This window comes from Vicia villosa, linkage group LG1 (assembly GCF_029867415.1).
Source record: "Vicia villosa cultivar HV-30 ecotype Madison, WI linkage group LG1, Vvil1.0, whole genome shotgun sequence".
NCBI classification, from domain to species: domain Eukaryota; kingdom Viridiplantae; phylum Streptophyta; class Magnoliopsida; order Fabales; family Fabaceae; genus Vicia; species Vicia villosa.
In genome coordinates, this window is record NC_081180.1 from 180,790,235 (window position 1) to 180,862,323 (window position 72,089).

The 72,089-nt window shown below is 31.7% G+C and overlaps 1 protein-coding gene and 2 long non-coding RNA genes across 3 annotated transcripts; 2 read left to right on the plus strand and 1 right to left on the minus strand.

Annotated features, from left to right (window-relative positions):
* Nucleotides 1-24,054: 24,054 nt before the first annotated feature.
* Nucleotides 24,055-27,026, minus strand: LOC131620874 (uncharacterized). The gene is made up of 2 exons (XM_058892056.1): nucleotides 26,777-27,026; nucleotides 24,055-26,316 (listed from the first exon to the last, which is right to left on the minus strand). The coding sequence occupies exon 1, from the start codon at nucleotides 26,964-26,966 to the stop codon at nucleotides 26,784-26,786; it is 183 nt and encodes a 60-aa protein (XP_058748039.1). The 5' UTR covers nucleotides 26,967-27,026; the 3' UTR covers nucleotides 24,055-26,316; nucleotides 26,777-26,783.
* Nucleotides 27,027-39,056: 12,030 nt separating this feature from the next.
* On the plus strand, nucleotides 39,057-40,221 carry LOC131620883 (uncharacterized). The gene is made up of 2 exons (XR_009289340.1): nucleotides 39,057-39,510; nucleotides 40,016-40,221. It is a non-coding gene; the product is annotated as an uncharacterized LOC131620883 (long non-coding RNA).
* A 2,879-nt stretch (nucleotides 40,222-43,100) lies between these two features.
* LOC131620889 (uncharacterized) lies at nucleotides 43,101-43,673 on the plus strand. The gene is made up of 3 exons (XR_009289341.1): nucleotides 43,101-43,224; nucleotides 43,311-43,537; nucleotides 43,630-43,673. It is a non-coding gene; the product is annotated as an uncharacterized LOC131620889 (long non-coding RNA).
* The last annotated feature ends 28,416 nt before the right edge of the window (nucleotides 43,674-72,089 follow it).

Consider the following 72,089-nt stretch of genomic DNA (forward strand, 5'->3'; position numbering starts at 1 on the left):
CATATGGTAACATTTAAACTTTTTATTGACTTTTTAAGAATTAATAATAATATATTCAGCTAACACTATTAAAAATAATAATATTATAATAATAAGAATATTATAAACTTCAAATAAGATATTTAAAATTTAAATTTCATAAAAATAATATGAATTTTTTAAAAAATTAATAAAATAAAAACTCATAGAAATAAAAATATTTTGGGATTTAAATTTACAAAAATATGAATATCATTTAATCTTTTGAGTTATAATAAATAGTTAAGACAAATTTAATATATATATATATATATATATATATATATATATATATATATATATATATATATATATATATATATATATATATATATATATTAAATTTAATGATATTAAATTTCCATTCTAATTGCAATTTTTTATAAATACGACTGTTGTAACTTAATTATTAATAGGAAATAAGTAACGAGCTCGTTTGGCCCAACTTTTTATCTACTTTTCTTCTCCTTATAAGGAGATGGAGGGCCAAACACATTTTTCATAAAGCTCTAATGAAAAAAAGTAGCTTTTTTTTAAAGACAAAAAATTGAATAAAAGGAGCTTGTAAAAAAGGCGTTGAAACAAACTTTTTCGGAGCTTAAAATATGTGGTCGCGGTTCGAATCCCAGCAAAAGCACTTTTTTATAAAAAAAATGGCGCTAATGTAGTAGACGGAAATTTTTCAATTTTTTTTACGGTTCATAACATCTAGAGTTATGTTTTATTTATTCTTTTTTTCTTCTTATGTTTACATCATCATTTTTGTAGATACTAGTATTGTCCAACTTTTTATTCGTTTTATATATTATATCTTGTTTTATTGTATAATGATTTTCAATAATAATATTATGAATTTCTTCTACTATACACTAACTTATAGATATTAATATAACAATTAAATAATACGCATTATATATATATATATATATATATATATATATATATATATATATATATATATATATATATATATATATATATATATATATATATATATATATACGAAACAACTTTTAAATTAAAAATAACTTTTAAAAAATAATCATAACCAAACAACTTTAACTTTATTTTAAAAGCTCTTATTTTTAACTTTAACTTTAAAGTAACTTTTAAGACTTAAAAAAGTTGGGCCAAACAAAAGTATAACAACTCTAATAATGATTGTTAATAGGTTTTAGAATATGAGAAGTGTAACAATAAATAATGAACTATAAAATTTTAAAGAAATTAAATATAATAATACCCTTATAATAATTAATAATGTAATTTCTTATAGTGTTAATATTTAAAAGAATTGAATAAAATAAAAATGTGAGCTATAAGTGTCGTTAATAAAAATAATATATTTATTATTTATATTAGTTACATTGTATCTCATCATTGTTTAAATATAAGGATATTTAAAATGAGATAATAGTCTTTGGTATTTAAATCAACTATTTTCATGAAAATGATATTATAATTGTCTTCATCAAAATTAAACCTGTAATGCCAAAAATATACTATATCAAGCAAGAAACATTATCACAATCACAAACTTTCGGAATCAAAATAGAGTAAAGTTGTAGAGAAGAAAAATGGTTAATAATCAAATAAAGAATGAATTATATTTTATATCATATTTTAGAATTAACACACGAACCATCTAATATGCACATAAGAATCAATATAATTAATAATTGCCTTTTTTTCAATAATAATTTTTCTTAACATATCCATTACTTTTGACATTTTATACAAAGTAATATTGATACACCAATAAAAAGTTTCTTAAGTAGTATTAGTTTGACTTTTAATAGCGTTCCGTTACTTATTTGTTGTTATTTATTTATTTTAAAGCATTAACAATCTACTTAGATCAGTATCAGCTGAATACATTTGGAAACAATAGAGTTATGAAACATATCACATCCAAACTCTAATTCAACTTTTTTAAAATTAAAATAGAGTTATGAGCTTCCACATTACAAAGCCTACTAATAAAATTAAAATTCAAAATTATGAGCTTCCACATTACAAAGCCTACTAATAAAATTAAAATTCAAAATTTTACATAAGAGCTCCACACTCATGAATAATATCCTCAACGCATCTGTTTGGACTTTTATGCTTTGAATGTTATTTTTCATTGACAACTAAAGACATCATTTGATTCCTAGAGTTTCAGTCAGGCTAGAGTCAATAGTAATTGTCTCTTACTTGCAAGATTCCAATACAATTTCATTGTTAAACAATCTTATAACATAACTCCAATTTGTGAAGCTATCCCTGTTACACCCTACAACATTAGTTATGAAGTTAATATTAAATAAAATAATAAGAGAAATAGAAAGACATTATTTCAAAAATAAATAACAGAAGGCAGAGGAAATTAGAGAAAAAAAAGTAAAAGTTCTTATATTCTCTTTCATCTTCCACACCCATAAATAGATAAAAATGAAGAAATTGTCTTAACTTGTAAGAAAGCTACATCCTTGAACAAATATTGGTTGAATCTATGGTATAGATCCTAATGTCATTTATAATTGTTATACAAATTCAACATCCTTGTACGTGAAAAATGGAGTGCAGTTAGGAAAGGTTGAAAAAAATGGATGATGAATTTTAATGTTTGTCTATGGTTTAGTTTGTATGCTATGCTATAAAGGGACTGAGATATCCTTTATATATTAGTTATTGAAATTATGGAATTAAATCATATTAATGAGTTTTTTTAAGTGAGGTGAGTAACCTGTAACCGCTACACTAAATTAATATTAATGGTGGATTGGGGAATATAATGAGTTTACGTTATACTACTATAAAATAGGTGGAGAATTAAAATTGCAATAAAGTCTTTTCATTTTATTTGATATACCATCTTCAAGTAATCAAAAAATTAAAAGAATTAGGATTTTCCCTAGAGTTGTTATCATGAAAATTTAATTAAAATATTTTCAAATTATACATTAAAAATAATTATATTTTCAAAATAACTAACAATAATAAAAAATAAAAAATATTTATATTTTTTAAATTTGAGAAAATATTACTATGTAATTATTATTAATATTTTATTTATTTAGAAATCAAAAGATCATATTTATTTTGAGAAAATAATATCAATTTTTGAAAAGAGACAATTGTATTGACTCTATTCAATTTTTAGAACTAATTAGTTATAAAAAATGAGCTACTCAAATCATGAAATTTAAAATACAAAATATTTATAATTTATAATTTGAGAAAATATCACTATGTAATTATTATTTATTAAGAAATCAAGAGATCATATTTATTGAGAAAAATATATCTATTCTTGAAAAGAGACGATATGATTGAATGGTAACCGAAAGAGGCAATATAATTGAATAATTATATTTTTTCATTATTATTATTATATCATTATTATATTTTCTCATTATTATTATTATATCATTTTTAATTGATTGAATAGTAACTGAAAGAGTTATAATTTGATGACTTATAACCAATTAATTTTTTCATCATATTAATATTTTAATGCATATTAGATAGAGAGTTAAAGAGAGGGGTAAAAAATACTGAGATTTACAATTTCATTACAATATTGAATTATTAATTAATATATATTTTATTATATTTTTTAACTTATATTTTAGAAACGATAAATATATATTAAAATTGTATTTAGATTTTTTTATTTCTTTTTTATTATAAATTATTTTATATAAAATATTTATTTATATACTTTTTGAATAATATATATTAAAATTGTATTCATGTTTTTTTATTTTCTACTATTGCAAAATAGATAAATAATTATATTTTTTATAAATCAAATTATTTTTAATCGTGGTAGCTAAATATTATATTATAATTTATTATTTATATTATTATTTTTAACAGTGATGCTGAATATTATATTATTATTAATAATATTATTTAATTTATAATCATAATTATTATGTTTATTATTATTATCATTACTATTATTTTGATTATTATTATTTTGTTTATTATTAATATTGTTATTATTATTATTTTATTTTTATTTATTTATAATAATATAAATAATAAATTATAATATAAATATTATTTATATTTTTAACAATAATATTATAAATAATAAATTATTTTTAATATAAATATATACATATAAAAAAAGTTTTATCTAATGTTTTTATACTTTATAATTAGAATATATTTGGGAGTTACAAAATACTAAATAATAAAATATTATTAAAAATATAAACATTAAAATACATACACATAAAAGTTTTTTATGTAATATTTTTATATTTTATAATCGGAATATATTTGAGAGTTACAAAATATTAAATAATAAAATACAGTTATTATCATTAGATGAGTAATTTGAAAGAATTTGAGTTTGTGTAAAACTTAATTTGTTGTTCATTAAAAATTAAATATAATTTTTATTATTATTATTATTATTATTATTATTTTAATTATTAATATTATGTCAATTCAATAACTAATAGATTTCAGATTGTGGCAATAAATATATATTATTTATTATTTATATTATTATTATTATTAATGGTATTATTATTATTATTATTATTATTATTATATTTATTCTTAATGTAGGGTTAAATTAGTAAAGTTAAAATTAGGGTGTGAGGTCAAATTTGTAAAATTAGTATTAGGGTTTGGGCTTAGAGTTGCTATCAGGTTGACATGTGGCTAGGGTTGCCATCATGACAACCTTGCATTTATATATACTAGAATGTGACCCGCGCGTTGCGCGGTTATTGATCTTAAAATATTTTTATATTTGTTGTTTTATTTTAAATTTAAGTTTTTGTGTAATAAAAAATAAATATAAAATATAATTGAAATACACATAATGAGTTATTTAATATAAAAATTGTTTACTGTAGAATTTTTTTGGTTAAAAATATGGAAAAAAATTAAATGGCAAACTTTCAACTCTATAAATATAGATTGTGTAATCTATTACAATGACTTAATTGTCCATTTTTCATATTACATTTCATTTGTTATATAATTTATTTCTTAATTATTATATTTTTGAAATTTTTAGACAATGTAAATGACCCTATTAATTATAATAAAAAGGCATGAATACAATTCAACTAAATTTAATATCACGAGTCTTGACCAGCAAATGATTATCATAAATCAATGCAGAAAATGTTTATAAATTACCATGACATTACATTTATTTAGGAATTGGATCTGTTTTTTTTTTCTTCTTCTCGGGAGATCTTTATGTAGGAATTGAATTCCCTCCTGCTTTCTTTCTCAGGATATCTTTCAGGTAGGAATTGGATTCCCTCCTGCTTTCTTTCTCTCATGATGATATTTTTCATATGGATAATATATGAATTGTTGATAAAAAAATACATTTTAAGGAGAGAGAGTGTGTAAGAGAAACATTAGCGATTTTTTTTTCTTTCAATTTTTATGGCATTTATTTGTCTCGATACTCTTGGTTTTAGTTGTTATATTCATATTTTATTTTAGCAAATTGTTTTTACCAATGATTTTTTAAATAATAAGAGTATATAAAAATATATTTTTATTTTTATTGAGTATCATAGTTGTAGTGAACTATTCTTCTTTAGATGAAAAAAACAACTTTAGATCAAATAAATATAACACTAACAACAGTAATGTCGTAGAAATAAGAAAATATTACGATTAAAAATATATGTATTTATGTCAATACAATCTCATAGACCTCTAGAGTAGCAATGATGCAACAATTAAAATAATAAAAGTCTCATATATCTTTACTCATGGTTCACGTGAAAAATAGTTATATTTAGCAAACTAATACAAAAATGAGAAAGAAAGATAGAATAAGTAACTTACAAAAAAATATCAATAAAAGAAGAGTTTTAAATCAGAAAAATAATAGGACTATAGACATGTACTTACCTAAACAAATATTATACTCCCTCAGCAGCAATAACGTAATATAATTTTATCAACATCTTCTTCTGATTCACATAGAAAAAAAGTCATATTCACATTAACAAATAACAAATTATAAAAATAGTTAAAATATGAAACTAACATAAGTTATACAAATATAAACAAAAATTTTAATATTTGTAATAGAATAACCCGAGTTTGTATTAAGCCACAAAACAAATGGCAAGACACATATGTAAAGTGAAACAAAAACAATTAAAAAAAAAGTGAAGAACACCGTCAAACACCACCAATGATAACTCAATATTACACACATATATACACAACCATGAATATGAATACAAAAATAATAAATAACAAAAAAGTTAACAAATCAAATAAGTAATTAAAACTTATGTCAATATAATAAATGAGTAATTAGCATAATTAAATATTAGGAGTTACAGAATATAAAAAGTTGTAATTAAATATTTATTTGAGTATTATTATATAATATGAAAAGAATTTTTCTTAACTATTTATTAAAAACAAAAAAAGTTACATAATATTCATATTTTTTAAAATATAAATTGCAAATGATTTTTATTTTTATGAGTTTTTATTTTATTAATTTGCTAAAAAAATAAATTAAATTTATGGATTTTTAAATTTAAAATGTCTTAATTAAAGTCAAATATATTATTATTATTGTTATTATTATTTAATAGTGTTAGCAAAATATTATAAGGTTATTATTATTATTAAATAAAACCAATAGTTAACAACAATAGTTATATTCAAATAAACAATAAAAAAGAAGAAGAAATTATAAAAGTAAATAACGAAATATTATATTGATTCTTAAAATAAATTATTACTTAACACTATTGATAAAATATTTAAATAATTGATACATAGATTAAGTTGAGTCAATGACAGTTAAAAATTCATTTGTTCAAACTTCTTCCTCCAAATTTCATTGATCCTTCACCATAAGATTCTGCACAAATATTCCTCCATAATTTGACCTTCCATTAGAGTATCATCCATAGAACCTGAAAATTCAGCTTCAATAACCTTAAACTCATTGAACCCGCACCTTCAAATCAACACAAAACCATACACAAAAACTTCCTCAACCTTACCTTCAAATTCTGCATAACCGAACAATTCCTTCAAAATAACCTATCACACATGTTCATCATCTTCATCAAACTAAATTCACCTGCAGATTTTAGAAAGAACAACACGCATCAGTATCAAATCGGATTTCACATCCACACACTTTCATCACAAAAACAAAACTCACATGAGAATTTCAACGTTTCACACAACTTCAACGATTCGGCTTCAACTTTGCAATCCTTCTGCAATCAAAAGACAGTTAAAATATAAGTGAGAACTAAGAAAAAAATAATAAAAATATCAACACAATATAAAAAGAAGATCTCATTTCCATATGGACTCTGAAGGTAAATAAGACCTATTTATATGAATATTTTTTTAATAATTAAAGAAATTGAAAACAAATTGATGGGTTACCATTTTATCATCAAGAACATTTAATAAATTACCGTTTTATTATCAATATAATTTATTAGAAGAGTTACAAATAATATTTAAGAATAGCTTTAATTTTGTAATCATTATAATTAAAATATGTTTATTGTTCAATATTTCTAATTTGAACATTTGTTTTTAATTTTTTTTATTATAGAAACAAAAGATGAAAATTAACAAAAGAATTATTTGTGAATAGCATAACATGTCTTTTTTATTTTTTTATTTTAAATTTTTATTGAGTAGTAATTAAAAATGCATTTATTTTTTTCATATATAATATATTATTATCAACATATAGTTGCAATTTTAAATAAAGAACTAAATAATTTATTATTGTAATTATCAAATTTAATTCATAATAATAATTTTGTTTTAATATTAATTGTTAATTATAATGATTTTAATCAATTACATATACAAATTTTCATTTTAAATATAATACTGAGCATGTGAGAGGTCATGAGTGTTACTAAAAATCCATAAAATTAATAACAATAATTTTTTTTTAAATATTAAAAATTAGAGCTATTAATAAGAGGAATACAGATTTTATATGAAAATAATTGAGAATTAAAATAATAGGATTTAAAAAGGTGAGAATTTAAATAATATTGTAGAAGGATTATTTAATAGAAACTTTTTTGGGCTAAAATTTTATATCTACATTTTGTTTTAAAAATTAAAATAAGAGCTATTAATAGAAAAATTAAAGATTTTATATTAAAACAATTGAGAATTATAATAATGAGAGTTACATAATAAAAATATAATTTAAATATTTATGTGGTATTATTATTTATAGTAATAGGTGTTACAGTCTTACAAAATAGAAAAAGATGTAATTTAAGTATTTATGTGATATTATTATTTATATTTTATAAATTACATATTTAAATTATTATTTTTGTAAAGAATGAAAATTTTATTATAATGCCACATCAGCATTAGGGTTAGAATTATGTCTAGGGTTGTCATCGTGACAACCTTAGATTTATATTAAGTAGATTAAGATTGGGTTCACTTTGTTGAGATGATTCTGTAAGAACCATGATTGATTCAATCTTTTGGCTTCTCATTCTATCTTAGATCTCTCTTGTAATTCTATAGGCTTATCTAAGATTGAAAAAAACTGACATCATGTATTGGCATAATACATGGCTTCCATCAACGCCATGCAACGTTCCAACTACATTATCTCCAGCTCTTGCAACAGAAGGCATAACTAGTACCTATAATTAATAAACTTTACGATTAAATAGAGGAAAAGTTTTATTTTAAGTCATGGTAAATAGAGGAAAATGTAGCTTCTTTCTTTAAGTTAATTAAAATAAAATTGACTACATGCTACGTTAAGTTAATTAAAATAAAATTGATTACATGTTACATTAAGTTAATTAAAATAAAATTAATTTTAAGTATTGAATAAATTTTAAAAAGTTGGTATTTATTCAAAATGAATAAAATAATTTATGTGAGAAATCGGTTTAAAAAGTTGGTATTAATTCAAAGTGAATAAAATTGATTTTAAGTATTGAATTGGTTTTGACAGAAACCGGTTTAAAACTAGTTTTTTTTAAAATTGGTTTTTTGTGAGAAACCGGTTTAAAACTGAACCGATCCACATGTAAACCAGTTTTTAAAAAATAAACCAATTTTATAAAAACGGTTTTAAACTCCAAACCAAACCATATATATATATATAGTTCAATTTGGTTTGGTTTTTGATCCATACACACTCCTAATACTGACTGTATAATTCTGCTAACCACTCATAAATTTTAAGTTGATCTGACTTAACATTTATGTGATTATAGTAGAAACTCATAGTTAATTTTTTCGAGAATTCACTCTCGCATTGATACTAATGATCAATGGCTAGGTCGTGAACTTACCTACACTTTGATACCACTGTAATGTAATACTATTAGTTGTTATTCTAAATTATGATGCTATCATTTTTTAATTGCAAAAACAATCCTCTTAAAATTACGTTGATATTGATCTAAAAGTGAAAATATTATTATGCATGACCTTTTAACTCTCTATATAAAGATTCATTGTCTCTGGTGCAGGGTCGGCCCAAGGAAAATTTTGGTCTTAAAAAAGGCTTCAAATTTTTTTATTTAGTTATAAAAATATAGAATGACACATTAGTCATGTATATAATTGTAGTTGAGTTGCTAAAATTTAGGTCTCTTTTTTTCTTTTGGTCTTGAGTTCAAATATTAGTAACGGTAAAATTATTATTCAAAAATACATTTTAAATACCTCATTTTAAAATTTGCTTTAGGCCTCTAAACAGATAGGGACGACCCTGCTTTGGTGTTAGGAAATCAAAAGTGTTAAAAGACAATGATATGAAAGTATGTTAGTTGTCGAAATACATTTTTTTTATGTTTAACCATTTTACTTGAAGCGATTTCTTAGTTTGTGTTTCAAAATAAAACCTTCAATCTTCAATCTCACTAGTAGAAAAACTCTGATCAAATCTATGTATATATGTATCCCTCTTACCCAATTGTAGACCAGAATATATAATGGTCTAAGTGTTGATCTCTTCTCATATGAATTATTGGTCAAGAAAACTCATAGATGTTTATTTTCACATATACAGATACACGTTGAAATATATTGAATAGAATATTCTTAATAAAATAATGTTATATTTAAAGTCTGAAAATTTCTTACTATAAGGGCCCGTTTGGCGCGCTGGATAAGGAGACAGGATATGATAAAATTATCCTATTCTAATATAATCTGTTGTTTGGTGCACCAATAGAAAAGGATAATTTAAACCTATTACTAATCCTATCCTATTACCCCTATGTTATTCTTATCCTTATTTTAAGCTGGGTTAGCAAAATGATAGGATAATTAAAACAAAAACACACTTCTGATATTTTTTTCTCTCACGTTCCTTTTCTCACTCTCACGTTCCCTTTCATCTCTACTGTTCCATCATCTCCGCCGTCACCAAATCAATCGCGTTTTCTGCTACGGTAATGTTTTCTTGTTCTAATTTCTCTATAATAACAGTTTCTTCTTCATCAATATTGATTTTTCTCAAAACCCTAATTTTTTCCTTATTCTTTTTTTACTAATTTCTTCTTCTTTTGTGTTCTCTTTGATGTTTTTTTTATGTTTCTACTATTTTGATACCCATTGTGTTAAAAAGTTTATTTTTTTCTTGATACCCATTTTTTTCTACTATTCACTGTATCTTTTGCTTTTCATTGTTTTTTCTGTGTTTCCCCTATTTTAACTCTATTATATGTTATTATATGTTATTATATGGTTATATTAGTGCCCTCATACTACTTGTTCATGTTATAGGTTAATATGGATTCAGAGGATCAAGATATGATGTTATATTTAATTTTAGAACAATCTTTTTTAGAGATGGTTGAACTTTGTTTTACAATTTTAATGATAGTTAGTCATTCTTCACTATGGTTTTATGAAAATAATTTCATTAGACAACAACCGATGGATAGAGAAGGATTAAGGGGGAATTTTTAGAATCTTTGATCAAGAGAGATGCATGGTCTACTTGGAGGGAAAATCTAGCAACTGAAACATGGAATGAATGGCTTGCTAATAGAAACATGAATTAATTATTTTAGTATTAGTTGTCTGCTTTCAACAATTACTTTTTATTTTGTAATTGATATTGGTTTGAGACTTGATTGTTTGATTTTTAGTTTGAGTAATGCATATTGGGTTTCTTTTGTTTATGCTTGATTGTCTAATTTTTAGTTTGATTTATGCATACTAATCTGTTTGTCTATTTTTTGTATGTAAAGGTTAGTATTAATATTTATTCTTTATTGATTTTTTACTTATAATTATTCTCTATGATTACTTGAACAAATATGTTTGTTATTCTTGTGTAGAGTCATCCAAAAGATTATAGATATGCTCCAATCCCACTTTTTGACAAACTTGTCCATGCTTTTGGAAAAGATCGTGCTACTGGTAAAGGTGTTGCTCCCCCTGCTGATAATGTTGAGGAGATAGATAAAGAAATAGAAGAGCTATTTAACGATGAGGAGGATGATGTAGAAATGACTTCGTCGCCGTCTAATAATAAATCTAAAAGGAAGCTCGACAACAAAGATATATATTTCAACAAAAGAAACAAATGAGAAATTCTAATTGCTCAGAGTATATCTGACTTAGGAAAGAATGTAGGGGCGGTGATTGAAAAAACCTCGGAAAGATTGGCTGAAGCTGCAAATCGTCTAGGAGTTGGTAAAGATGTGTTTGATGATTCAAGAAACATCATGAATGAGTTGAAGAAAATGGAGCTAACAGAACAAGAGCGTTTTGTTGCCGCTGACAAAATATTATCTGTGCCACATCGTTTACACATATTTTGGGGTTGTGTTGATGTTGATGACCGTCTCGCATTTGTTAAGTCATTGATGTAGTGATTTCAATACTTTATAATGGTCTTGTTTGACTTTATCTTATTACTTTCTCATTGTTTTGTTGCTACTTTTGCATATGACAATTTAAATTTGATACAATTTAAATTTTAATGTTGTTTTTATTTATAATTATTTACTTATTTTAGTGCTATGAAAATTTTAATTTAATTTTAATTTTAGCATTGTTTTTTCTATATAATTATATGAAAATAAATATTATCCTATTACTATCAAGTGCGTCCAAACTAGAGCTGTCAATATGGGCTACCCGGCCCTAAACGGGCGGGCCCTGGGCTTTTCAGGGATGGGCCAAAAAGGCCCTATATAATATGGGCTCGAGATTTACTACTCGAGCCCAACCCTAGATGGGCTTCGGGCTACCCGACCCTAAATGGGCTTTTTTATTTAAAATAATTAAATTAAAAACTCCATAATATTTATTATAAATAAAATTAAAATTATGTTATTTTAAACATAATACATTTTTAAGTTCTATATTATCTCTTATAAATACTATAATGTGTTTCTAAATACAATATATGTCTAAATTGTATAAAATAATACTTGAATATTTATTATAAGAGAAAAACTAATATAATATGATGAAAAAATATTGATTATATTAATGTATAATATTTAAAGAGAAAGATTGAATAAAATAGAGATAAAATTTAGTGAAGTGAGAAAAATCAATATGCTATTTGGAGTAAGATAACATAAATATTAATATATTTTTAAAAAAATTTATAATTATGCGGGTCTGATAGGCTACCCACAGTCCATATGGGCTAGCCCTAATGGGTAGCGGGCTTTTCAGGGATGGGCTAAAAAGGCCCTGAAAAATATGGGTTCTAATTTTAAGGCCCAAGCCCTATGATTTTTCGGGCCTGGCGGGCCGACCCATATGGACTAGCCCATTTTGACAGCTCTAGTCCAAACACATGATAGGATAAAATAATGTTATCCTGTTACTTATCCTGTATGCACCAAACACATGACAGAATAAATGTCTATCCTGTCACTATCTTATCCTGACTCTATGCATCTCTTTATCCTATCCTATCTCTATCTTATCATGTGCACCAAACGAGCCCTACATTGAGTTTTCTTAAAAAAAAAATTTAAGCGCGTCTTGCAATAAATAAGAGACAAAGATGATAAAAATTTCACTCAAAATTTTAATATGGTTCCATTTCGTGAGATATATGATATATCATCTCAATCAAGCAAGAAATAGTAAAATATTTTGTCAATATAAATGATTAAGGTTAGTCATCGAATTTTATTATACACCAAATAAAAAATATATTTTATTGATTGTTCCAACTTGACTTTCATATGATTAATAATATTGTAGAGTACTTTATATAAGGAAAATTCTTTGCCCACCTCCCAACCTTCTAGGTCACCTCTGGTGAAAAACCACATATACCCCTGACTTCGGAAATGCATTTCTGAAATGCAAGAAAAAGGTGTTTTCGGAGATGCATCTCCGAAAGCGCCTTTTTTTTTCAAAATTTGTCTTATTTCGGAAATGCATTTCCGAAAACACCATTTCGGAAGTTCATTTTCGAAATACTGCGCGTTTTGCAAATTTAGCAAAACAGCCCCCCTCCCCCATTCACTTTACCCTAAATCTACTTCAAACTTCCTCTCTTCAAAAATTTCTGCAAAAGCAAGTGTGTATCAAACAGTTAGACATTCCAATAGCTTCCCAAACTCAACCTAAATCATCCCAATCTCTTCAATTGGTAAGTTTTTCAATTTTTTCAATTTTTAGATCCATTATTAAAATCTCTATTAGGGTGTTTAGAAATTGCAAAAATTGTATTAGGTTAGGTTGGTACTTCTATTTAGGTTGTTTAGAATGAATAAAAGTAGTTTTGAAGTAGGATTTTGGGGTCTGCCTTGGAAGTTGCAGAAAACTTCTTCGCAGGGGTGTTTCGGAAGTTCATTTCCGAAAACACCTCCATTCCCAGTTTTGGAAATGAACTTCCGAAGTGTATCAGAAATGCAATTTTTTTTAGTTTTTTCTGTTGTCTCGCATATTAATCGATTTCAATTGTTTTCAGGAACATGTCAGGCAACCAAGCACGCATCAGACATGGTAGAGAGACCCAAACTGCGTCGGCTAGACGCGAGCGGGCGACGGCGCAGCTGGCGTCGACACAGGGACTGGGGCAGGGCCGGGGACGTGTGCGAGTTCCCGTGGAGATGGACGAGGGTACCTCTACATCTGGATCGAGGAGTCGTCTGCCTCGGGTATCTTCTTCCCGCCAGCGAGAGGAGGAGGAGGCAGTGCCATACCACGAGGCGGAGGAGGTACCGGATGTTGACCCTCCACACGGGGAGGAGGATGAGCAGGAGGAGGGCTACCCGGGAGGGCCCAGTGACACTTCCGTGCTGCTTACCTACCACGAGCACGTTGCTCGGCGTATCTGGGAGGGAGAGGTATTTTTTATAATTTTCCCGACTATATTATTTAACCGTTTATAATTTTGCCGTTTATTCAATATTTTCTTAACGGTCTATTTAACATACTTTTTTATTTGTTTTTTTTGTAACAGGAGAGAGAGCCTTTGAAAATGGTGAACCACTCCCAGAAAGTTTTCAGTCTGTTTAAACCAACTGCTGAGTGATTTAACGACGCTGTGAGAGCTTCACGGCTTAGTGGGCTCTGCATGACGGGGTACACCACCATCAGCCACGGCATGCAGGGGGCCTTTGTGGAGCGATGGCACAGGGAGACGTCTTCTTTCCACTTGTCGGTTGGGGAGATGAAGATCACCTTGCATGATGTGCAGTGTCTTCTCCACCTGCCTATCAGGGGGGCGCTGTTGCACCACTCCCGGATCCAGAGGATCGAAGCCAGTGAGTGGATGACGCTCTATTTGGGTATGGAGCCCGAAGTTGCTGACTATGAGTGCATCACGACATCTGGGCCTCATATCCGGTTCACCACACTGAGCACTTATTTTGAGCACCACCTGGTGGCGGCGGCCGAAGCCGAGGATGCGGGTGACGACCTATTTACACATTATCACCGTGGCTGCGCTCTCCAGTGCTGGTACATGATTGTGGTAGGCGCTGCAGTCTTTGTGGACAAGAGTGCAAGGTACGTCGACGTGACCTACCTCCGCTACTTCATGGACTTGACCACCGTTCACCAGTGGAACTGGGGGGCAGCTACTCTGGCATACCTATACCAGAAGCTGAATGAGGCCTCCAACTGGAGGACGAGGCAGTTGACCGGATCCTGCACACTACTTACGGTACGTTTCATTTTAATTGTTTCGTATTTATTTATGTTTCGTATTTATTTTTAATACATTATCGTGTTTGTGTTTCAGAGCTGGATCATCTCTTACTTCTCCCGCATCCACGACTTCCACATTGATCCTGAGTATGATGACGCCATGCCCAGGGCCGCCAGATACGTTCTCCAGAGGGGGGAACAATGCAGTGGGACCATACCGTGGGTACCTGGACCGCACGATGCACGATGACGTCACTTGGAGGCCATTCAGCGACTACACTCATATTGTCCCCTTTGACGACATATCTTTATATTCTGGCTGGTTAGCATGCGGGACCACTACCATGGTGCCGTATCTCCCTAAGTGGTGCATGCGACAGTTTGGGTATGTGCAGATGATACCCAGGTCACCTTTTGAGGCTGCTCCCGACACGGTGACCCGAGTGCAGCTCACTGGCATATTTGAGGATTGGGAGCGTCATGTGGTACTAGAGGAGTATCGTCGCATTCGGGTCACCCAGGACTGGCGCAGTGTGGAGGGGTACGTCACGTGGTTCTACCGGGTGTCACATCCTCTACTGAGACCCGACGCTCCCGGTGCTCCTAGGCCAGCACACGAGGAGATCCTGGAGAACCAGCAGGCCGAGGATGACCACGCCATTGATCTCCTGCCGATCTGCCAGCGGATAGATATGCTTGGGCGGGACGCGTTGGATCGAGGTATCGTTCATCAGGGCGGTCCAGAGGCTGTCGCCGTGATGGAGATGATCGTCACTGATGCGGGCCGTGCGGCGGCATACAGGCGGCAGAGGAGGTCCCAGGGAGAGAGGGTTAGGCATACCCAGTAGGAGTCTGGGTTTATTTTTTTTGTTTTCGGATTGTATCTTTCGCACACTATTACTACTTGGATCGGCTTGTATATATTATCTGGATTTGATTTATCATATTAGTATTTTTTGTTTGTATGTCGCTCATTTTATTTGGCGTTGCAGTTTAATTAAAAATACGAGACTGTTTCGAAAAACATAAAAAAAAAAACACAGTTTCTGCATAACTCGGAAGTGCATTTCTGAAACCCCCCAAAATCTGAAAAAAAGTGTTTTCGGAAGTACATCTCCGAAAACACCCCCCATTTGGTGTTTTCGGAGATGCACTTCCGAAGTCTGAGAAAATTTAAAAAAAAAAAAAAAACTTCGGAAATGCATTTCCGAAGCAGGGGTAAAGTGAGCTTTTCGCTGGGGGTGACCCTCATAGAGAGGTGGGTAAAGAAATTTTCTTATATAAACAATTTTCAGAGTTAACCAAGGGGTTCTTTTTGACAACATATTGATCTTCTTTGACTTGCACATTTGTATAACAACAGTAAGGTTTATTCTTTTTCTAATACTTACACACAAGATAATTTATATGTAATTATATATGTTAATATACAATCCTACCTTATCCATGGAGTAATTTAAATTATAATAGGGTTTTTTTCTCACTAAAAAAAGCAATATTTTAAAAGAATATATAGTAGACAGTATTAATTAATTGTGACTATAAAGAGGTGTTACATTTTTATGCGCAATTCTTTTAATTTGGCTTTCCCTGTCTTTTTTTCTTTATTAATATGTTACATTTTTGTTTATGCCTTATGTGGATGTCAAAAATTGGAGAACATGGACGAAAAGTGTGTCATAATCTTGGCCCCAATTAGTTGAAAACTGAATTGATTTTCTCTTGGTAGATCTATTTCTATAATTTTTATATCATTGTCACCCTCATTGAATTATTATTGTCGGTTCCCACTATGCCAACTGCGACTGAAAGCTAGTTTTCTTTTGATCGCAAGATAAATATAGTTAATTTTAATTAAGTTAATGCATATCTACTTACGGTTAAAAAAGAAAGGAAGATTAATACTGAGCTGGAATAATATCTATCACGTTTTTAATATTTACTCTTTGGTTCTAATTAGGGGTGGCAATAAAATCCATTAAGAGAATATCCATCCAATCCATCCAATAATTTATCCATCCAATCCATCCATTAAACAAAAAGCAAATTTAATGGATTAGTCCAATCCATCCATAAAACTACATGGATGGATTCAATCCATCCATCTCATTTTATAAATCCGTTGGATTTTAGTTTATTACTACTATTTATTAAATTAACTTTTTACTAAAAAACATGAAAAATCTAAAATTAAACAATTCCTTAACATTTTTGTTTTTCGCAATATCTAAAATTAAACAATTCCTTAACATTTTTGTTTCTCACAATATTCACAGCCATTTGTTTTTCTTTCCTATGTTAATGTTAAAAAAATGAACGGATCAGGACATAAATATTCAACAATTTGTTTTTTTATTTTTATTTACATACTATAGTATACTACATGTAGATTTAATTTAATATGCATAGGGTGGTTTGTTTTCTCCTAAACAAAATTAATGATGCTGATACTTAAATGACTTTGTTTAGTATTAACATTAAAATTGCTTAATTGTTACGCATTGAATTTATTTAATTAAACATTCACGTTAAATTTGTTAAATTGGTATATGCATTGAATTTTAATTTTCTTTTCAATAGAATAGTTTATGGAGAAGTTAGTTGGTTAAAATTAGAAAGTTAATTAAAAAGTTAAGTTAATTAAGACGTTGGTTGATTAGAATTAGATACAAATATTAAAAATTTTAAAAATTTTTAAAAAAAGTTTCATAAAAAAATTGTTTTCGTAAAATTAATTGAAATTTTTTAAAAAAAATATCGAAGTTAATTTTACGGATGGATGGATATCCATCCATTAGAAATACTTAATGGATGGATTGGATGGATTATATCCCTTGGTGGATGGATTGGATTGGATTTTTCAAAAGAAAGTTTAGTGGATTGTTAATGGATTAATGGATCGTTTTGATCCATTCATTAACAATCCAATCCAAATCCATCCAATCCATCCATTTTGCCACCCCTAGTTCTAATAGTAACACATTTTAGAATTTGTGTTATTTAAGAGTGTGTGTGTGTGTAACACTGAGCTGGAATAATATCTATCACATTTTTAATATTTACTCTTTGGTTATGATAATAAGACATTTTAGAAATTTTGTGTTATTTAAGTCTGAGTGAACAAAAAAGTCAAAGTGTGTGAACAAAAAAGTCAAATTAAATAGTATATATACTTGTGGTGAATACAATATAATGACTTTGCATGTGATATGTTAAGCAAGATGTCCTTAGGGTTGCGATATGTGAACAAAAGTGATGATTTGACCTAACCTCTTAGTTAGGTATATATAGTTTGTGTCCTTCGATAAAGAGTATTTGATGCTTTACCTATAATAAAGGCTATGTGCAGCCTGACTCCGGTCCATTAGGGAGCATGATGGGTGATTCGTCTCTATAATATAGGCAGACATGGTTAGCTAAATCAATGTAACTTGGGACTAAATTCTCAATTATGAAGAGGATAATCTTGCAGGGATATGAAGCATGCTTGATGACCCGTCTCCTACAAAATAGGGGAAATATGATAAGCCCCCTGGGCACGTTTAACACGTGTTTGACCTCACATATCCTCTTTGTTGTCCTCTCAGCATTCTTCAAAGTGGGAGGCAAATTGGTCGAGGTTGTTAGCTTGGGTCATAACATAACAGTTCATAATCTTGCAAACACAAGACACGTAAAGGCAAAGTGATTAAGAAGAAATATAACAATCCACAATCCACCAAGCATGACGCATGTAGGGGCATAATATTTTAGTACTGCAACTTTTCAATGTTATTGGTCATGTGTGATTAAGTTGTTTTAATCATAGACATTCAATTGGTGTAGATGGTTTAGACTTCTAATCAAGGGGTTTGCGTGGAGGCCTTTTAAGTTTCTCAATAAAATAAAATGGTGATGATTAATTATCTTGGGAAGGACCACTTAATCTGGACCCTTCGTTAATTTTCATGCTTGAAAGCAAGGTATTATATGTCCTAACATGTTAATGATGGCTACTAGGCTTGAAGGCTTTTCATTTCCTATCAATATCAAGACAATTTCATGCCGTTTTTATTGCTTTCTTTTCCAGTGCTAACTCAAACAACAACAGTCTACTTTGTAATCTCGATTTAGTCCTTCAAATCCAATTTTGCCTAACACCTACAACACCTTTCAATTTGTATTCTCTACTTTCCTTTCTTATACTTCTTTATCTTTTTTACTTACGAATTTTGTTCTTTAGAGATTGCAATGAGAATGGGGATGCAATTTTGGCTTCTAGCCCTAAACTTAAAAAGCTTTAGGTTGAGAGGCCACTTGCAAAATGTTCCTGACTTAGATCCACTGAAGAGCATGCTTCGGTTTAAGAAGGGACACCTTTCGTGCTACAAGCTCATACTAGACCAATGACGACTAGGGAATTTTGTTCTTCAATCTCTAATGAAGACTACTCCCATTTCTCAAATATTTCCCAAGAAGCTCGTTAGAGAGAGTTAGTTGAGTTGTCCTATAATGCTTGTTGAGCATCTGTCGTCTTGGATTTTGTAGATGCTGGAAAAAGGGAGGTATTATTGCTCGACCATCTTTGACAAGAGAGAGAGAGAGAGAGAGAGAGATAGAGAGATAGGTTCTCAAATAACAGGTTAACACCCTCACTATTAAGTGGAATCAATATTTGGGACAAATCTGAGGAGATTTCGACTCGCTTCTAGCTATAAAGGTCATTATGGAGCCCTTTGAATACCTTGACACTCTAGTTGAGAAAGTGAAATTGCTTCATCGGGAAGTGAAAAAGAAAAATGCAGCTTTGGGTTATGCTCACACATCTTTATCCAAGGTGGGGGTTTATCTAAACAAAACAAATTAGGCCTTGGATCTTTACCGAAAAAAGTTAGAAGAGCTTGAAAAGTCTCAGAAGGAATCTTAAGATGGTTAGTAAAAATCTAAGGACAGCCTTTGCAAGATGCGCCTCAAGGACCTTAATTTGTCCAAGGAGTTGGCCAAATCATTGAAGGAGAGCTCCTTTCTTACCTAATACTCCTTTGAAAGTTCCTTGAGGCAGGTGGAGCATTTTCACTCTACTGAGCCAATTTCTCGAGAGAAAATACATCTTAATCAATCTATTGAATATGGAAAGGTGGTTTCCCTAACGGATTAGTCGTGTGTTTTTTATTGGTCGGTATGTCGATACCCAACATATGTAAATTTGATGGATAAGTACTATTTGTTTTATTTATCTTGAAATGTATATTTCAATTTGTTACTTACCAACGTTACCTATTTACATTGTATTGCTTCCAGTCCCAAGTTCATTTCTCTAGGATGTAGCTTTCCCTATGAGGTCTTGCTTGAAGTTTTATTAGACGTCTTTGGGGACCGTTCTTGACCAAAGGTCGATACCTCTTCCCTTCCCTTAGGTGAAAACATAGTTCAAGGTCATTGTATATCATACTCACCATTGCCTCTAGAGCAACAATCTACCAAGAGGTGGGTGAGCCAATATTTTCCACTTTGTGGCTTGCTTTATTTTTGTGTGTGTGTGTTGGCATCATAGGGTTTTGATTGCTTTAGTCATACGTCTGTGATATTTGTGATAGCATCCCTGAGTCTTTGTGATGGGGCTTTGATTTCTTTTGGTTGTACCTCGAACTCATCATTACCTTTCATAATCACAGAGAAAAAAGATGGTTTAGTAGAAATTTATTATTTCTTTAACCGAACAACATGGTACATTATAATAGTGTGTCATTTCTCTTACAAAAGAATTAAATAAAGATAGACATGTTGCATAGCCACTGCTTATTAGTCACCAGGAACATGGTGACTGGCTTTGACTTCGCTTGGATCAGCAACTTGAACTAATTTATTGGGGATAATCTTCCTAACCTATAGGGGCGGATATCCATCTCATGCAACTGCCTGACTAATGAGGCTATTTTGATCTTCATAACTTTGTCTTCACCTTCTTTTTTGTCCTGCTGAAATTCCTTATATATCGTCTCCGCCCCAGACATTGTGGTACTTTAACTTGAGGTGAATTAGGGATGCTATTATGTCCAAGGTTGTTGCGAAGTTCCTACCTAGGATGAAATTGCAGATGCTTCTGCAAGGGACTACTAGATATTGAGAATCAATCATCATGGTATCTCACCATTCTCCCAAGGTAACCCATAAGCTCAATGTACCCTAAGGACGGGTTACTATGTAATTGAAAGCCTATAGGTCAGACCCTTTGTAGGGCTACAACTTCTCTTTTTTCAGCCCCACTTTCTCAAAAAGATTTGAGTACATGATATCACAAGAGTTGTTGCCATCGATAATTACACGGGAGACGCCCAAGTTAGAGAGTGTGGTTGTTTACACTAAATAAAAGATCTTGTCACAATTTCATGCTTTCTTACATCCATGCATCGATGACATTATTGATGTTGGTGATGATGGAAATTGTGGTTTATGTTCTATTGCAGCTTTACTTGGATAGGACGAAGAGTCATGGCCTTTGACACGAACGCAGTTAGATGCTCAAACTCATCAACACTCTCAATTGTTTTCCAATTTGTCCTCTAACATTGTCTCTACAGTTAGGAATGTGTTACGAGTAGACCGCTTGGGTTTGCAAGGTATGGATGAAGATTCCTGATATGGGTTACCCTATTGCATCTAGATACAATGTCGTATTTGTCTCCCTTTCTATTCGAATTAACATCACATTTTTTCCTCTTACCTTAGCTCCATCTATGTATATGAGCAGGCATAAAATTATTGATGTTGGTTTTATCAACAATAATCATTGGGTTCAGGTAAAGTTGAAACTAAATTGCCCATTGTCTTTCGTCACTGACTGTTGGAGACAGAATTATACTGATGATGCAAAAGCATGGGAATCAGTATATGTGGGTCGCTTTAGCCGGGTAGCATCCTAGTTTGTTTCAGAATCAGTATATATGGGAATCAGAATTATACCCATTGTCTTTCATCCTAGTTTGTTTTGTATTTCTTGTATATATGACAGCTATTATATGTATATATTTAGCCGGGTAGCATTTTTATCGATTCAGTTATTCAAAAATTCCGATAATTTCTATCTTTAGACTGGAAATTTGGAATTTTCGGTATTAGAAATTATGAAAAATCTGGTATTCTCTGTCACGGTAAAAACGGAAAGTTATGCAAAATTTTCGGTAACCTCATGAAATTTCCGATAACAACCTATAAATTTCAAAATTTTCGAAATTTATAAGAAGGTATTAACGTAAAAGCGCTATAAAATAGGGATGTCAGGATCAACTCGGGGGTGGTAAGTTAAATCCTTCTCCACCTTATATAAAAGTCCAATATGATTTAGAGATGAGGCCCATATAATAAAATTTAATTTTTTTTGATTAAAAAAATCTATACAAGCAGTTGAACCAGCCAACAAAAAATAATATATATATTTATGTTAATGAGTCACAAAATTAATTTGTTTAATTTATAATTTTTTTTTAATCTATAATATACGGACCCTTATTATTTCATACAGTCTTAAATATATTTGTTCAAATGTTGACTAGGTGATATTTTTATATTTAGAACCAGAACCTATTATTAATTTGAATAGTTGAGATGGATAAAATTACGTTACCAAGATATTATTTTAGCATGGCTGTAACTAACCGTTGTAAAATTTATATGGAGAACAAAATGAAAGAGATGAATGGGAAATGAGAAGTAATCAAGGTGTCTAGGTTTTAGAGGGGAAAAGGAAAAATTTTAACTGAGTGGGGGATAAAAAGAAAAATACATAATTTATATATATATATATATATATATATATATATATATATATATATATATATATATATATATATATATATATATATATATATATATATATATATACATATAGAGGAGGGATCAAATTACGCCCGAAGAGTTACACCACGAGTTACACTCGTTCAAAAACTACATCTCGAATTAATATTTTTTAAATTCAACCGTTGGATTGAAACATAATATCATATAGATCATACCTATAAAGTTTGAGCTTAATCTATAATGATTTACTATATCATCAAGATATCCAAAGATTAACGTTAAAATGAGCTTTCATATAACGTTAATTTTGATGTGATTCAATGACATAGTAAATCATTATAGATTAAGCTCAAACTTTATAGGTATGATCTATATGATATTATGTTTCAATCCAACGGTTGAATTTAAAAAATATTAATTCGAGATGTAGTTACTGAACGAGTGTAACTCGTGGTGTAACTCTTCGGGTGTAATTTGATCCCTCCTCATATATATATATATATATATATATATATATATATATATATATATATATATATATATATATATATATATATATATATATATATATATATATATATATATATATATATATATATATATATATTGATAATTAATATATTTTAATATTTAGAGAATTATAATTGTATAGATTGAATTTAAATATTTTATCAAAATCCTATTTTAATTTTTTTTTAATTCTTTATATTAATGAAATTTTATATTTATAAATAATAAAATGAACTCAATGATACTTTAGAATTTAGTTGAATATCTATGGATCACCCAATCATTCTATATCAATTCATATATTTGTAATTATATTAAATTATAAATAAATTAATCAAATTTTAAATTAATTTAACTTAGAGTACTCAGCAAAACTCAAAGTATCTATTAATTTATCTATAAAAAAAATTCTCAAAGTCATCCATTCAAAGTATCTAAGAATTTATCTAAAAATAAATTTCTCAAAGTCATCCATTCTTAAAATTACATTTTCTCAAAATAGAAGGCATCTGGTTATAGGAGTGTGGATTCAAATATGCAACTTCCTATTTATTTACCTTTAAGAGGGAAAATAAATTCCAACCATGGTTATAGGAGTGTGGATTCAAATATGCAACTTCCTATTTATTTACCTTTAAGAGGGAAAATAAATTCCAACCATAAGACTACTGGACCAAAAAACATACATTCTTTTTAGTTCATTCTTTCCCTTATTTTTCAAAATCTTCCCATGCACTTTCTTGCTAAACAAAATCTTAAGATATAGCAAATTTGGTTGCAAGTGTTGGAGGCTTCAAATGCATGTGGTACTGAATTTCTATATCACTTGCTCGTGCATTGAAACTACTCAATAGTGCATTGATGTTTAAATTTGTATTGAAGATGGCAGAGGCTTTAAAGTCATCAAAGTTTATGTGCAACCAACAACTTACTGATAGAAATAGTTAATTCTAGATAAGGAGGGAAGTAATGACGACAACAAAGCAACTGATGAAGAAGTTGTTGATGACAGAGGAGGAATAATGTTGCAATAATAGTGAATTTGATGAGAATTGAACTGGTATTGGACCAGTATGCTGACACTTAACAATTGCTGAAGGAAAAAGAAAAAGAGAAGAGTGCATGACATTGACACTAGTAGTGGTACCAATCTAAGGGATGCAGAAACTGACCCATTGTTTGCTTAGTTTATCTACAAGCTAGCACACAAGAGAGAAAAATACAAAAGGCATAAAAGGAAATTAACTGAATTCAAATGTTATTAGCTACATTGTGAAAGTTTGTCTTTATAACAAGTTTGCAATTAGTAGCACGGACATCTCAGAATAAAGATGTGTTCGGTGTCCAACATGTGACAGTGTCTGACACCGACACATGTATCAGTGTCAGCATATCAGTATTTGTGTCGTATTTAGTGTCTGTGTCTGTGTTTCATAAATATAAACTCAAGGTTAGCTGAGAACCAGACACAAGAGGGTACGAATATAAGGAAGTGCAAGCGCAAGAAAGTCAAGCAAACTAGATGTTCTTTTATATCTGCTAAACTCAGGGCAGTCAAACTCAAGCAAACTAGATGGCCAACATCATATGCAGATTTTAACTATACACTTCTCTTATTGTGTTCATATCTCACATACTGCTAAACATGCCTTGCCGCAGTATCTGCCTATTTCATTTGACAATATTTATGTATGGTAATCTTGAAGGAGATCAAAATATTGTTAAAATCAAGCTAGTGTCTTTTTTCCTGTAATATATGTTGAAGGTAACCAAAAATATGTTTTTCTCCCACGAGCTACGTAGTGAGGATGAACAAATAGTTAAAGAAGAGATGTTTAAACCAATGCTGTCAAAATCAAGATTTAAGCTAAGATTAGGTAGAGGTTAAAAGATAATGAGTTGCAGAATCGTAACAGACAATCCTATCAAATTTGAAAAATTATTCCACACATACACATTCAAAGGCTCCAGCTTCCAGAGACTATGCTATGTTTGGTAACGAGGTGAAACATTACTACCGCATGTCCAATGTTCTTTTCACCGTAAGTTTGAAATGCTGATGGTGTAGGCTTCAGCTCAACGTTCGTGACTTTTCACCGTGAGAGCCAAAGTTTTCAGTTATAGACTAAGGCTCTCTTTGGGAGTTTATACACAGCATCATAAATTCAGGTTGCCTGTAGTTGGTAATCTCCACATTAACATATTCCACATATTGGAGGCCGATAGATTCAAGACGAGACCAGATGATCCTGATTTCAAGCTTGATTTTTTTATTTTTTTTTAAATCAAAATTGCATTGAAATTTGAACCAGACAATTTCAATCTAACGCCACTGAAATGCCAACTACGTGAATGCAGAGATTGCCGATGCCAGGCAATCCAAATTCCATAAACTATAGGAGGGTCAGCAAGCTTTCTCATCTTATTTAAAGTTTAAACTAATAAATACTCATAATACTTTTAAACCATTTACATTTTTTTTTTTGAAATCTCGCGGCCTAAGACCGACTAATCCGAGAGAGACCAATCCTACCATCCACTTACGGAGACTTATTTAAAGTCAGTATAAAACTCTAGATGAACTGATCCAATACAGAAATTGTTAGCACCTAGGAGGACCTTAAGAAAAACACACTCTTAAGTCTCAAACTTTCACCAACAGGCTAACCCCCGACCAATCCTTGAGGTTTAGTGGTTACATTACATATCAACTAGACAGATCCTAAAGTTAACTAAAACAAATTCCAGAGACAAAATAGAACACTCCTTCACTGAAGAGTGAGCCTAATTCATATCTACGAGTACACAAACCTCTATTCCCTTCAATTAGGTTCTCAAAACCCCATTTCAATTATTCACAAATCATCACAATCCACTTCCATCTACTGCCCTTTTGACCTGCATTAACCAACAAAATCCATCAAAACTCACTTCTTCTATGAAACAGTGTCGGTAAGGTTTTAAATTTTAAAAAACTGTTTGTTAGCAACGACCGCGACAAAATGGTATCGGAACGTTCCAATTCACAAATTTTATTTAAAGAATAAATTGTGGTTAATTCACACTGCAACGACCACAATCAGTGTGCCAATACCTATACCGATTGAAATGGCAAAAGCCTTTACGCGACTGCAAAATTTAACGTTATTTAAAACCTTATGTGGAACTAAAATTAACATAAAAATTACAATAAAATTGCATATTTTATCTGAAATTTGAGTGACTCCATAAAATACCTACAAAATCACAAACAGCATGTGTGCATTCTCTCCCTCAAATTTAATCAAAATTTTTCTTTCACAACTGAGAACTTGATTAATAAAATAAAAACCAAAGGAAATGTGAGAGAAAATCTAACCGATGCATCAATCCCCGAGGCGCTTCCTGAGATAATTCCTCATCACTTCACTGCGTTCTTTCACGCGAGCCTGCTGAGGAGCAACGTTAACGTACGAAAGGTAAGCTCCGGCGCCGAACAACGAAGCACCGACGACAAACATGCCGCCAGTTACGGCTAATTGCCTCGCCGTCGGCGGGTACGACCACATTGATTTACGAATATCGCCGTCACAAAACACACAGGCGCGTCGCAGTGTCTCTCGACTTCTTTTTTTGGTTTTTTTTGAAAATTTTGGTTTTATATTGATTTTTTGTCATCATTTTTAATTTTTTTGAATAAATTTTGTAATTTTTTCAAGAAGAAAATAATGCAGTAAAATTGAACAGAATAACTCTAAACTCTAATGAAAAATAATTAGAAATCAAAATTTTATAAAAATATTTTGTAAAAACTGAAAACAAAATTTTAAGAAATTTATATAGACTAAAAACTTATCAGTTAATTTATTAAACGAAAATTAAAAACTTAAATATATTTGTTTATGAAAATTTTTTGTTATTAATATAAGAAAATAATATACCATCATAATTATCTCATTAACCTAATTAAATCACTTTAACAGCCTTAATTTATGCCTTTAATTGTAATTTTCTTTAATTAATTATTAGAAAATCTGAAAATAATTAATTCATTTATTTAATATCTTTTGTAAATATTTTTATTTTCCAATACAAACCCTAATCATTATTTAACAATAAAACCCTATTTTATTTTATTTCTCTCTATTTATTGCACTCCAAATATCCAAGTGATTTGTAAATCCTTTGAAATTTTATATTTTTCTTGGAAAATCCCATCTACTTTTTAAACGTAGAAAAATTGCAACTGCACTTCATTAGCCGTGCTATTTCTCTTCTATGTTCCAAAATAATTCCATGGTACTTCCCAAAATAAAATTCTCTGGACAAACTTAGGTCCCAAAGTTGAATTTTTTTTTTGAATAACAAGTTTTTTAAAAAAAATTTCAGAAATAACCATCTTTTCAAAAAAATTCCCCAAATGTCACATTTTTGCTTCCTGCACCACGTTGTCGCCAGGGGGGTGGCGACAACACTGAGCCCAATACGTCGTCGCCAGTGGGCCTGGCGCCTGCTTTCAAAATTTAGGTGTTGTCGCCACCCCCCCTGGCGACAACACCCCCCCTATTTTTTTTTTTTCATTTTTTTTTTGTGATTTTTTTTCTTTAACATATTTTCTCTTAAATTTTTTTATATTATATTTTTCAAATATTCTTTCAACATTATTTTTTTATATAATTTTTTCGGTAATTTTTTTTTTCATGGTAATTTTTTTTCGGTAATTTTTTTCTTTCAACATTAATGTTTTCGGTAATATTTTCTCTTAAATGTTTGTAAATATTATTGGTTCCAAATATTTTTTCCATGGTAATATTTGGTAATTTCTTTCAATATGTCTCCTGAATCCATTATTTTTTTGGTAATGTTTGTTGTGTTGTAACCATAAAATTTATGAAAAAAAGTTCATTTCATTGAAAAAGTAAATTACAAATATCATCGAAACTAAAAACTATGTTGTGGAGCTAGATCCACGATTGGGACATTTGGTCCTATTATGTCCTACCTCACGACATATACTACACTTCCTCTGCATTTTTTCAGTTACGTCCATCTCGGTTCTAATACGCCTGTTGTTTGGTCGACCGCTTTTATTCCGACGCATTAAATCGTTATGCCAAACTGTTTCCCCCTCGTACACAGGCCAATATGCTTCCATTGCTACCACCGGAAAGTAATTGTCGTATACGTTGAGCAACGTTGATACCTTGTAAATTTCTGATACCAAAGATAATGCATCAAAGTGAGTATGTGAACATGCTGCAAGGACATGGGAGCAAGGCATGCGATATGCTTGAAATTGGCCACAGTCGCACCAACGATCTGGGATATTGACGCGATACTGTTGTCGTGGAAGTCCCTGGTTGTGGTCAATTGTTTCCTTTACACTGAAGGTGTGGCCATGACGGTCGAACTCGGTCACTCGGTGAGTGTTACCCTTGGCAGATTCTTGTTGTATATATTTCATACACACATCGCTGTAGACCTGTTGTGTTTGTAACACTGAATTCCACCGCTTACCTCTTGTGGCGAACAGAGTTGCCATCCGAAAATACGTAGCACTAACCAAGGCAGTTACAGGTAGGTTTCGAATGCCTTTGAAAACCCCGTTCATTGATTCCACAAGATTTGTAGTCATGTGACCCCACCTAGCCCCATCGTCGTATGACCTAGTCCATCTCGCTCTGTCAATGCTGTCAATCCACCTCCCTGCATCTGGATTTGTCAACGCTATTTCTCGGCGGTAGTATTGAAATCAAGGTTGGTTTAAGGCATACCCCGCGTTCACCAAGTGGTTCTTCAAAAATTTATCCTTGATCTCTCTCATAAAATTTTGTGCTATATGCCTAATACAGTAGACATGCTTAGACGGAGGGTTGTGCCAACCATTTGTCGGATTGTTGTATGCGTTGTCAATAGAAGCGTGCCTGTCCGAAATCAAACAAAGATTAGGTTGTGGAGCAAGTCTAGCTCGGAGATTCTTCAGAAAGAAGCTCCAAGCAGCAGTTGTTTCTCCTTCTACCAGAGCAAAGGCTATTGGAAAAATGTTGCTGTTTCCATCCTGCGCGACCGCCATCAGCAAAGTTCCCTTGTATTTCCCATACAGCCAGGTTCCATCAATTTGAATAATCGGCTTGCAAAAACCAAAACCGACGATGCATGGTCGAAACGCCCAGAATAGTCTATGGAAGATTCCATTACCTTCGAGAGGGGTTCCGTCCTGGGACTGTGCCGGCAGTGTCTCCAATATACTAACAGTCCCAGGTGAATACAATTGCAGTGCAGCCAGGTAGCGAGGAAGTTGTTGGTATGATTCCTCCCAGTTGCCGTAGACTTTTTCAATTGCTTTCTGTTTCGCCAACCAAGCCTTTCTGTACGAAGGTCTGTATTTGAACACAGAAACGCAATGAGAAATAATTGTCTTCACCTTCAGTGATGGGTCAGTTTCGACCAGAGGAATGATGGTATGACATATCATGTCATGACTGAGTTTTCGATGATCTTGCGCCATGTTAGTGGTGACGCAGGTGTGGGCTTGAGATATCGAACGTATCACCCACGCATTAAATTTCTTTCTGAATGATGCCTTCAGCATGTATCCACACTCCGGGTTTTTGCACGCAATAGTAACTCTATCTGGATTTGAGCGATCGGCTTTAAAATCAACACAATTTGCTAAGTGCCAATTTTTTATAGCCAACATACAATCATCCTTCGAACGAAACGTGTCACCCTCTTTTAACTCCTCGCCTGACCTCATATATGGATTGTAGAACATATCGGACGATGGCTCGTCCTCTCCTAAATTAAGCGTTGTGAAATGTGCCGGAGGTGAATATGCATGTGTATCCGGTACTGGATCCGGCAATGGAACTTGTTCGTCACCTTCATCTTCGGAATCACGATTCACCAACTCATCAACAACATCTTCTATTTCAGTTTCTTCGTCAATGACATGTTCGGGCTGTTGTTCGTCATCAACAACAGGATCAATAACCTGTGACTGAATATTTTGCGAAGGAGCATTTTGTTCAACCACTATGTACAGTTCCAGATAATCATAACCAAAATACTCATGGGTGAGGAACATGTTTTGAACCTCTACGTCAGTTGTTATCTGTGATTGATAAAACTTGACTGAGTTGTTAGGTTGAACAAGGGGTTGTCGGTAAAATATTTGAGAGACTGGTTCTCTTATTTTGGATTCGATTTTCCTTTTTAGATAAGAGAAATCCGATTGTCTATTTAGAGCAAAACGTGTTGAGTTTGTGTTTCTAGATAGAAAACCGTTTGTGTCGCAGTGGTATGTCTCACCGTTCATATGAACACGAACTTTGTATTGCGAGGTGGATGCCATAATTTTGATATGTGTTTGTGAAAGAAGAAATGTGAGAATTGTGTTGTAAAAAGAAGAAATGTTTGGGAGAATTGTGTTGTAAAAAATAATATGTGAAGTAGTTCATATATATCATGCACCACCTCTTACACAAGAATACATGCAACAAGCATGCAAGAAATGAAGCAATAATTCTGCACAAGATTCAAATATGACAAGACTAATGCATGTCACAAAAGAATCTCGTCCCCACCTCTTACACAAGGCTAATGCATGCAAGAAATGAAGCAATAATTCTGCACAAGATTCAAATATGACAAGACTAATGCATGTCACAAAAGAATCTTGTCCCCACCTCTTACACAAGGCTAATGCATGCAAGAAATGAAGCAATAATTCTGCACAAGATTCAATTATGACAAGACTATATTTTCATGGATTATTTGTATTTGTATTTGTATTTGTATTTCTATTGGTAATGTATTTGTATTATCCTGTATTAAATCAACTAGTTATGTCTTTGTCACGTAATGAAATTGTCTTCATGGCCCATACTGCCACTCTTTATTTTGGACAGTCAAATACGCATGCTTTCGTCTAGTCCCATCAAGTCAGTCTTCATGGCAATACCACCGGAAAGTAATTGTCGTATACGTTGAGCAACGTTGATACCTTGTAAATTTCTGATACCAAAGATAATGCATCAAAGTGAGTATGTGAACATGCTGCAAGGACATGGGAGCAAGGCATGCGATATGCTTGAAATTGGCCACAGTCGCACCAACGATCTGGGATATTGACGCGATACTGTTGTCGTGGAAGTCCCTGGTTGTGGTCAATTGTTTCCTTTACACTGAAGGTGTGGCCATGACGGTCGAACTCGGTCACTCGGTGAGTGTTACCCTTGGCAGATTCTTGTTGTATATATTTCATACACACATCGCTGTAGACCTGTTGTGTTTGTAACACTGAATTCCACCGCTTACCTCTTGTGGCGAACAGAGTTGCCATCCGAAAATACGTAGCACTAACCAAGGCAGTTACAGGTAGGTTTCGAATGCCTTTGAAAACCCCGTTCATTGATTCCACAAGATTTGTAGTCATGTGACCCCACCTAGCCCCATCGTCGTATGACCTAGTCCATCTCGCTCTGTCAATGCTGTCAATCCACCTCCCTGCATCTGGATTTGTCAACGCTATTTCTCGGCGGTAGTATTGAAATCAAGGTTGGTTTAAGGCATACCCCGCGTTCACCAAGTGGTTCTTCAAAAATTTATCCTTGATCTCTCTCATAAAATTTTGTGCTATATGCCTAATACAGTAGACATGCTTAGACGGAGGGTTGTGCCAACCATTTGTCGGATTGTTGTATGCGCTGTCAATAGAAGCGTGCCTGTCCGAAATCAAACAAAGATTAGGTTGTGGAGCAAGTCTAGCTCGAAGATTCTTCAGAAAGAAGCTCCAAGCAGCAGTTGTTTCTCCTTCTACCAGAGCAAAGGCTATTGGAAAAATGTTGCTGTTTCCATCCTGCGCGACCGCCATCAGCAAAGTTCCCTTGTATTTCCCATACAGCCAGGTTCCATCAATTTGAATAATCGGCTTGCAAAAACCAAAACCGACGATGCATGGTCGAAACGCCCAGAATAGTCTATGGAAGATTCCATTACCTTCGAGAGGGGTTCCGTCCTGGGACTGTGCCGGAAGTGTCTCCAATATACTAACAGTCCCAGGTGAATACAATTGCAGTGCAGCCAGGTAGCGAGGAAGTTGTTGGTATGATTCCTCCCAGTTGCCGTAGACTTTTTCAATTGCTTTCTATTTCGCCAACCAAGCCTTTCTGTACGAAGGTCTGTATTTGAACACAGAAACGCAATGAGAAATAATTGTCTTCACCTTCAGTGATGGGTCAGTTTCGACCAGAGGAATGATGGTATGACATATCATGTCATGACTGAGTTTTCGATGATCTTGCGCCATGTTAGTGGTGACGCAGGTGTGGGCTTGAGATATCGAACGTATCACCCACGCATTAAATTTCTTTCTGAATGATGCCTTCAGCATGTATCCACACTCCGGGTTTTTGCACGCAATAGTAACTCTATCTGGATTTGAGCGATCGGCTTTAAAATCAACACAATTTGCTAAGTGCCAATTTTTTATAGCCAACATACAATCATCCTTCGAACGAAACGTGTCACCCTCTTTTAACTCCTCGCCTGACCTCATATATGGATTGTAGAACATATCGGACGATGGCTCGTCCTCTCCTAAATTAAGCGTTGTGAAATGTGCCGGAGGTGAATATGCATGTGTATCCGGTACTGGATCCGGCAATGGAACTTGTTCGTCACCTTCATCTTCGGAATCACGATTCACCAACTCATCAACAACATCTTCTATTTCAGTTTCTTCGTCAATGACATGTTCGGGCTGTTGTTCGTCATCAACAACAGGATCAATAACCTGTGACTGAATATTTTGCGAAGGAGCATTTTGTTCAACCACTATGTACAGTTCCAGATAATCATAACCAAAATACTCATGGGTGAGGAACATGTTTTGAACCTCTACGTCAGTTGTTATCTGTGATTGATAAAACTTGACTGAGTTGTTAGGTTGAACAAGGGGTTGTCGGTAAAATATTTGAGAGACTGGTTCTCTTATTTTGGATTCGATTTTCCTTTTTAGATAAGAGAAATCCGATTGTCTATTTAGAGCAAAACGTGTTGAGTTTGTGTTTCTAGATAGAAAACCGTTTGTGTCGCAGTGGTATGTCTCACCGTTCATATGAACACGAACTTTGTATTGCGAGGTGGATGCCATAATTTTGATATGTGTTTGTGAAAGAAGAAATGTGAGAATTGTGTTGTAAAAAGAAGAAATGTTTGGGAGAATTGTGTTGTAAAAAATAATATGTGAAGTAGTTCATATATATCATGCACCACCTCTTACACAAGAATACATGCAACAAGCATGCAAGAAATGAAGCAATAATTCTGCACAAGATTCAAATATGACAAGACTAATGCATGTCACAAAAGAATCTCGTCCCCACCTCTTACACAAGGCTAATGCATGCAAGAAATAAAGCAATAATTCTGCACAAGATTCAAATATGACAAGACTAATGCATGTCACAAAAGAATCTTGTCCCCACCTCTTACACAAGGCTAATGCATGCAAGAAATGAAGCAATAATTCTGCACAAGATTCAATTATGACAAGACTATATTTTCATGGATTATTTGTATTTGTATTTGTATTTGTATTTCTATTGGTAATGTATTTGTATTATCCTGTATTAAATCAACTAGTTATGTCTTTGTCACGTAATGAAATTGTCTTCATGGCCCATACTGCCACTCTTTATTTTGGACAGTCAAATACGCATGCTTTCGTCTAGTCCCATCAAGTCAGTCTTCATGGCCCATACATGTTATGTCTTTGTATTTCTATTGGTAATGTATTTGTATTATCATGTATTAAATCAACTAGTTATGTCTTTGTCATGTAATGAAATTGTCTTCATGGCCCATACTGCCACTCTTTATCAGTGTGTCTGCATTTATCATACATGTTAGGCGTGCTTGTAAACAGTACGCAACATCATTATTTTTTTCTACCCACTACTATTATAAATTAGGGGCTCCTATTGTTGAGTTTACACACAGATACACAAACTCCAAATACCAAACAATCACACAAACACAACCATGCCTCGCCGGACAACCATTAGGCCAGATGGATGTCACCGGACAACAGAGCCCCCGCCCCGGAGATCAACATGGGGTATTGAACCGGAACCAGAGTATCGCAGAAGGACCGGACATGTCATATACTCTGCTGTCAAACCTCTCATGCCGGTTATGTTTTGGAATATCACTTCCGTCGAGCAACTCAAGAGGACTCTCCTGACTTTTTTAGAGGGGGAGTACGAATCCGGCGAACAGATAAGAAGCATCAAGAGGCTTAAAACAAGGGCCGATCCTGTGACTGGAGCAGTGACAAGTTTCTGGGATAACGTGGAATACGACATTGAGTGCTTTCAAATGATGCATGGACCCAATGACATTGTTTTAACCGTAGTAATTTCTTAGATGTTTTAGTTTCTGTGTTGGTTATTGTCAATGTACCTTTTTAATTAATGAATGAATTAATGTTTTCCATAATATATATATCTGCGCTAATTTAATATAAATACAAATATATATTATAAGTATATGTTTTAAATGAATTAAAATAAAAATAAAAACATCTAAATAAAAAATAAAAATTATGATAAATCAGTGCATGCAATAATTTAACATAATTTAGCATGACAAGAATGCATGCCTCTATAGCAATCTCGTCCCCACCACAGACATGACAAGATAAGACAATGCAGGGAATCTCGTCCCCACCACAGACATGACAAGACAAGACACTGCAGGGAATCTCGTCCCCACCACAGACATGACAAGACAAGACACTGCAGGGAATCTCGTCCCCACCACAGACATGACAAGACAAGATAGTGCAGGGAATCTCGTCCCCACCACAGACATGACAAGACAAGACACTGCAGGGAATCTCGTCCTCACCTATGCATTTTGGCTATAAATATGTTCCCAAACTTGTTCATTTTCTTCATCACCTCTTATACTTTCATCAGAGCAACTTATCATCAGAACAACTTTGTGTTTCATCATCAACAAACATGTCTCTCCTAACTATGGGTCAAGAGCATCGAGGAACCATTGCAAACATTGCCGATTATGTAAGTTTGAGCAAACACTTAATTTTTTTTACTTAAATTTACTAATTTCAAATACTTATGGGTAGTTTTTTTTATAGGATATCACGAGATTTAGGACCCGTGCTGGTAAGATGAATGCTCCTGACCCTTTGATTGTGGACTACGTTAAACGTGCGGGATTTGGTGAGGTAATGAACTTAACACATACCTCAGTTGATATGAAGTTTATATTAGCATTGTATGAGCGTTGGAGGCCTGAGACTCATACTTTTCACCTTCCAATGGGTGAATGTACCGTCACTCTAGAGGACGTGTACATGTTATTGGGTCTCAAAACAAATGAAAAGGCAGTGTATGGAAATGTCCAACAACCAAACGCTCTATGCGTCGAATTGTTGGGTGTGGATTTAATAGAGGGTGAGGGGCGACAAAGGGGTAGGGGCCAAGGTATAAAGCTTGCTGGCCTTCAACTAGCTTATGATGGCCTTCAATTGAATGAGTTTTCTGACGAAGAAAGTAAACTACAGAAAACTAGGATGTATATTATGTTGTTATTTGGTAGGTTTCTATTTCCTGAAGGCACGGGAAATAGTGTTAATTTTATGTACTTGTGTTTACTTGGGGACATTGATGCAATAAAGACATATAGTTGGGGTTCGGCTGTGTTGGCATACCTCTATAGTTCCTTGTGCAAATGTGCAAAAAAGAATAGTTGTACATTTAGTGGATGTGCATTCTTGCTACAAGCATGGGCATGGTGGAGAATGCCGGTATTGGCCCCTGCAAATCCAAACAGTTACGCCTTCCCTTACGCTTCAAGGTAACTTTTGGATCTTATTTTAATTAGTGCATTTTATTCTATTATTATTTGTAACTATATTGATTTTTATCTTTTAATGTGTTTAGGTTTAATACAATCGGGTTGGATTACACTAATACGCCTGTATCCAAAATCATTTTCTACCGCCAACTATTAGATCGACTTGGACCCCAAGATGTAATACCACTAAAAATGTCCATTTTCTAAATATATTTTTAAAATTAACTATCTTCTATATTTTGAAATTAATATTATTTGCTTTGCAGTTTATTTGGCGACCTTACTTGGAATTGGACCACGTACCCGACCTTAACGAGGCGGCTATTTGGACAGCAAAATCACCCATCATACGGTTCACCACTGTGGAGATGCACCAAAGTGACCGTGTGAAGCTCCAATTCGGCATGCATCAAGGTATCCCTGACCCACCTGAGCCTGACTGTTTGGGACGTTGGCATCTGGCGAAGGTTAGCGAACAGTGGTACGTAGAAAATTACAAGACGTTTGCTATAGATCAGCGTAAAATATGGGCTCGTCGTTCCAAAACTGTTCTAGAATTTCCTGTGGCGCCGGGAGAAATGAAGCCAACTGTTGAATATGTCAACTGGTACAGATCGGTCACAAATCCTGAAATGATTGTGTCTGCCCCTTTCTATTTAGCTGACCCGCGAGCACAACCTCCATATTTTGGAGGACAACAACAACCACCACCAAATTACCAACAACAACAACAACCACCACCAAATTACCAACAACAGCATTACCCACGACAACACCAACAACAACAACAAAGTTACCACCAACAACCAATCCAACCACAAACACCTTTTTACCAACAACATTCCCAATAATACCACCAGTTTTTTCCATCCCAAACTCAACCACAAAATCAAGAATTCCATGTAGGGAGCTCTTCCAGATCACATTTCCAAGAATTCCATGCGGGGAGTGTAGCGGTAAAAAGGTGACTCGAGCGTTATCGCACGCTCGAAATATCAACAGAGTCGCCACCGAACTTTATTTATTCCAAGAAGGAAAGGGAAAATATCGATAAAACCCACGAATAAAAAGAAAATAAGATAAGATGGTCATCGCAACCAACTTTAGGTTCGGGAGTCGGTTAAGCAAGGGGAAGGTGTTAGCACCCCTCACTTCCATCGTACTCGATGGGACCCATTTAGTTAATCTTGTGATCAATTGTTAGCTTATTATCTATTTGTGTTATTTATTAGGTTGGAAAGAAGGAAGAAACAAAATAAGATTTTTTATTATTGTGCTCGCCAAGACGTTTGTATCTTGTGCCTACGTATTCCCTAGTGCAATGGGAAAGTCAGAGCAATCGTAGTTCGGGGTAAAACGCCAAGTTTGTTGATTTTTAGCGAGAGGTACTCGATCGCATTCAAACAATACTATGCGCATATGGATAAGAGATTGTTTGCCTCACTACAAGAATGGATAACTAAATCAAGATTAGAACAAGATTTTGGCCATCATCGCATTCGAGTGGAAAACGTTCGATCTTCACATATGGAAGTATAATTGCATTTGAATTTTGACTAAGTGTCTCGTCTTATGAAAAAAAAAGGTTTTAAAATTAAAAGGTGTGAATAAATTTGAAGTTTGTTTGTCAAGAGAAATCAAACATTTAAACAAAGGCTTAACGGCCATCGCCTAAATGCTTGAAAGAGAAAATTGTACAAGTACGTACAACCCCCTCGTAAGTGATGAAAAAAAAAAGGATGATTTGATCAGTTGAAATATCTTTAGTTGGATCCAAGTATTTAAACAAAAGCTTAACGGCCATCGCTTAAAACACTTGAAAGAGTATTTGCTAAATCGGGTTTTTAGAAGTCTTTGATGGAGTCAACGCACTTAAACAATGGCTTAACGGCCATCGCCTAGTTGCTTAAAGAACAACTTGTACAAGTACGTACAAACCCTTCTTCATTATCCATTATAGACTAAATTCTATTTGATTAAAAGAAAAGCGTTTTTGTAAAAAAGAGTGAGTTAAATCAATTTTTAAGAAGTCTTTAATGGAGTTTAAACATCCAAACAAAGGCTTAACGGCCATCGCCTAAATGCTTAAAGAACAACTTGTACAAGTACGTACAAACCCTTCTTTCCATTATAGATAAAATGATTTGATTAAAAGAAAGTGTTTTTTTTTGTAAAAAAGGGTGAATTAAATCGAGTTTCTTGGAGCGTTTAATGGAATCCAAGTATTCAAATAAAAGCTTAACGGCCATCACCCAAATACTTTTAGGACAACTTGCACAAGTACGTACGAACCCTCCTTGATTCATCCATTAAAACTCAAAACTCGAGTCAATTAGAAAAAAGCTATTTTTTGAATCATTTTTAAATATATTGAATAAAATTCTAAACATACGTATAAAGAATATATATTTAACCTTTTAATAAGTCTAGTAAATAAAATAAACAAGAAAACATTTTTTGTGATTTTTTTATATGAAAATAAATCTAACTTTTAACTAAAAACTACTTATCATTATTTTTATATAGAAAAAAGAAAAGAGATATTAAATAAGAAAATAGTAAAATATAAGTATATTGGCCATGGGGGTGTATAAGATCGTATAGGGGTTTGCTGGCCCAAAGAACATTAACCAAAAAAAAGGATAAGTAAATAATAAAAAAAAACAAAGATGGGCTGGACCGGGTCGGGTCAGTGTGACCCGGATCCAACCACCTAACACAATGGATAGGGTTCGATTGAAAGAGGAAAAGGAAAACCTAGCCTCCTTTTTTGAGAACGAAAAAAAGCTCTCCCTCCTCTCTCGTATTTCTCTGCGAAACAACGATAACAAACAAAAACAAGGAGAACTCTCAGCCTCTCTCGATCTCGTCTCGTCTCTCGAATCGTTCGCTCTCTCTTGCTCTTGCGGTGAAGATTCAAATAACAACATTAAAACGCCACTCTCTCTCGATGCAACTCTGTCTCGGTCTCACCCGCTCGCTCACGTTATTCTCTCGTGATTTCTCATCAACGAGAACAACACAGCAATCAATAATGAGTTCAAGCAACAAGCCCTTAACCCTTTGCAACCCAATATCCCAATAATTTCGTTCAGATCAGTTATAGATTACAACAAAGTACAAGCATTAACCAGAAATTTGAAGCAAGATAAATGATAACCTAAACAAGTATGAGTCAGGAACGATGGAGATCTGTCAAGCTTCAACTTCAATGGCAATTTTCGAGTAAGTTTATGAGTCCACTAATCCTTGCCTTCATCTTCATCTGTTATGATTTGTTGTTGTCTGATTCGGTGTATTTGAGTGAGGGTGAATTTTGGCAGAGTGTTCTTGAAGGCGTGTTGTTGGTTTAAGTTTTTTCTCCAGAACTTTTGTGGGTTTCTTTTGCAGGTTAAGAGTGAAGAGAGATTTTTGGGGTAGGTTTTGTATGTGAGATACTTGAAGTGTTTTTGTGTTTGTGGCCGCGTATGTTAGCAGGTTAAGGGTTGGAGATTGTGGAAAGGGTGAGCTGAAAGGTTTTAGAGTGGATTTTCTTTTGTTAGAGTGAAAAAGAGATTTGAGGGTAGGTTTTTGTGTGTAACTTTCGTGGCTGCCCCCTTGTGGCTTTTTCTTTTGGTTCCTCCCCCTTTTGCAGATTTGTTTTGGCTCTGTTTTATAGATAGATGAAGGTGATTTTAGGGGGAAATTAGGATGAAATTTGAACATTTTGGTGATACATTTTTGTATGCAGGTTATTGCATGGCTATTTTGGTGAAAATTGTGGCTTATGAAGCAGGCTTTGGACTATTATGGAAGCGTAGCAGCAAGTGGAGCAGAGGCGAGGCATGAAGAAAGTGAAGACCTTTTTTTGTTTAATTTCTGTACTATTTTTTCATGTAAAATGGGCTTCTAACTAAATGGGCCTAGACTAATAAAAACTCTCTCCTTTTTTTGTTATATACTCTCTGATTAATAAAAAAACCTAAATAAAAATCAAAACCTAAAATAAAATAATAACAAAAATTAATCTACAATGATCTAAAATCTATGGAATAAAATAACTCGAATAAAAATATGCAAAGATGTGAAAATGCATGCTATTTTTATCGACTTTATCAAAAGTCTATTTTTTCAGAATATGCAACGATGCGATGTTTAAATGATGAATATACATGAAATAAAATGGGACAAGCCAACTATGAATGAAATATGCGGGTCAAAAATTGGGGTGCGACAGGGAGCTCTTTAAGATCACCACCAATAACCCCTGACATGGGCATAGAAGAAGAATACACGCACTACACCACATTCGACCAACCAACATCACAGTACCCCAACCAACCATTTGACCTCAACACACCACCACAACCATTGTATTTTAACCAAACCGGATCCACCTCCAACTTCCAAAACTTCCAGGCCGCACCCACTAGGAGAAATTTCAACCCACCTAGACAAAGCTTTGACAGCGCCGCGGGCACCCGCCTATCCTATGGAGGGAATTCTAGAGGTCAAGGACGGCCCACAGATTTTGAAGACCCAGATTTCATTGAGGGGCCGTCGACTCAAGCACAAGACGAACCAAATAGAGGGGGGCGTCGTCGCAGGAATAGGGGGCATTACCAACTCGTGACCCTTCTACACGACCTATTAGACAACCTGAATGTGGATCGTACCATGGTCCACGTATCGTTAATGTATTTTGTAATGTTTTTAATTTTAATGTATTTGTATCGTTAATGTATTTTGTAATGTTTTTAATTTTAATGTATTTGTATCGTTAATGTATCGTTATTGTATTTTAATATATAATTATTTTTAACGAATGTCCAACTTTCAAAATAATGAATCCACCACCATCTTCCAAAAATAATTTTAAAAAGATAGATAAAAAAAACAATATAAAAAAATTATGGAAAAATTGTAGTTAAAAAAAATACTATAAAAAATTAAATGATAAAAGATTGCTAAAGAAAAAAATAACATAAAAAAAATGAAAAAGTTAATGTATCGTTATTGTATTTTAATATATAATTATTTTTAACGAATGTCCAACTTTCAAAATAATGAATCCACCACCAACTTCCAAAAATAATTTTAAAAAGATAGATAAAAAAACAATATAAAAAAATTATGGAAAAATTGTAGTTAAAAAAAAATACTATAAAAAATTAAATGATAAAAGATTGCTAAAGAAAAAAAATCACAAAAAAAAAATGAAAAAAAAATAGGGGGGGTGTTGTCGCCAGGGGGGGTGGCGACAACACCTAAATTTTGAAAGCAGGCGCCAGGCCCACTGGCGACGACGTATTGGGCTCAGTGTTGTCGCCACCCCCCCCTGGCGACAACGTGGTGCAGGAAGCAAAAATGTGACATTTGGGGAATTTTTTTGAAAAGATGGTTATTTCTGAAATTTTTTTAAAAAAACTTGTTATTCAAAAAAAAAATTCCCCAAAGTTCTCTGGACAAACTTAGTAAATCAAGTCCATCAAATCCTTGAGTTACAAGAATTCAATATCCGACTCCGTGACGAGTAGAGATTCTCTCCATTTCTCAAAAGTAATGGAGATTGCCATTACTAAAGTTTTGGAGAATAATACATTTATATTATTTATAAGTGTGACATATATTTTATATACTTTAATATTTATACAATGCAAACATTGATAATGGCACTCTCCATTTCTTTGAAGAAATAGAGAGGATCTCAACTCCTCCGTGACATTCCATTAACCCTAGATACTACATAAATAATTTTTTTTTCACTCCATTATTTACAGGTTTCTTATCTATCAATTTTTGGGTTGAGATTCTCTAACTTTAGGGAGAGAACTTCCCTCTAACTTTCCCTCTATCTCTCTCCTATTAGATACTCTCTCTCATCATATTTTCCTCCATTTTTTTTCTTCACTTTTTCCTTTAAAAAATTGCCTAAAGTCACCAAAGTTAGAGAATGCAAAATTAAAGAATCCTGCTCCCAATTCCTGAGGTTGTGTTGCAATTAGAAGCTATTATAAATTTCTTCTACGCTCTGTTAGCAAATCTATTAACAATATATAAAATTTAAAGTACCTGGAATTTCCACGTATACCTTAACTATGTTTAACTTAAACTAATCTAATAATTAAGGGCAGCTTAGTCTTTTTGTTAAATACTGCATTATGGTTGATTCTAAGTTTGAATTTGCTGACATGGCATCACTACAACAATACTGCTCGATTATTTTTTCCCACATTTAAATTTGCTTTTTTTTTTTATTTTTTCCACATTTCATGCATTGAGAATTACAAAATATCATGATTACAGACTCTAGCGTGATTTGTTTTGTATTTATGGATGTGTGTTGGAATGATAAACCCTAGCAGCCATATGCAACAACATCCAAGCAACAACACGGCACAACTTCCTACCACACTAACCTTTCAACTTCTCACGTCTCCCTTTTTCTTCTCCCTCTTTCTGTTTTTCCTCATTCACTCTCTTCATCCCTCAAGATTTCGTTTTCCTCCATCATTTTCCTTTTTCCTCAGATTTTGTTTGTTCAGACTGTTTCCTCCATAGAAGAAATGATATGCTTGAAAAGGGTCTCAAATCCCCTCTAGATTTCGTTTTCCCTATCATACTGCTTCTCATCATTATTCAGGTAATCTTATTTTTGTTGGTACAAAATGTATTGTTCGGTTTTGTGTTTGTATATTTTTTTCTTTCAAAAACATGCAAATGTTTCTTCAACCAACCAATGATTTATTGCTTCATGACCATGTTTTTATGGATATCAGTTTAATGGTTTTGTGGGTTGTGGATTTTTCAGTTCACGAAGAATAAGACGTAGATTTGTTTATGGGTTGTGATTTTGATTTCAAGTGAAGAAGAAATTAGAAATCTGCTTGTGGGTTTCAAGTGAAGAAGAAGATGGAGATCTGCTTGTGGGTTGTGGATTTGATTTCAAGCCAAGAAAAAGTAAAATAATATACAAGTTATTGTTGATTGTGTTTCTCTTTTCAATGTTTTATTGTTTTTTAATTAAAAAAATTTCTTTGAAACAGGATCTACTGAAGTAAAAGGTTGATTTAAACTGGATGCGATCGTGAACTTCGGTTTTTATCGATTTCATTTGTGTTATTTTCTTATTAGCTTAAAAGAATAAAAATTGATTTGCAATTATTTGATTTATGAAAAGGTTCATACTCAAAGTGTGGGTACGATAAAGAGAAAGAGGAATGGGACTAAGCCTTCAAAATGTAGAAGAAACATGAAGAAATAATACACACTGGTAGTTGGTTAAAAGTTTTTTATTTACATTTCTTTGATTTGCTTATACATATGAATTTAGCATTAAAAAGCCACCTTACTTGTACTTTGCAGTCAGATGCGAGCCAATGAAGCCAATGAAGGCAAAAAATGAAGCATATGCAAAAGGAATTGGAAGATTTTAAACAAAGATGTAAAAAAATTGAAATTGAAGGTTTGTGCTTGGATTTGATTCCCTCCTCTATTAGTGTTTTTGCCTATCTTTTTATTTGGTTGTAATTCATCATACCATGTGTTGATGACTTTTTTTGATCAATTTTTGTAGACATTGATTGAAGGTGAACTAGAAAATACCAAACTCTTTCAATATATAAGGAAACTTTACAAGAGGTAGATCCCTCAATAATAAGGAAGATTAGAAGATTAGAGAATATTGTTGGGATGTACTTTTTTTATCAATTTTTGTAGACATTGATTGAAGGTGAACTATAAAATACCAAACTCTTTCAATATATAAGGAAACTTTACAAGAAGGTTCACTATTCGTGTAGATCCCTCAATAATAAGGAACATTAGAAGATTAGAGAATATTGTTGGGATGTACTTTTTTGATCAATTTTTGTATACATTGATTGAAGGTGAACTAGAAAATACCAAACTCTTTCAATATATAAGGAAACTTTACAAGAAGGTTCACTATTCGTGTAGATCCCTCAATAAGGAAGATTAGAAGATTAGAGAATATTGTTGGGATGTATAGTTTTTTTTTATGTGAAACTGATTTACTTTTTCAAAATTGCAGGAGGATAATTGCAGGAGGATATCCATTAAATGTTTTAAACGCATGGAATGGCACGAAGTGGAATGGCACAAAGTTGGTTAATGATGTTGGGATTGAGGAAATTAAAAGAGAAATGTATAGTTTGCTTCTATATCCTTAGAACTGCATTATATGTTTTGAAATTTAATCAATCTGTGTATCAATCCATCTTAAGTTGATGGAACAAATAATTCTCGATTTTCTGAATTGTTGAGAAATACGAGGGATTTAAATCGATTTTAAGAGCGATGAAGATTTTGATGTTCAGTTTTTTTTCTTTCATTTAATGAGAGATTTTGCAAATATTTTGTTTCCTTTTACATTTAACTGAAAATGAAAATATAATCTATTTTTCTGATTTTATGGATATATTTGATTTTTTTGTTTTCATTGCTATTAAAATATCTTTTTAATTTTTCAATTGAAATTTAATTTTTCGTTGTTCAATGCAATTAATTTGAAGGGAGATCATGTATAAAGTTCACTGTTGAATGCAATTAATTTGAAAGATTGAAAGGTCGGAGATAAAAAGTTTTTTTAATTAATTTTTACAATTAATTTGAAAATTAAGTTAAAAGGTTGACAAGATAAAAAGTTTTTTTTAATAAAGATACGGGACACCAGTTGTTTAGTTTGAAATTCAATTTTGTTTTTAGGTGTTTAATACTACTAATTTGTTTTTTATTATTAAATTTTTTTGAATAAAAGTTAGATTTTTTACTTGAAATATAAAATATTTTTTAATTATTTAGTTTTTCAGGAAAAAGTTAATAAAAAAAAGAGATATTTGTAATTTTTTTTTAAACTTATAAATTACTAAAATAAATAATTTTATAAATTCAATTAATACAATTTTTTTAGCATGAATTAGTTAAAATATTTTTAACATGAAAAGTTGTTTTAAATGCATACACGGGAATGTAATTTTTTAAGCTTTAAATTCAATTTTTTTATTTCCTTAAATATTTTAGGTAATTAAATGATAATTACAATAATGTCAAATTATCATTTAACCTATACTTTATGAAATTTAATTATTTAGTGAAATCATTATTATTGAATTACAAATTATCATTCTAAAAATATAAGAATAAAAATTATTTTATAATTAGTTAGTTCCTTATTTAAAATAAAATATATTTTAAAATTATTTAAATTTTTATAGAAATGGTAATCAAATAAAATAAAATCAATTGAAATTTAGTAATTATTTTAGACTTATGAAATAACTAAAATATGTATGAATTTTTACAAATTAACTTTATAATTGTTATCATGATAAAAAATGTTAAATAGTATTCATAAAAATTTAATGATAAATATTAATCATAAAACTTTAATGATAATAGGTAGAAACTTATGAGACACATATTTACCACTATTGAATAAATAAATTTAAGATGATACCATAAATATTTATTTTCACAATTATTTTTAGAAACATAAATAACTTACAAATATGTTTATAAACGGTAAAAATTCAACTATTTATTCAATTATTTTTAACAAGAATAAGTTAAAACTATATTTATAAATAGTCACACGAGTTCAAATCACTTACGAGAAAAATTGCATGTGTTGATATAATTATTCGTAGAAACAAAAATAAGTTAGAATAACTTTTATAAATAAGAATAAGTTACAAATATTTGTATAAACAAAAAAAAAATTCAACTATTGATGCATTATTTGTTTTTAACATGAATAAGTTAAAATATTTTTTATAAATTGTCATAGTTTCAAGACACTTATAAACGAGAACAAATCTAAATATTGATATAATTACTCTTACAAATGAAAGTAAGTTACAATAATTTTTATAAACTCATGATTATATATTATAAGTATACGTATGTTAACCAAATGAATGCATGAAATGAATTAACGGGTATATATGACCGCATCTATGAGATAGCAATAGCAGTTGCAGACTGTTCATTTTAATGTCCATCTGTTAAATCTTTCTTTTGCTACTGTTTTATATAATTGAAGTTAGAGAATCAATTGTACGGTTTATTATCATTGGCTTTTGATTGACATATCCAACACCTCTTTGATGTGTGCGGATGAACGCTTGTGATTGAAACTTTTGTTGAAAGGTGTACCGAATGATTCTCTTAAAATAGAATGCACAACCAAATTAACTGAGAACTACCTTGTCCCAGGTTATGATCAAAGGTTTTGAATTATTCAAGAAAGAAAACTCCTACTCCTTAGACTCAAAGGGGTTGACAAGGGATTAACATCCTTATATCTCCACTGTTTAGGAATTGAAACAATGCTTGTACATCGTCAGCATAGTCCGCTCAAAAGCATACTGTATGAGGTCGTGGTATCGTTTTCGTCATCCTCCCTTAAAAGGCTTACAGCTTAGCAGGAGTTGAATATCACAAAACACATGTAAAGTAAAGACATAATTTAAAATGAGTGATAGCGAAATAATTAATTCAAGACAAGCATATGCAATGCACTGATGATGATTGTTAAAACAGATAATGTCTATCATAATTCGAATGTTTAAACAAACAGAAAAAGAAATTGCAACTGAAAGTAAGTCTAATGATTGAAAGTTCATCCTTCTAGACATTAATCAGTCTTGTCGTGATTAGGCATGGGAGCAGTGATCACCACAGGACTAAATTTCACCAGCATCAATCAGGTCTTGGATCTTAATCTTCAGTGCCCAGCAGCTATTGGAATGGTAGGCGCATCGCACATTTGGATTGTGCTTTAGCGGAGGAATTGTTGATGTGTTGAGGAGGATCCCTCACAGTAATTGTCCCTCTGTTAAATCTTTCTTTTGCTACTGTTTTATATAATTGAAGTTAGAGAATCAATTGTACGGTTTATTATATACGGATCAATGCTTAAAAGTTGGTGCATGTTATTAACCTATATTTCGTAATTAATGAAGCTCATCTCGACTTTTTTTGGTTAATATACTATTTACCTCAGATTTTAATACATTTTAATTGTTTGTTATTATCTTAATATTGACATAAGATAGAACTATACGAAACATTATTAGATCATGCGGTATGAAAACCATACGAGACCCGTGCGACAGCAAGGGTTTGTTACTAGCTTATAACTTCATACTGGTCCAGTTGATTCACAAATTAAAATAATGTTGATACAGTTGATTTTATAAACCGGAATAAATTACAAATATTTGCATAAACGGGAATAGTCAACTATTGATACAATTGATGTAATAAACGGGAATAAGTTACAAATATTTTTATAAACAAAAATAGTCTATTGTTGATACAATTTATTGACATTTATTGAGCCACCATTTAATTTATTTTTTCAAATTTAAATTATTCTTAGCCACCATTTAATTGAGCCATTCTAAATTACACTACAATCAATGTGAAAAATTGAGCCACTATTTAGTTGAGCCATTCTAAATTACACTACAAATAAATTGTCAAATTAAATAAATTAAATAAAGAAGAAATAATAAAATATTATTAAGAATAAAAACTTAGTAATCAATAAAAACAATTTGACTCTCTCTTTTCTTTCGTTTTCTCTTTCGATATTCTTAGATCTACTTTGTGATTTTTCTACTAATATCTACAATAATAAATGTTAAATTATTATTTAATATTATAAATTATTTCTTGACATTCTTATATATAAATTTTTATTTTTTTCGTACTGATATCTACAATAATAAATATTATACTATTATTTAATAATGTAATTTTTTATTATCTATAATAAATTTATATTAAAGCAAAACTGAATGTATTATTAAAATTATTATTAAATATTATAATTTATTTTTTGACATTCTTATATCTAATTTTTTATTTTTTTCGTACTGATATCTACAATAATAAATATTATATTATTATTTAATAATGTAATTTTTTATTATCTATAATAAATTTATATTAAAGCAAAACTAAATGTATTATTAAAATTATTATTCTCCAATATTAATCATAATTTCACAATAAATAAATGTATTCACAAATTAAAATAATGTTGATACAGTTGATTTTATAAAGCGGAATAAATTACAAATATTTGCATAAATGCGAATAGTCAATTATTGATACAATTGATGATAAACGGGAATAAATTACAAATATTTTTATAAACCAAAATAGTGTATTGTTGATACAATTTATTGACATTTATTGAGCCACCATTTAATTTATTTTTTCAAATTCAAATTATTCTGACATTTATTGAGCCACCATTTAATTGAGTCATTCTAAAGTACACTACAATCAATGTAAAAAATTGAGCCACTATTTAGTTGAGCCATTCTAAATTACACTACAAATAAATTGTCAAATTAAATAAATTAAATAAAGAAGAAATAATAAAAATATTATTAAGAATAAAAACTTAGTAATCAATAAAAACGATTTGACTCTCTCTTTTCTTTCATTTTCTCTTTTGATATTCTTAGATCTACTTTGTGATTTTTCTACTAATATCTACAATAATAAATGTTAAATTAATATTTAATATTATAATTTATTTTTTGTCATTCTTATATCTAATTTTTTATTTTTTTCGTAATGATATCTACAATAATAAATATTATATTATTATTTAATAATATAGTTTTTTATTATCTATAATAAATTTATATTAAAGCAAAACTGAATGTATTATTAAAATTATTATTCTCCAATATTAAATAATAATTTCTCAATAGATAAATGTATTCATAAATTAAAATAATGTTGATACAGTTGATTTTATAAACCGGAATAAATTACAAATATTTGCATAAACGAGAATAATCAACTATAGATACAATTGATGTAATAAACGGGAATAAGTTACAAATATTTTTATAAACAAAAATAGTCAATTGTTGATACAATTTTTTTTATAAACGAAAAAAGATTATTGTTGATACAATTATTTTTATAAACGAAAATAAATATCAAATAACTTTATAAACTGGGAAAATCTACTATTAATACAATATATTTATAAATGTGAATAAGTTAAAAATATTTTTATAAATGCGAAAAAGTATATTGGTGATACAATTATTTTTATAAACGAAAACAAGTTACAAATATTTTAATAAACAAGTAAAATCTACTAATTATTTTTATAAAATTATTTTACCCAGCGTTGGATCAAATAAGTGTTTTATAAGTATTTTTATATTGGATCAAATAAGTATAGTGTTGTTATATTACTTTAATCAATGCATAAAGGTTGCTACATATTTTTTGTTTATATTTGTGATTATGTGAATGTTTATAACCCGTAAAACAAATTTAAAAACTGACAAATGACATATTGCGACGTGTAATTATTGTTTTAGTTAAAGAGCTAAAATTTGGATGTATTATTAGCTCTTAGATCGTTAACTATTATTTAACATACTATATGTTTAATTTTTATTCCGATAGTCATCCAATTAATATGAGTATTGTTTACATATATACGGAATAACTTTATAAGATAGATCTTATCCACGTAATATTAAACCCAAACGGCCCCGTGCGATAGCACGGGTATCCCGCTAGTTTGCAAATACATATCTTATAAACTCTAGAAACATTTTTATATGCAAATCAATAAGTTATTTGTATTGTTTTGCTACGAATTGATTCGTTTATATTATAATCGATTGTCTCTCAACTGTAACAAATTCATTTCAAAATGTTTGCTTTTCTTATATGAATAGTTTTCAAAATAATCCATTTTAGTTTTTATTTTCTTAGTATTTTCCTTTGTCTTATTCTTTATTCTTTTCTTTATGATTCTTTGGTTTTTATGGATTTTTGTAGTGTATAATTTTTTTCAATGGACTAATTTAGGGCTGATTTATGGTCTGTTTGGTTCGAGGTAGATAGAGGGGAGGGGAGATAATATTTCTAATTAAATATGTTTGGAAGGGAAGGGGAGCAAAACCCCTCCAAAACACATTTTTTGCGTTCCCAAAATCAGGGGATTTGGAGGGGAGGGAATCTCAGCTTTAATATTTAAAAAATTATTATAATTACTATAATATCCTCAGTTTTATTTTAATATTTCAAAATTATTCATTTTCTTTTGTACTACTAATTCTTTTTTCTTGTAATTTTCTAGGTTACTTCCATCAATTTATTATAATTGTTCTCCACCTTCAGATTATTATTTTTTGCTTTTTTAATATTTAATATAAATTATACATAATATTTAATAACGTAACTACTTTTTTATTTAATATAAGTTATATAAATTATATATAATTTTTTTTTATGTTTCTGTTATTTAATAATAAATTATTTTATGTATTTCTTTTATTAGATGGTTCATCACGATTTAAAAATTGTTATGAACACATAATTTAATTTGTGTCGGAGAATCATATTGTTGATGAAGTGTATACTATTTTTTTAACATTATGTAATAAGTTGTAGTTTTTTTAATCAATCAACAATATAAATTTTTTATTTAATTATTTTTGCATATGTTATTACCAAAAATATTTGTGAATTTGTGAATTTTTCAATTTTTAAATATCATATAATTTATATAAGATCATAAGGATAAAAATGTAATTTGTTAATAAAATTCCTTCCCTCCCCTTGTGAATCAAACATATTTTTCATTAAAATCCCTCTCTTCTCCTCCCCTCCTCTAAAAAAAAAAAATTCCTCACCTCCCTTCCCCTTCCCTTTATTAAATCTAGTCAAATTATTAAACCAATATATTTTTTTGGTGTATAATATGTTTTATTTTATAATATTTGTTAATGGAAATTGTAAAATTAAAATAATAAACAATTATAAAAATTATAGGCGTGCCCGATGGGTCATGCATGTTTTTCCACCATATATTTGGTTTAATAGCAATTACCAAATCTATGTATATTCGGACAACTACTACAACTTGATAAATTAAATTAATATTTGTATGACAATTAACATTGAATTTTTTTCTGTTAATTCGTATAAATTAATATACATTTCTTTAACCATAACTATATAATATTTATTTAATATTTATATCAATTTTATGCGACCCGTGCAAATGCAGGGGTCCTTTACTAATTCGATAGAAAATTTTATATCAAACTATAAACTTAGGGTTCTAAAATTAAAAATGGAAGAATACTAGATAGTATCTAACAAAATTAAAATAATTTTTCATTCGTTTTTTATATAATTTTAAATCTCTAAACGAGGGTACATATATAAATATATAATGCTATTAATAAATAATAATAACTAAAATTTCAAACAAAAGCTCTACCATGTAACTATTATATAAAAATCTAACTAATAATATGTAAATTTTACCTTAACTAAATAATTTATTTAATTATAATTTTTTCTCTATCATTACCTACCTTTTCAAAATCAACATTGTTCTCAGGATTGTAAAAATAATGTGATAGTTCACTTTGGTTAAGGGAGATGTAGTTAGATGTCGGACTCACTTAGCAATTGGTGGAAAATTGACTTGGCATAGAGTTCATTAAAGAGAAGAAAACTCAACAAAAAACCAATTGTGGATAAGTTCTAACCAAGGCAATGGACCCGCGATTTATCATGACGATGCTAAAGTGAAGGGGGGTATTAGTAACAATAAGAATAGCAAAGTAGTTATGATCCAATAATAATAATAATAATAATAATAATAATAATAATAATAATAATAATAATAATAATAATAATGCAGTTTTATATTAGTCTGTTATTATACATTAATAATAGGAAATTTAGTTATGTTAGATTGTGTATAAATAAGTCTTTGATTTGAAAGGTAACAAGAAATAATTAATGAATGAATTTTAGATTTTCGCACTGATTCAAAGAGGTTGCTGAGGCACTTCATGCCATGAAAGCAAATTTCAAACAACACATTGACATCTAAGTGGCTCACTTTACCGACTCCCTCGAACAATACATAACATCCACCAATACACGTCTTATCGAATTATACGAAAAATGTTAACTGACAAGCATCCAACTCAAACATGTTGTCGTCACCATCGGATATCACTGCGGTCATGAAGAAAATCCGCCTCAATGTTTCGTGTTTCAACATCAAAGGAGTAAAAGATTGAATTTTCAAGATCAACAAGCTTTTCACCCTCCACTAATTATCACCTGACTCTCGCCTTATCATGGTGTCGTTCTAGTTGGACGGCAAAGCTTCTTCATGGTTCTAATGGATGGAAAAAGCGATGCAATTTGCAATTGGGATGATTTTCTTTGCGAAGTTCATAAATTTTTTAGGCATGAAGTGGTTACAAACATTAGGCCCATGCCTCCATGATCATAATTCTCTCACCATAGAGTTTAGGTGGAAAGGAATATCGATTCGGTTGGTGGGTGAGTCTCGCTCTAACCCAAGCTCGGTCACTTTCGTACAAATGAGAACCATTCTCGAAGTTGGGCATTTTTTAGACCTGCTTCATCTCACCCCCACTAAAATTGATACCACCGCTTCAAAACCAAACTTTGAGTCTGAAATTACTACCCTCGACGCCTCCTTACTAGTTACAGCTCGATGCCTCATCTTACAATATTGTAAGTGTTCCGCTCTAGAGCTATATTATACTTGGAGAGGATGAATTCATAATTTGCGGCTGTGGTTCAAGACTTCCTATGCGTTGAGAGGGGAATGGCCTGCGAGGTTAGCACTCCAATGCTCAAGTCAGAAAGAGAGAAAGAAATGAAGTTTTAATTGAAAGGGATTTGAATACATGTAAAGTGGCATATTGTCCTCTTTAAATAGGGAAATGGTTGGTAAGTGTACTACCCTAAAAATCATGCGTTTATTATCTTATCTTAACATATATAAATGCAAGGTTGTCATGATGGCAACCCTAGCCACATTTCAACTTGATAACAACTCTAAACACAAATTTTAGCAACTCTAAACACAAACCCTAATTGTATTTTTACTAATTTGTCCCTACATTGAAAATAAATAATAATAATAATAACTATAATAATAATAATAACTATAATAATAATAATAAACATAATAAAAATAATAATAATTATACTTATAAATAAAATAATAATAATAATAATATAATATTCAACCACCACTATTAATAATAATATAAATAATAAATTATAATAAAAAATAATAATAGTTATACTTATAACTAAAATAATAATTATAATAATATAATATTCACCACCATTATTAATAATAATATAAATAATAATAGTTATAATTATAACTAAAATAATAATAATAATAATATAATATTCAACCACTACTACTATTAATAATAATAATATAAATAATAAACTATAATATAATATTCATCTAATAATAAAATAATAATATCTTAATATATATATATATATATATATATATATATATATATATATATATATATATATATATATATATATATATATATATATATATATATATATATATATATATATATATATATATATATATATATATATATATATATATATATATATATATATATATATATATATATATAAAATATAAATGCAAGGTTGTCATGATGGCAACCCTAGCCACATGTCACCTTGATAACAACTCTAAACACTAATTTTAGCAACTCTAAACACAAACGCTAATTGTATTTTTACTAATTTGACCCTACATAGAAAATAAATAATAATAATAATAATAATAACTATAATAATAATAATAATAAACATAATAAAAATAATAATAATTATACTTATAATTATAAATAAAATAATAATAATAATATAATATTCAAGCACCACTATTAATAATAATATAAATAATAAATTATAATAAAAATAATAATAGTTATACTTATAACTAAAATAATAATTATAATAATATAATATTCACCACCACTATTAATAATAATATAAATAATAAATTATAATAAAAATAATAGTTATACTTATAACTAAAATAATAATAATAATAATAATATAATATTCAATCACTACTATTAATAATAATAATATAAATAATAAACTATAATATAATATTCATCTAATAATAAAATAATAAAATCTTAATCTTAATATATATATATATATATATATATATATATATATATATATATATATATATATATATATATATATATATATATATATATATATATATATATATATATATATATATATATATATATATATATATAAATGCAATGTTGTCATGATGGCAACCCTAGCCACATGTCACCTTGATAACAACTCTAAACACAAATTTTAGCAACTCTAAACACAAACCCTAATTGTATTTTTACTAATTTGTCCCTACATTGAAAATAAATAATAATAATAATAACTATAATAATAATAATAATAAACATAATAAAAATAATAATAATTATACTTATAAATAAAATAATAATAATAATATAATATTCAACCACCACTATTAATAATAATATAAATAATAAATTATAATAAAAAATAATAATAGTTATACTTATAACTAAAATAATAATTATAATAATATAATATTCAACCACCACTATTAATAATAATATAAGTAATAAATTATAATAAAAATAATAATAGTTATACTTATAACTTAAATAATAATAATAATATAATATTCAACCACTACTATTAATAATAATAATATAAATAATAAATTATAATATAATATTCATCTAATAATAAAATAATAATAATAACAATAATAATAATATTATATAATATAATATTGAACTACCACAATTAAAAATACTATTACTTATAAAAATTATCACTATTTATCTATTATGCACCCAATTATAATATTTAACACTATATTAATAATTATTAAAAATATATGAGGAATAAATTAAATAATTATCTAACAATATAACAAAAATACATATGTTAAATAATTGTATTCATTTTATTTTATTACTTTATAATATGATATAAAAAAAATTTAAATATTGTATTCAAATATAAATTTTATTAATAAATAAATTTCAAAATTCGAAGTTTGAAGTGATAAAATAAAAAAAAAATCTTAAAAGGTATATTTTGATGTAATATTATTTTTAAACTCTACAAATAATATGTTTTTGGTTAATATCAATAAAGTTATTAATAACTATTTTACACAGATTTTTAGAAAAATGTAGTAATTTAGAGTTTATATAAAGTAACAAATCATTTTAATTATTAGAAATTTATGAGGAATAAATGAAACAATTATCTAACAATATAAAAAATATATATATATGTTAAAGAATTGAAGTAGAAAAAATATTATATAAGTAATAATTTAAAAAAGAATTAAATATTAACTGATATAATAGTTTAAAATTTATTAACATTTTATTTTAATACTTTATAATATGATATGCAAATATTTTTTTCTTTTTAGTTTTTAATGTTATCATCATTGTATTTTAATTATAATTCATTTTTGGAACAAAAATCAGTTACAATTTTTATAATTATTGCAAAAATTAATATTTATAAAATGAATAGTTTTATGAAACGGCCAATAATAATATCATTTTATTATTCTGAAACCGATAAATTTGTTCCACTTTCTACCTTAAATAGATAAACTTTTGTCACTTTTTTCCTCACACGTATATTTTAGAATTCGTGCATAACCTAACAAAACATGGAACATATGTCTCTTACAATCATCTACTATTCTACGCCGATTCAAAAAAAGAATTGATGTTTGTATCTTTATCTAATATTCTAATCCAAAATTTCTTGGATGGTTTCATCTTTTTTACATCTATTCAAATCTATTTTATGTCCATGTTTTTCCGAATAAATTTTATTTTATCATTTTGATCATATTTAAATTTATTTCATATATATTATTTTGATCATATTCAAATTAATTTATACTCATATTCATATTTTGTAATATAATTTCCAATTATAATTTTGTAGGTTTTGCAATTTGAATGAGAGTCTAATCGGCACAAGTTCCTACAATTAACAATCTTAGCATCAATGTTGAAATATAGTCTCTTGCAATCATCTAATTCTAGAAACAATAATATATATGTCTATGTTAAGATGTTTTTATTTTTTGTATTGATTTTTAATTTTTTAAATTTAATTTCCTTCGTCTTTTTTTATTTAAATCCTAGAAACAATAATATATATGCTTATGTTAATATAATTTTTAATTATAATTTTGCAGGTTTTACAATTTAAATGAGAGTCTAATCGGCACAAAATATACGTCTCTTACAATCATCTAGAGAATCTAAATCCCAGAAACAATAATATATATGCATATGTTAAGATGTTTTTATTTTTTGTATTGATTTTTAATTTTTTTAATTTAATTTCCTTCCTCCTTCTTCGCAATTCTAGAACGGTATTACTTATGTTTTCTTTAGAATATAAATATATGTTGTTCTTTATTCTTATAATAAAGATGCACATAAACTTATCAGCCCTCCAATTATCCGCCCTCCAATTTAAAAGTTTGTAGGCGTCTATGAATAATAATATTCTTTTAGAATTGCTATTAAAATATACGATTTTTGCAATCATTCATTCATTTGGATAACCAAATTTCTATAACAATAATACATAGGATTTCGTCCATATATAACCATACCAAGATTATTATTTTTGTTTAATTTTCGCCTCCCACTTATTATTTCTTTCGAATATAACCATACCAAATAGATTATGACTTCTTCCACTTTGATGTTGTCATTCTTTATAAACAAATTATATTCGTTTATGACAAACTATTTCTAACAATCAAGATTCTTATTGTATAATTAGTACATATTGATAATATTTAATTTATTTCTTTCTAATTGTAATACTAACCTACATTCCTATTAAACCATTAATGACTTATTAAAAATATTAAAATATTTTTCTCACTATTTATGATTATTTATCAATTTATATTGTAACTCTAAAAAAAAAAAAACTCTATTTTACTATACTAATGACATTATCAATCAATGAAAATTCTCTATAATAATATTCGAATATTATAATAAACTCATATATAAAATAATATTAATAAACTCATTAGAAAAAAAATTCTATAAACATATATAATAAAGTGATCCTCTATATTATTTTTAAAATTTAACTTTTTCTCAAATATCTCTTTATAAAACTACATATAATAATTACTTAAATAAAATCATTTAAAAAAATCCACAAACAAATCAATAATCTAAAATTTTGAAGTTTAAAATATTATATATAATAATAATAATAATAATAATAATAATAATAATAATAATAATAATAATAATAATAATAATAAAATATTATGGGTCAACCGCGCAACGCGCGGGTTATATACTAGTTATTATTATTATTATAAAGTAAATCATGTAGAAAACACATATTCACCCTTAAGATGTTACTTGACATCAAACACATTTGCTCTGTAACACTTATAATTTAAATAAAATATTTGACATCTGTCATCGTATGATCACCTTCACTTAGGGTATCGTCGCATTGGAATCATAAAGATAAATATGCTTTGCAAATCATATAAGTTCCGTTGGGACTTACACTCTATTAGATGCCCATTAAAAATGATTTAATGTTTATGAGAAACAGTTGAAAGAAAAGATATAAAGTTCTGTTGTCTGAGAACCTTGGTTGTCTTGTTTAATTTGAAGTTTGAAAACAGTTTTGAATTTTGACAAAAGTCAACTTAATTAGGGTAAAGACAAAATCTATACCTTATTAAGACCTAAATGATTAGGGTTTTATCACTAAAATATTTATGAGAGATTAGGTTTTTGAAAATTCAAGGAAATCATGTATTAATATTTTTAAAATACTTAAAACACACCATTTTTAACCTAATAAAAATACATGAAATAAATAATATTTTTTGTGATTTTTTTGACTATTCATAAAATACATATATTAATTGATAAGTGTGTGAAAAATGAAGTGAAAATGAATTAATTTGATTGGTTAAATAATTGTGTGAAGTTGGTGAAAAAATGAGAGAAAATGAGTGTAAAAAAATAGTTTTGGCCCTTGGAGGGTTTGAACCCACGCCCTCATAGTCACACACTCAAAATAGAACCACTGGGCCAAACGCCAGTTGGTGATTATAACATGCGCGTAGTTGGTTTTGTTTTAAAACGAGTTGGAAATCTTTGAAAAATAAAAGGATCAAAAAGTCTGGGGCGAGAGGGATTTGAACCCCAGACTTGAGGCATGAGGAGACTAAGAGCGCATGTGAGGCCACTAGGGCAAACGATGAATTCGTTTATAAAACGCATACCATTCAAAATAAAATAAACTCTACCCTTGGATTTGAATTTTGCGCGCCACAGTCATGGTCGTCTTCAACCTCAAGCTTGAAGATTTTGAATTTGCTAACTTGCTCAATTCTCAACCAAACAGGGTGATGTAAACATGGATTTCACTCTAAATTTCCTTACGAACTCAAATATATAACTAACACAGATTTATATTAACTACATCTAATGAATTAACTAAAAAACGCGAAGAACCCTAAAATTTGAAATTCAAATTAAATGACTATACTGAAAGATAAATGGATGATGATAGAGGGTTTTTATTCCTCTGATGATGCTGAACAAACTAGTATCGAGATATATTGTAAAGAGTACTTAAATTAGAGTGTTGGAGTTTGAAAAAATACCTCTGAAAGTGGAGGTCGTGAGGATGATAGAGAACACCTGGGCTTGTATGAATGATCCTAAAAGCTTCCTGGGGATTCAGTGATGCTAACTGGATACTTATTGCACCTTGAATGCTCCAGAATTGCTCTACTCGACACCTTCTATTTGAGCTTCAAGTGGACATAGAGGTTGGTGATTCTGTGGTTACAGATGTGTTGCAGGCATCTGAATAGCTTCACTACACCTCTAGGAACATGTTGATGTGCTTAGATTCGCTTGACACCTCTTGAATTATGCTATAGACCTCCAACTGCTCGAGCTTCAAAATGAAAGTGGCTATGGTGTTCCTCCACTTACAGAAGTGATCCAGGTGCTTGGATCACCTCAAATGAACCTCCTTGAGATGTTAGAATGCTTATTTCCCAAAGAAGAGCTCTGGTTTGAAGAAATCGATTCTTCTTGCCAAAGAACTTTGAAAAACCATAAGCATGAAAGAGAGAAGGAGAAAGCAAGGAATTGAGTTGCTTTGGTGTGTTTGATACTGAGGTATTCACTTGTATTTATAGGCAAAATGTTTAGAGCAATTGGAGATAGTAAGTTTGCTTAATGAGGGAGTTTTGGTTTCTTGGCCATGAAGAAATTCAAAGAATCTCCAAGATGCAATGATGGTGTTTTCGAGCTAGCTCCCCATCCATTGATCTCTTCTGATCATAGGGGACAAATCTGATGCAGAATGGCTTCCAATTGGCTTAGGGAAAGATTCCTTGATGATTCACCAATTGGCCATAAATTCTCAAAATGCAATCATTACATAATCACATGTTTTGGTTTTGGAATATTCTCTTCAAATATTTGTGTAATGATGCAAACGATCCTCTCTTATCCTTGAAATGTTTCTGAGGTTTAGAGGTACCAATTAGTGTAAGCACTTTGCACAAAATTGCCAATTTCAAACTTATGCATGACCTATAATTTCACTTCAAATGCCTAACTTTGATCAATCATATCTCTTAGCTCAAGATGAATTTGGAGAAGGTTGAGCACAATTTGGAAAGCCCTTAACATGTAATTCAATTCATTAGTTTGGTGTTTGCCCAAAATCTTTAGGGAAATTAGTGAAAAAGTCCCATAAAGTTTGAAGAAAACTAGGGTTTCTTTGCTTGTTTTGTGAAGGCAACAACTTTGAAGCTCCATATCTCTTCAATGGTTGATTTCTAGCCAAAAAATCACATGTGACAAAGTTGTTCATTGGATCAAAATCTACAACTTTGATGTTGGAAGTTTTTATCAGTTTGTACTTGAAATTTTGAGATATTCTCTTCCAAAGTTTTGAAAAAAAGACCTTTAAACACTTAGAAAAATTTCTAAGTATGAAAAGTCAATCTTTGACTTTTTGATTCTTGATTGATCTTCTTGATTTTCTTTGGTCAAATGACTTCAATAATCATATATTGATGATGTTGATCCTTAAGAGTCATGTCTTGACCCAAAACCCTAAAAGTCAAAGGTGATCTTGTACAGTTGACTTTTTCCAGATGAAGTGAAATCTTGGGCTTTGGTAATGAATCAAGTTCTTCTCCTTAAATGAGTGAGATGAATGGATTATATTGAGTTAATAGAAGCTCTTGAGTCATGTTTTAAGTTGTGGACCCATGTCCTGATTAAAAGTCAACTGTCCAAGTGAATTAGGTCAAAAACCCTAATTGTCGACCAGATGAAATTGATGATTGTAGATATTGAATTGAAGTGTAATGTCCAATGGATAATATCATATGAACCAACTGAAGATATTTGAACCAAATGATGGATGTCTTGGGGATTTTTAGGGTTTCCCAAATGTGATCCCTGATTTTAGTCCTTGATGGGCTCAAAACCCTAGATTGGTGATCTGAGCAGACCTGAGTCCTGATGACTGGTGTCTTAATCAATCATAGGTGAATAGAATGAAGCTTTTGATTCCTATGATTGTATTGGAGACTAATCCTTTTATTGATTGATCCTTTGCCTGAGCTCTCTTGTCTTTGAACATCCTCGATTAAGTACCAGGTGAGTAAGTGACTGTTCTGAGTGTCTGTTTTGATCTGATAAAAAGCCTTAAGGTAAGACATCTCATGGGGGGTTAAAATTAGGGTATGACAAGGTTCTAGATGAACAAGTTCTGAAGATTCTAAAGACAAAGTTTCTAAAGACCAAGTGTTAAAGTTTTAAAGAGAAGGTTCTGGATGAACAAGTTCTGAAGACTCTAAAGACTTAGGCTTTGAAGATTTGAAGACCAAGTGCTTAAGACTCTAAAGACAAGATTATGTTTAAACAAGTTGTAACTCGGTGAACTGACTTTTATTTTTAATATGCAACAATGTTGCGGTGAGCATGAGTCGCCACCGACTTTTATTTTGTCCAATGTTAGGAAAGGTAAAAAGTACAGAAAAAGACCTTTTGAAAAAGAAAACGGGTTCGGGGGTAGGTTATGAAAAGGGAAGGTGTAAGCACCCTTTTCATCCGTAGTTATCTACGGGCTCTTAACTTGCTTAGCTCATGTTTGTTTGTTTTGAGTTGAAAAGGAGTATAAGGACTTTAGCGTAAATGCGTAGCCTTAGTTTTTTTGAAAGAATATTGAAAAGATGTTTTTATTGAGCTAGGCAGTTTAAGAGCACTACCCTAATTGATTGATCTTTTTCTGTAATTTTTAAAGTTCCCAGGACTATCCGTACTATATAGAAGTAGGTAGTCCTTGTTATATTGGACGTGCGGGTCATCGAAGGGTCATCGATGGTCATTGAAAGCAATAAATAGAGATACTTTAGCAATTTAGCGGGACTATCATCATTTTCCGAAGGGGCTCAGAGGGACAAGATCTTTTACCGTAGGCAACTCCGAGGGACGTTTAGGGACTAAGATCTTTTTATGATGATATTTTCACGAGGGTCATCGTTTGCTAAAGTACCTCCATATTCGAGGGACATGACCATATGATCGAAGGCAACCAAGAGGGGCGTACCCTAGGGGTGAGTGTGTGCATCAATCATGTGTGTTAGATTCGAATATTCAATCTTTTAGTTAGTGATCTACGATTGAGATTAATTTCTTTTCACGCCCTAAATTACTAACACACGCAAGCATATAATATCATACAGAAAAATAAAGGCAGAAAGTAAAATGTCCTAGCTATTACAGGGCTTCGGGGAGGGGATTACAAATGGACAAACGAATGGGGATAGGAAATTATTACAACAACCGAATGAAAATAAAACAATTAAGTGTGCAAAATTAAATAACTTGAAAATGTTAATAAAAATAATCTGAAAGCGTCAAGTGTAGTACCTCACAAAAAATGAAAATAACGTTAGTCACAGATATATATAAAAAATGATGCATAATGACGAAAGATTAATAATAAATCAAAAAATTAATTAAAAAAAATCTAAGAAACTATTAAATTAAAAGAGCAAATTAACTAAAACATTTTTATATTTTTATATGGTTTAGTGAAAAGAAACAAAATTAATTAATCTAAACTAAAACGAATAATTAGTTGATTAAATTAATAAAATTAAATATAAAACAAAAATTAAAATCATTATAATAATTAAATGATAAACAAAAAAGCTCACCTAAGAATTTCTAGAAGTGTCACGTATGACACTATTTTTTAGGCTAGATTTTAAACAAATTTAAACAATTAGTAATAACAAAAACCATGATAATTACACTAGCAAAGTTATTGACATTTTCAAACTTAAAAAAAACACTTTTTTCTTTTTTTTTTTTCTGTTTTAAAGGCAAACGGTTGTCTCTCTCTATTGCAGTAGACATGAAACTCTTCTCTTTTGTACAGACCCATGAAGCACAAGTTTATAAACAAAGAAAAATGGAAACTTTAATCTCCCTTCATCATCGACCGATTGAAACAAACTTCTATCTCAAAATTTCAAAAAAAAACAAATCCAGGTCATGAATCAAGTGAAAAGCAAAGGATATCGAGCTACCTCATAGATCCGGTTGTCAATGGCTACGAATTTGATGGCGGTCTCACGTCGTGTTGTCATGGCGGAGCTGATTTGGAGAGCGGCCGGAATAGATTTGGCGGCGGAGATGCCGCTCGTGGCTGGAGGATTCCGGATCAGACGCATCGCGAGGTCGTCGGCCGTGCAGTGGCTGCTCATCGATTGTGGGAGCGGCAGCGTCTGCTTTGCGTGTGTTGTTGACGGCGGTAGCAATGTGTTTGCACGTTATCTTAGGGGCTTGGTGGAGGGTATCTTCTTCCATGTTTTTTTTTACCAACCTGTGTTACTGCAATTAACAGAGAACAGAAAATAGATTTTGTTAGATTTACATGTTACTGCTTTTTTCAAATTCTTGTGGACATGGTTTTGTTGAGGTTATTGGTGAGTTCATGGTTACAGTTTTGTTTATGAGTGAGGTTGATGGTTGTCATGGAAAAAAGTTTAGATTGAAGGTATGAAAGTGACGATGTTTAGTTTTGGTGTTAAGAATTATGTGCAATGTAAAATTATACATGAGAGGGTCAATATGGAAATTGTTAGTTATGTATATGGCGATGCAATTGAAGAGTAAAATTTTGTGGTAAGTAGTATGTGATGAATGATGAGGAAATTGAAGTTACAGTGAACGCTATGGTGGTGTTAGAAACAAGGTTTTGTTGAGAGTTTTTTTTTTTGGTGTATGTACGTGTGAGAGAGGTTTTTGAGAAAAATAAGGGTTAGCCGAGTTAGTTCATTACAATGAAGAACAAAATGCATTTTTATAGTACAAAATTAGGTTAACGTAAAAAAGGAAATAATCGACCTATTAACTAATACAATCAAACGTTTAAATCAAATTTAATTTGATTTTAAATGTTGAAATATTTAATTAATTATGAAGATTTTTCTAAAAATAGAAAACTATCCTAAAATGCAACATTTAAACAGAAAACAAATCTTTTTAAACCTTTTTTATTTTTATGATTTTTTTCTTGATATTTTTTATGAATAAAATGGAAAAAGTAAAAAAAAAAATAGTATTTTAAAAATAATAATTAAATAAATACGAAAATAATATCTAAATATATAAAAAAAGTTATTTTTTTTGTGATTTTTAATAATTAGTGGAAATAAAATTAAAATTAAGGTTAGAAACAAAATAAAAGGGAAAACTGTTAGAAGTGAGATTTGAACCCGGTACCTCTCACTCTTATACCTCTTACTCTCAAATCCTTACCAACTGGGCTATGTCACTTATTTGAAATAAAATGACATTTGCAAATATATGACGGCAAATTTTGGGGTATGACAGCTGCCCCTGTTCAATTATCTTAAACCTGAAGATGTAGAGTGATCTGTATGTCGGTCGGTATCTGAAGGTGGAAGATGATTGAACACTAGAATACCAAGAAATTTGCCCTAGCTGAAGTAGGGACTTTTGTCGGAGATGGGCTTAAATATGCCATCCAGGTCTTGAGAGGAGATTTATTGGAGATTGATCATGTCAGCACTGTTCGTAGTAACTATTTTAGACTTTGGAAGATGATCGTGTCTACACCGTTCGTGATGATAGAATTAGATCTTTTTGTCGTGTCAGCACCGTTCGTAGTAACTGAATTAGACTAGGAAAGTCAGTGATCGTGTCTACACCGTTCGTGATGATAGAATTAGATCTCTGGGAGTTGACCGTGTCGGCACCGTTCGTAGTAACCGAATTAGATCTTTGAAAATGACCGTGTCATTACCGTTCGTGGTAAATGAATTAGATCGAGCGTTGACCGTGTCAGTACTATTCGTAGTAGCTGAATTAGATCTTGGAAAGTCAGTGATCGTGTCTACACCGTTCGTGATGATAGAATTAGATCTCTGGGAGTTGACCGTGTCGGCACCGTTCATAGTAACCGAATTAGATCTTTTGTCGTGTCAGTACCGTTCGTAGTAGCTGAATTAGACTTAGTTTGTCATTGACCGTGTCTACACCGTTCGTGATGATAGAATTAGATCTCTGAGTGTTGACCGTGTCAGTACCGTTCGTAGTAACTGAATTAGATCTTTGAAAATGACCGTGTCATTACCGTTCGTGGTAAATGAATTAGATCGAGCGTTGACCGTGTCAGTACTATTCGTAGTAGCTGAATTAGATCTTGGAAAGTTGGAGATTTCGTTCATTTGTCTGTGCCTGTATCCTGCAATAGGTATAGTTATGCAATGTCATGATGCATGTATTATGTAATGAGTCCCTCAGAATAAAAGAGAAACTTTGTATGTTATGTGTAATACCCCGTATTAATTAAATGCTCTAATGTATTAACTGACACTGAGGTTTTATCAATTGATACGATAGAGATACTTTTGGACATTAAGTTAGTAGTGTTAACTTAAAGATATTTTCCTTATATCATTTCCTTTTGTTTTCTTCTTCATTCTACACCAAAAAGAGAAAGATAGAGAGAAGAAGTAGAGAGAAGGAAGAGCAAAGGAGAAAGAGGAGAAAAGCTTGGATCTTCACCATTTCTTCGCCGAATCAACTCATCTTCGACATCAACGACTCTTAATCGAGGTGGGTTCTAGTTAGAAACTTATAATTTTGATTATGGATGAGAAATCATAAGTTTTGATTTAGGGTTTTGTATAAAGGAATTCTAGGTTTTGGACAAATTCATCAATGTTCATGAGCAAAGTGATTATAATCCATGAATAGATCACCTATAGTTTGTATCCATGCTTTAATCTGATTTGGAACAGGTTTAGATGGTTTTGAACCATGGAAGTTGTGGCTGAAACAGAACTGAGAACTGAATTCTCGCGCGCTTCGCGGCGCGAACGGGGCTGCGCGGCACGAACTATGCAGGTTTTAGGGGTTCTGCTTCTGCCTTCAGCACGCGGCGCGTACTGGGTGTCGCGGCGCGAACAGTTGGAAATCTTTAGAGCTTTGCTTCTGCCATAGGGTTCGCGGCGCGTAGATTAGTTAGCGGCGCGAACAGTGTTAGAAATTATAGTGGTTTGCTTCTGCCATAGGGTTCGCGGCGCGACCTAGTTGTTGCGCGGCGCGAACTGAAGCTTCCTTAACCAAATTTTTCTTAACTTAATGGAAATTGTTTCAAGCATAACTTTTGAACCATAACTCTGTTTTAATCACCGTTCGAAGTGATAGGAAGCTAGAAGCGTGTACTTTCTAGTAGTATAGGTTTTGGGAACAAAGGGAGAATTATTTAATCGAGAATCGGGAAATTGCTTGAGCACTTGGGTTGGTTTTCGTTCGAATTCTTGAGAACGTTATGCTTTTAGTATGATGCTTGTGTACTCTATAATTGTTACTGAGTTCTATTGCAGGTGGATTAGTATACCTTGTTATAAATGTTTATATCAAGAGGGTTGAATAACTTCATTGTTATGTGAATAAAGGATAAGTGAGGAAAAACTAGGAATTGTTAGGTTTGTAGCTTAACAAAGAAAACCTAGGATGAGACATTATATGGAACATACGTGTTTTGAATCTTATGAGGAAAGGCTAACAGGCCTAGTGATTTGCGTGAGCGGTCACCAAAGTATGAAAGGCTAACAGGCCTAGTGGTTTGCGGAAGCGATCACCATTGTTGATGTATTAATCGGAACCGTAGTTTTTCTTTATTCTTTATTTTTCCTTTGAATGCTAACAGGCATTCACCGTGCAGAAAGGCACATAATCTTGGCAGGTTTGATTCCCGCTTTTGTGTACGAATGGAACCTACGGGTAGAGACTTGTGATGGTGTACGGGCCATGTGAAGTGACGATTCATGGGGAAAGGCTCATGAGTCCGAATCCATTTCGTATGTCAAGATTTTTCCAAAGGATTCATGACTCGTGCCACCTCCTAGACGTAGAAGGGGACGGGAATATGGGGATGCCTTGGTATTGGTTTCCGATTAATAATCTTGTGTTGAGTTGTTGAACTCTAAGTATGATTCCATATAATGTTAGTATGAGAGCTTAAGGTCTAGTTCCTTTTATGACTTGAGACTTATAGGTTAGAACCTTGTAAAGCCGAGAGGATCCATAGGATAGGGAACTCACTGGGATTTTATATCTCACCCCATTATATATTGATTTCAGGTGCTACAGGTTCCGCAAAGGGTAAGGAGAAAGAAGTTTGATTTCCTTATTCTTATGCCTCTTCTGGGATATGGCGAAGCTTCCGTTGTGGATTACTTTTTGTGATCATTGTTGATCTAGTTCTTAGTATTTTTATTTTGAACATCTTGTATGTATTATGCCATTGTGTAGAACTTTTGTATTAGGGCATTAATATGTATAATGTGTTGACTAGGAACTTATTGGTATTTCAGTACCATATACTTGGATTCATGTATATTTATATGATTTGATGCATGTAATTATATATGGGTGTTACAGTTGGTATCAGAGCAGGTCGTATCCTCGACCTAGCCATGAGATATTATAAGTGTTTCTTTCTGTCCAAGATGTGTTGTGTTCCCATGAGTTTTGTTGTGTTATGACTATGGCATTGAGCCTGATCAACTTAATCCCATTTTGATAACCTCCAGGAACATGGCGGACGGACGCAGGACTCGTGGTCGACCCCCCACACGACCTCCACAAGTGAATACACCGGATGGCGGTGCGAATGTTCCATGGCCCCAGTTCATGCAACAGATGCAACAGCAGCAGAATCAGTTCATGCTGCAGATGATGCAACAAATGAATGGCGGTCATAATGCTCCAGTGGTTGTGCCCGAAGCTGTAGGTGGGACTTATAGAGATTTCATTCGCATGAATCCTCCGGAATTTCATGGTGGATTAGATCCTATAAAGGCGCATGAGTGGGTGGCCAATGTAGAAGGAATCTTTGAGATCGTGCATTGTAGTGAAGAGGACAAGGTAGTGTTTGCTTCTCATTCGCTGAAAGGTCCAGCTATGAGGTGGTGGAAGGGTGCTTCTGCTTTGATGATTACTCAGGGAGTACCTAAGGAATGGGAGAATTTCAAGACCACTTTTATGGAGAAATACTTTCCTAGTTCACTGAGAACTAAGAAGGAGTTGGAGTTCCAGCAGTTAAGGCAGGACAATATGTCAGTAGCTACTTATGCTGAGAAGTTTGAGATTTTGGCTGCTTACTCTAGGCAGGCCGCGTATGCTCCTGATGAGGGTTGGAAGGTGGACCAGTTTCTGTTTGGTTTAAGGGCTGATATCTCACATAGTGTGTCCCAGAGGGAGTTCACTACTTATACAGAGTTGTTGCGACAATGTTATGTGGCCGAGACTAGTTTGAAGAAAGTTCAAGCTGAGGAAGATTTGAAGAAGAAGAATCAACATGAAAGAGGAAGGCCAAGCCAACAATTTCGACCTAGGCCACAAGCTTTCAAAGGAAAGCAAGTGCAAGGTCCTCGGTCTAGTGCACCTCCGGTGTGTCGTAGTTGTGGTAAGAATCACCTTGGAAGATGTGCCTTTGAAGGGGCGAAGTGTTTCCATTGTCATCAAGAAGGGCATATGGCTAGGAATTGTCCTCAGAATAGGAATCAAGTTCAAGGAAGGGGTACTGGTAGAGTTTATACCTTGGATGCTAAGAAGACCAAGGGTGATAACTCTTTGATTGCGGGTACGTGTTTCATTAATGGGCATTCTTGTTTTGTTCTGTTTGATTGTGGAGCAACACACTCTTTTGTGTCATTACAATGTATGAAGCGACTTGGGTTGCAAGCTACTCCTTTATTTCCTCCTATGGCGGTTACTACTGCTATGGATGAGATGGTAGAGACACCGTTGGTGTGTGAAAATTGTGTGTTATCTGTGGGTGGTAGGAATTTCCAGATTGATCTTGTTTGCTTACCACTTAAGAAGGTAGACGTTGTATTGGGAATGGATTGGCTTTCTGCTAATTCGGTGTTCATTGGGTGTGAGGAGAAGTTAATCATTATTCCAACTGAAGAAGCTACTCCGAAGGATGTGTTGACTACTATACTAGAAGGTACGGTAGGTATGATTAATTTCTTGTTTGAGAAAGAGAAGTCTGTTCTGTTGGTTCTCACTAAGGAGACGGGTGACAAGTTAGAGGTTTCACAAATTGCTGTCGTTAGAGAATTTTCCGATGTTTTTCCCGAGGATGTCACTTCCCTTCCTCCGGAAAGGGAAGTGGAATTCTCTATTGACCTGGTACCGGGAACGGCTCCTATATCCGTTTCTCCGTATCGGATGGCACCACTTGAATTAAGAGAATTGAAGGGGCAATTGGAAGAACTGATGGCTAAACATTTTGTGCGACCTAGTGTCTCACCGTGGGGAGCTCCAGTGTTGTTAGTAAAGAAGAAGGATGGTGGGATGAGACTATGTATTGATTACCGTCGGTTGAATAAGGCCACCATCAAGAACAAATACCCTTTGCCTAGGATAAACGACTTGTTAGATCAATTGAAAGGAGCCTGTGTGTTCTCGAAGATTGATTTGCGGTCAGGTTATCACCAAATCCGTGTGAAGAGCTCAGATGTGCCAAAGACTGCATTTAGAACCCGTTATGGTCATTACGAATTCTTGGTGATGCCTTTCGGTGTTACGAATGCTCCAGCTGTTTTCATGGATTATATGAATCGGTTATTTCAGCCTTACTTAGATCAATTTGTGGTAGTCTTTATCGATGACATTCTTATTTATTCTCGTACTCCACAAGAGCACGAAGAACACCTGAGGATTGTTCTGTCGGTACTGCAAGAAAATCAATTGTTTGCTAAGTTAAGTAAGTGTGAGTTTTGGATGACAGAGGTAAGATTTCTTGGTCATGTTATATCTCAAGGAGGTGTGGCAGTGGACCCGACGAAAATCGAAGCAGTAATTAATTGGGAGAGACCGAGCAATGTCTCAGAAGTCCGAAGTTTCTTAGGCTTAGCCGGCTACTACAGAAGATTTATAAAAGGGTTTTCTCAATTGGCTTTACCAATGACTAGACTTACTCGGAAGGAGTGTCCTTATGATTGGGATTCGGGGTGTGAACAGAGTTTCATGGGCTTGAAGGAAAGATTGACGACTGCTCCTGTTTTGATCGTTCCTGACCCAAATAAGTCCTATGAAGTATTTTGCGATGCTTCCAAGAAAGGATTAGGAGGGGTTTTGATGCAGGATGGTCAGGTGGTAGCATACACATCTCGACAGTTAAAGGTTCACGAAGAGAATTATCCAACTCATGATTTAGAATTGGCTGCAGTTGTTTTTACCCTAAAGGTGTGGCGTCATTACTTGTATGGAGTTCATTTTGAAATGTTCAGCGACCACAAGAGTTTAAAGTACCTATTCGACCAGAAGGAGTTGAATATGCGTCAGAGGCGGTGGATGGAATACTTAAAGGATTATGATTTTGACTTGAAGTATCATCCAGGCAAAGCAAATAAAGTGGCGGATGCTTTGAGTCGGAAGGTGTTAAAGAGGGCCGAATTGATGATGTCAGAGTATGCATTATTGGAGAAATTTCGAGATCTCAACCTTCAATTTGTTTGGACCCAAAATGGAGTATTGATGGGGAACTTGAATGTTAATTCTACTTTGAGGAACGACATCCAACAAGCACAAGCGTCGGATACTAAGTTACAAGAGGTGTTGGTTCAACCAGGTTTTACTCGAGCTACTGATGGGGTGATTATGTTTAATCAGAGGATTTGTGTTCCGGATGATGCGTTATTAAAAAGAAGGATTTTGGATGAAGCTCACAAGGGTGCTTTCACTATACATCCGGGTTCTTCAAAAATGTACCAAGATTTGAAAGGGGATTATTGGTGGTCCGGAATGAAAAGAGATGTCGCAGTGTACGTATCAGAGTGTGCGGTGTGCCAACAAGTAAAGATTGAACATCAAAGGCCGGGTGGATTGTTACAACCACTAGAGATTCCAATATGGAAGTGGGATAGTATTTCAATGGATTTTGCGGTTAGTTTACCTCGTACTCAAGGTGGATATGATTCTATTTGGGTGATTGTAGATCGGTTGACGAAATCTGCACATTTCTTAGCCGTGAAGACTACTTACAAGGCAAGTCATCTTGCGCGGTTGTTTATCGCAGAGATTGTGAAGTTGCACGGTGTACCCTCTAGTATTGTGTCGGATAGAGATCCAAAGTTTACTTCAAGGTTTTGGAGAGCTTTTCAGCAAGCGATGGGATCTAAATTATGTTTGAGCACGTCGAACCACCCTCAAACGGATGGTCAGACGGAACGGACGATACAAACCTTGGAGGATATGTTAAGAGCGTGTGTGCTTGAAAGTGGAGGAAATTGGAAGGAACTTTTACCATTGATTGAATTTGCTTACAATAACAGTTATCATGCGAGTATCGGTATGGCACCTTATGAGGCATTATATGGGAGAAAATGTAGAACACCGTTGTGTTGGTCAGAAATTGGTGATGATAGAATTTTGGGACCCGAAATTATTCAAGAGACCACGGACAAGATTAGAATGATTCGTGAAAAGGTTAAACAAGCACAGGATCGTCAGAAGAGTTATGCGGATAACCGCAGGAGGCCTTTGGAGTTTATGGAAGGTGACCATGTATTTTTGAAAGTTACTCCGAGGTTGAGGTTGAAAGGACCGTTTAAGTCAAGGAAGTTAAGTCCGAGATACGTGGGACCGTATGAGGTTCTAGAGAGGATTGGTGAAGTAGCTTACCGTTTAGCCTTACCACCTTCTCTATCAGAAATGCATGATGTTTTCCACGTGTCTCAACTGAGGAAGTTTATTCCCGATCCTCTCCAGCCGGTGTTACCAAATGCAATTGAGATAGAATCAGATTTGACTTTTGAACCCTTACCGAGCCGTATCGTAGGAAGAGAGACTAAAGTGTTACGCAACAAGGAGATTCCTCTTGTCAAGGTTCAGTGGGATGTGACGCATCCGGGCGATGCTACATGGGAACTTGAATCGGAAATGCGGGATGCTTACCCTCACCTTTTCAGGTAATTCTTGAATTCGAGGACGAATTTCTATTTAAGTGGGGGAGGATGTAATACCCCGTATTAATTAAATGCTCTAATGTATTAACTGACACTGAGGTTTTATCAATTGATACGATAGAGATACTTTTGGACATTAAGTTAGTAGTGTTAACTTAAAGATATTTTCCTTATATCATTTCCTTTTGTTTTCTTCTTCATTCTACACCAAAAAGAGAAAGATAGAGAGAAGAAGTAGAGAGAAGGAAGAGCAAAGGAGAAAGAGGAGAAAAGCTTGGATCTTCACCATTTCTTCGCCGAATCA

Bases quoted from the DNA above. Each gene is read 5' to 3' on its own strand.
- LOC131620874 (XM_058892056.1), bottom strand. From the start codon at position 26,966: ATGTGGTCGTACCCGCCGACGGCGAGGCAATTAGCCGTAACTGGCGGC.